Genomic DNA, 72,089 nt, shown 5'->3' with positions numbered 1-72,089 from the left:
ATTAAGCGAACCGATGTTTTGAAAGAAAACTTGGCTTCCTAAGTAACAACATTTTGTCAAGGTAATATTTTATCAGGGCTTTTCATTTAATTGTATCATTCAAATTAACAATAATTAATGTCTCTGTTACAGTAATCCTCACCACTGAACGGAAAGTTGTATAATATGTATTAAGACTTTGTTAAATGTATTAGAGAACAGGGTTCAAAAACATACAGTTTTTCCGTTGTACCGCAGTAAGCCTCCGACATAGTATTACAAGTGAAACAGTAGCTTACTCTATATATGCGTTACAAAAATATAGTTCAATTATTAACAAGGAGTTCCGTCATCTTTAATAAATCATAACAGTATGTATTCTTTAAAATAACTACGATGTATTCCTTCGTGAACTATTTTTGCCTTGGTGTAACTACACACACACACAATGCTTTTTATTCGTTTATTAATAATCCGAGAAAGTAACTTAATGTTGATATAGGGTTTAATGTAAACATTAAATAAAACAAATTCACAGTTTTGTTTGTTTTAAAAACATTGTTACTGTAACAATAAAATTCTCTCTCTATTTTCAATTTTTGTCTTTTTATTGTTTACAGACCTTGCTGGTCCCAAACATGTCAGACTTTCAGAATTGGAAAACAACACTTGTTTTAATTAGTTACCTATCTCCTGTTAAACCAACAAAAGGTAAAATTAATCTATATTATGGATACTTCATAAATTCTGGATTATTGTTATCCCAATTGAACAAAACTATGATTATCAACGAGATAGGATATTAGTTAATCTGTGTTGTTTGAATGCATATAAATACATGGACGTAGCGGATTATTAGTTACAGTGTTAGTTATTGTTGGATAGGTCTAAGCTTTTCAACACGTTCTACACAATCAATTATGGGCACGTTATGCAGTAGTAGTCAATCCAGTTTTACACGTCACAGGTTTGAAAAAAACTTTGTGGTGACGTTTGCTATAACGCATATACTTTTCGTCTGGTCAGTAGTTTAAAATTAAAATCAGTTATACCTTTCCGTTTCACCTTTGTGTACAACATGGTTCCATTAATATTGTAGTTTCTATTTCCTTATAAAAAAGGACTTTGTACTCTCAGAAAGTAAGTAAAATTTAATGAATAAAATTTGAAAGCAGTAATATTGTAATAAATATTTTTATTTACTATTTCACGTAAACCTACACAAATCTGTGCATGACCGTTCTTACATTTAATGAGATATTCTTAACAGAGTTCACTATCAATCATTTGGTAAGTCTTGTGTGACCAAATACTTGAATTTAATTGTCACATTTTGAGCACATCCAAGTCCCAAATATTCACTCTCTTGGTAAACTAACTTAGAGTGTTCCCGGCCCCTTATATAAGCTACACATTAATCTGTTAACTTATGTATAAAGCACAAACCAATAGGATGTCCAAATCTATTTTCACTTTCATCTGAAGTATTTGTTGCAATTTTTATTCACTGTGGTAATAATTGTTTTTATTGTGAAGTGTCGTGTGAAATCTGTGTGAATTTGAATAGAACCGAATACTTTGATTGACGTCATCTGCTCACCAGGGACATGTCTGCAGACTCACACCGCTAAAAACCGTGTTTCGATGCCCATCGTGGGTACAGCACAGATACCTCATTAATTTCAAACAAACAGCCATCCAAACTGATGTCACCAACAGTTACGTTTAGTAAATACTAGTTTTGATATAAGTTTATTTTATTACAAATTATAGCTGTTACACTTGTGTATAGTCACACCTGTTCTAAAAATATTCTTACCTACCATAAGAGATGTAACTTGTGATAAAATATTATCCGTAAATAATACTTTAAATATTTTACCTGTAAATATGTCTTTTTATTTTCAACTGATTTTTATTTTACAGTCCTGCAACTATAGAAACCAACATCAATTCAACTGTTGGATTAGACACGAAGGAAGTACGTGATATTACTATAATAGTAATAGAATTCAGTAGATTCATGTATTACTTTATTTTGTTAATTAAAATCAAATATATTGTTGGTTTCTCATGGCTGTTTGTATAATATAGACTTATAATTTAACTTTTTATTTACTAAATTTTGTTTATACTGTTTATTACAACCTGGATTCATTTACGTAGTAATGTTACAACATGAAGAGTTAATAATTAAACGTAAAACGGATGAATCATTTATTTCATATGCAAAATAACTATTGAAACCCAACATAAATTAGTGACATTCGTTACAATATAGTTTTATTTCAGTTTTCTTTTATTTGTGAGTCAAATGTTATCAGAGACCTTCTATCCAACAAAGTAATGGATCCCTTAATGAGTAATTTATATATAAAAATGGTTTTAAAGTAATGATGACCGTATAGATTTATGTATCGCTATGATAAACACGCTGTATAGAATACCTGACTAGTCTTCTGGTGGTGCAATGGTAGTTTATGGACTTATAACTCCAAAATGCGGCGTTCGATTCCCGAAATAACAAAACTAATCAATTAAGTCATTCTGGTCATGTGACACGCTGTTTTGCGTTGTATATACTTATATACAACTTGTAAATACGCTTATGAAGCCTTGTTCTAATATTCCTCTAAGGACAACTAGGTGTCGTTTTAAAATTAAAGTGATTCTAATAATAATGAAATTCACACGAAAGTTTTACATTTAATAACACATTTTAACGAATTCTTAAAACTTATAAAATCTTTTTAACATTTTCATATTATAAAACCATTAGAAAAATAATTTAAAGATAATTATTTCTAAAATTTACACCAAGTTAGTTAGTTAGTTTGTTTGTTTATTTTTTGAATTTCGCACAAAGCTATTCGAGGGCTATCTGTGCTAGCCCTCCCTAATTTTGCAGGGTAAGATTAGGCGCAAGGCAATTAGCCATCATCACCATCCACCGCCAACTCTTGGGATACTCTTTTACCAACGAATAGTGGGATTGACCGTCACATTATAACACCCCCACGGCTGAAAGGGCAAGCATGTTTGGCGCGACGGGGATGCGAACCCGCGACCCTCAGATTACGAGTCGCACGCCTTAACACGCTTTTACACCAAATACTTAATGTAATAGACGTACGTTAGAAAGCAAAAGAATGTGGTTCAACTTCGGACACCAGGACCATGTAGAAAGAGATCTGTAAAAGCTCTTGTATTAGATGTAGTATGTAAAACTAGTCCTCCAGTAATATGTGAAAATTCTCAAACACAGGTTAGTGACAAAGCCAGACCTTTCTCTGCTTCCATTTTATTATCAATGTTATAAATGTTTGTGTATGAATTAAAGATACTCACGTTATGTCTCTAAAAGGGTTTTGTAGACATACCGCTGTATTAGCGGGGGGCATGAAAATTAGTTACAAATATCTGATCCCATAAAAATACACCATCTTTCCGGTCACATACATCTACCATATTTAACAACCATTGACTGTGTAGAAGTGTTTGAAATATTTTAGTTAATTTTTGCAGGTTGATCTATCTAATGTACTGTTATTCTACATCTGGGAACAAATCACGTGATTAGCTAAAGCTAACTTTACTGGCAGACCAGAAAACTGTCATATTTAACCACATACTATGTAGAAGTATTGAACTTTTGTCAATTAATACTTGCGTGTCATTCTTTCAGATCAGAATCATGCCCGAGTTCACTTTAGGTGAAGATACATAATCTCCTAGTGGTGTAACTTACAAACTATCGACACTTGATTAGTTTACACTGGTGAAAAGAAATATTAATTTACAGAGTTAGGTGAAATAACACTATTGAACCCTTAATAATTAATATCAAAACAGTTAAATAATCAAAGGAAGTTCCCTGTTACGTAAAACGTAAAACTTATTTATTATAAAATACTAATGATATGATGTTATTAATTTTTCTGAAGTTTGTAAAGACATAAATAAAACTGATAAAAATACATTTCACTAATTTAACACCATTTGTTGTTATTAATAGAAAAATTCAGTGAACTGAACAAAGTTCATATTCCTCGTAAAAATATTATATTTATGTGAGAATATATAATTTGTTTATTGTGTTTTTGTCTCTCGCCATAGGCATTAGACTTGTGTTATTGTGTGAAGGTTATTTATATTTAACGCAATATAATTAAAGCTGTGTGGTGTTTTGTTGTTGTTTTGTTTTCTCAAACTAACATTTTTAAAACGGAGCCATACGTTGTTGGGGTTTGAGAATAAAACTATATGTTGCTGTTTGTTTCTAGATTGCTTGTATAAACATATAGGATGGCAACCTCTACATCTACAGATAAAAAACTTGACCAGAAGGTGGCGATAATCACAGGTATGTAAAATTATATAATAAAAACATGTTGTGTGTCCTCTTACCGTTACCATTCTAACTGTACATCTGATACCTATTTCTGTATCCATTATTAAACAGTCAATACTATTTTATAATAAACGTATTAAATATGTTCTATTTCACATTGTTGTATTTGTGAAATACTGTGAAAAAATATTTCCCTTCATGTATAACAAACAATCTCTAAACGTTACACATTTTGTACGCAAACGTTTGTAACTAGAAAATAATAAATTGAAATTGTCGTTATGATAAAATGGTAACTGGTATATACTTATGGTTTATGAAAAACGTTAGATTTGGACAGTTTTAGTTTTAATAAACGGGTTCCTGGTAAACGACCCGAGCATCTCTATACTGATGTGTTTTTACTATATTTAGTGTCTTATCAGTTTATTTTATAAATTTGTATTACATAAGAAACGAATGTTACCCTACATTTGAATGACTACAGATTAGCTTATGTTGAACCTGATTTTATCACTGGCTACTTTCCGATGTTTTTGAGTGAAACCTCGACCAACAGGTTCAGCAATAAAATCAACTTTTATCGTTTGTCATCTAACTTTTATAAAAGGCAGGGTGTGTGTAACGTTAGGACTTGCTTGTTATCTCGAAATACGAGGGGTCATAAAGCCCAAAAGCCTTTATTTAGATAAAATACTTCAATTATTTTATGATTTTAGTGACGGGGTGCTGGAGGTCTGAGTGATAGTGGCGCAACACCTTGTAACTAAAGTGAGTGTTGGTATAATATATCGAAAATAAAGACCTAGTGTAGGATCATCCTGACTAGAAGAAACTGCATAAAATTTATTATTAAAGTAAATATACCGATTTTGAAGTAAGTTATTTTCTGTTATATCAAGAAGCTTTTGGTAAAAAATAAACCTCTCTAATGAGCATTCTTAATTAAGAAATCAACAAGTATTTTTCCATTTCTGTTCTATATACATTTCATGTAGACGAGGTAATTCCCTCACGACATTCTAATTCTGCATATATTTCTTCTGTATGTGAATTAATTATATGATGCATTAGTAGGTGTATAGTTGATAACTTGTAACTAAATAGGCCCATAATTATATATTAGCTCAAACTTTCCAAAAAAAAAGCCAAATCTGCAAAGAAATTATCCGTGTTGTGTATATGTTAACGATAAATTCGGGTTGCAGACGATAGACGCGTATATCGACTTAAAATTGTCGTTTGCCCACCTTCACGTGTGAGAAATGTGACACGAACGTGAAAAAGCACAAAAACAATCAATCAAACAAACAAACACAGTGACTTTGAGTATTATATGTACATAATGAAAGAACTTTATACATATATATTATATGTAGAGATAAGGAAAATATTGTAAGGCGAACTTTTAAAAGTTTCATCCTCCAGTTTATTATGAACAAATTTCGTTACCTTTCATGTATTAGAATATTGTATTACATTATAATACCTTATAATGTGTACCTTACATTATAATTCGCAATTAAATCTTCCCAAAATAAACTCAATTGTGAACGTTTCAAGCGTTCTCAGCAAAATGGGAGTAAGTAGTCTAATATGGACGAGCCAAGTGAAAAATTATAGATTTTTGTTTTATTGAAACGTGGTATGGAGTGATATACATTTTCATTACTTTTCAGCGTGTAATTTATCTTGTTTCACTTCTTAATGCCATGTTAATGTATCCCATGATTTGTCACAGTCCTATTCATCGCGGTTTTTTAATCATAAACTATTTTGGAACTTTCACTGTTAACGACAAGTTGGGTCATAATCCTAAATAAACATGAAAATAGTTAAACTAACTTGAAAGCTCTTGTCAGATTTAGTTAACTCTGTTGAAGTTTCTAAAAGTTAAACATGGCAGATTGTTACTTTTCATATTATAACAGTAGTTACTTTGTTTTGTAACTAGTTACAGAGTTACAGAGCAAGTAGCACACATAATCACAAAGGCTTAGTTAAGTCTTTGATTTCTAAAACGGGATTGAGTGCAACAACGTCACGGGTCCTCAGCTGATGGTGCAGAACGTGTTAAGCAGCATCACATCTCGAACGTCAAATCTTTCTGACAGTAATTAACAGGGTAACTAATAATTCAAACAATACAGGTTAACTAATATCTTATCTTGTTTATAATTAATTGTACTTTTGTTCAGTTGGAATTAGAGTAGTCCAGAATTTGTGAAGCATTCATAAAATACGTTAATTTCATCTTTTATGAACTTATCAATAGATGGGTAACTCCTCAATATAATTGTATTGTTTTCAGATCTGGAAACAGCTCAAAATTCTTACTGATCAACTATTTTCAGATAATAAAACAAAAATCAAAACTGGATGACTATTTTTTACAAATTTAGCATCAAACTAAACTAAAAGCTCTACAAAACTTCATTAGCTATACATAATTTTGAACTCGTAGGCTAATCAACAACACCCACCGCCAACAGTTGGGTAATTATAGTAGGATTATCTATGGCTGCCAATCATAAACCCTGAGGTCAATAATGGCAAGTGTAAGAGACTTGAGAAGGCATAGATTCCCAAATAGGAGAAGAAAGATATCTTTTCCTGAATCTCCAAAGAGCACTTCCCCTCCTATTGTGTATAAACAAAGAGCTCTTCAAACGAAAACACTCCTGATGGAGCATAAGAACTAAAAGCTATTATACAGTAAAAACAAATGTACCCTTCCCCAGTGATGGGAATAGTTTAATTCAGTCTAACAATTTATATTATTTCACGAACTTTTGAAAAGTTAATTGTGTTACATTCTTGGTTTCACTCAGAGTCAAAGCTTTAAGCTATTTATACCATCCACCACAAAAAGTAATTCCTGAGTATTTCATTCATGTTAAGAGACATTCAAGAATAAAATACAATAAATCTACATTTATATTATTTAAGTAACGTAATGTTTTGAAATGTAAATGACAGTGTGATTAATTCCTGTTCTCCCATCATTACAAATGTTGAGGTTCGCTTACGTAAACAGCTTTTAAAACAGGATACGGACGATCGTTGTGATAAACACCATCGTTCGCAACATGTATATATGTGACAGAAGACGATACCAAAACAAAATATTCACCGCCTATACCACAGATTCACAGTGTGAATACGACAAACAATAAACTGAGCCCAGTTTTAAATAAATAGAAATAAAAATTTTGATATAAAAATAAAAATATAAAATTTCTGAATATAGGTTATGAACACATAAAAACACACTTACTTTACTGAGTTCACTCTGATTTGTTTGGGAGCAAGGTCTGGAAAAATAAGTAATTTCTAAAGGCAATCCAACGGTGATAAATATCTGTTTCTCTGGTTTACGCTACCATGCTTTTAATATAAACACTGCTACCAGCTTTTTAAATTTTTATATGAAACGAACATCGAGAAAAGGTTTCAAAGGGTGTAATTATATTTAGACCAAAAAATAGCTCAATAAGTAATAAATTATTGATATTATTTTAAGGAATATTCTTATTTTAGTAAATGACAAATAACCTAGATAACGTTTAGAGTGATTATACAGTGTATTGACAACACACAAGTAAATTCTATTTAGAATAATCTGTTACACCTTTAAATCAATGTAGTAATATTACACTTGTATATTAACGTTGGAGGACGGTTACTATTCCTCAAAGGGCAAAACAGAATTTTTACGAACTCTTTAAACTAATACTGAAAGAAAGCATTAGTTGACCTTGTTTCCTTACACTGACAAGAACCTCAAAGATTGAAGTTAGAATACACGTATTCTATAATAATATTGAATATAATGTACTAATAAAAATGATCGTTAGTAAATGGAGACTGAAATGTAAGTTATTCCACATAATCAATTCGTTTATTTTGAGCTTAAGATTTTAATTAATTAAATATGCTATACAAACAAACCTTTAAGCAATTGTATTTCATTAATCGAGAAATCACTTTGGGCTTAATTTCGGTAATGTTTTTTTTGAATTAAGCACAGAGCTACACAATGGGCTATCTGTGTTCTGCCCACCACGGGTATCGAAACCCGGTTTTTAGCGTTGTAAGTCCGCAGACAGACCGCTGAGCCACTGGAGGGCATTTTGGTAATGTTGTATCAATAATAATTTGCAGATGGAAATATTGTGGTCAAAATTGACGATGAAACATAACTTTATCACTCAGACGAAGAAATCTATAGTTATGTTATATTTTAAAATTTATGAACAGTCCCAGATGTTTTTATGTAAAGCTGTATTTGTTCCTCAATATTTCTGTATTTGTTAATAAGTTCACCTATTGCCACACTTTTGGTAAACTGATCTAAAGCGCCTTTCGACATGAAATTGGACAGGGTTCTTGCACATTAGAAAAAAAATAAAATTGTTTGATTAGAAACTAGATTTAGAAAACAAAGTGAATACCGTTACAATATGAAAACTAAGAATTTACCATCTTTAGCTTCTAGAAACTTCAACAGAGTTAACTAAATCTGACAAGAGCTTTCAATTAAGTTTAACTTTTTTCATGTTTATATCGGATTACGACAAAACTATTTTATTATTAAAACTTCGCCATAAAGAGGACTGTGATAAAAAATTATAGGATAAAATTAACATGACATTAAGAAGTAAAATAAGACAAACTACAAGCTGATAAGTATTTAAAAACAATATAATTCCGTGCCACATTTTAATAAAACCAAAATCTACAATTTTTCACTGGCTCTTCCATATCAGAATACTTACTCCCCTTTTTGCCGGCAACGCCTGAAACGTTGACAATTGAACCTTTACTTTCAATCAGGTGAGGAACCGCTAGCATCGTCAAATGGTACACAGAACTTGGAAGACATAGAAGAAAAATATTTAGAATGTTTTAAAACTAACCATTAAAGCAACAGATGACGTCACTATCAAAACCAATATGGCGTTCTGTCGCACATCTCTACAGAATATTTTTTATTACCGAACTATTTTACAACGATCCTAGAAAGTTTATAAGCATTTCTCCTTAACGAAAATTGTTTATAAATTACTAGTTCTAACCATATCTACTAATTCTACAGTTTATATTAGGTAGATTATAACATAAAGTACACATTGCTTTATTTTAATAGAGAAAACAATATTCTAATACATGAAAAGTAACGAAATTTGTTCATAAGAAACAGAGGTTGAATCCTTTAAAATTTAGTCTTACAATATTTTTCTTAACACTACATATAAAATAAGTATAAAGTTCATTCATTGTGTTCATATAATTCTCCAAGTCTCTGTATTTGTTTGTTTGATTGATTGTTTTTATGCTTTTTTCTGCCCATGTCACATTTCTCACAAGTGAAGGTGCGCAAACGACAATTTTAAGTTGAAATACGCGTCTATCGTCTGCTACCGGAAGCGGTATTTATCGTTAACATATACATATTTTTTCGTCTGGATGCTTCAATACCTGGAAGCGAATTTTTTCTTTGACACATTATAAAGTAATATATTATATTTTGTTTATAGCATGTTTCAAAATGTGAATACGGTATCGCATCCATAAAAATATATCAAATTAACATTAAAGCAAATTGAACTTAATATTAAATAAATATTTACGTTTGAAATTTTAATATTTCTGGAGGGATGAGGTAGGATGGAGGAATATAGCTAAGCTTATACTGTTCACTAAAACGGACACTCATACGTGTACAAGACAATCAAAATATTTTCCATTAGGGCCTCTTTATCATTACTAGTGAAGAAAAAATGAAAAACATCGTCTATGAGGGACCCATGGTTTAAAATAGGTTCGTAGTTTATTTTCAAAAATCAAATACTTCTTTATATAACTACTAGATATTAGCTTTCTTACCGAACGTTGGTTTTCCACACCAAATCTAGTGTCCCTAAAGAACCATCTTGAGCTGAGTCCAGTGCTACTGTTCCAGCATTATTAAACTAAAACAAAAACAACACATTTTAATGTTTCTTATTTCCTCTTACATTTCCATTATTTTGATTTTACGAATTAAAAATTAAAGACATGTAAAATGTTTAGTGTATCACAGAATTTTAGACATTTTAGTTACTAGTGCTTTGCCAGCTATTAGGGTTATAACTGAAACTTCTGAAGCTGATAGAGTTTGTTAGTAGGCAACACGCACTATGGTGATCTCTTCACATGAGATAATTTCTATTTTATCCCTACCTCTTACTTTTAGTGAGTACAGATCGTTATTATATATATCTTAGTAAAATTTCCATGATCTGCAATCACTCAGGCTGGAATCTCAGATCCTTCTGTGTCACTGCAATTAAAAGAAGTGATTTACAAGTACAGATGAATTTCAGGGAATATTACATTACAGAATGTGTCCTTATTCCTGTTTATTAAAGTATGAAAAGAATTTCATCTCTTCAAAGAACGGACTTTTTTAATATTTAACTGTATCGTTAAACAAGAGATGCTTTGAGTACAGTAGTAAAACACTGGCTATTCTAGAACGACTTGTACTTTGTGTAACAGAAGAAACCCAAGAACGTCTTGGTACTTTGTAGGTTAAGTAGGAACCCACCTTTAGACTTAGAAAAGTAACAGGAGCCACGTTCTGAAGATTCTACAAAACATAACAAAGGTGAAGGAAGGGCAGCTGGTATTGGGTCATAGAATTAGGTCGTCACATTGGACAATGTATGTGTTCAGTGAAGGAAGTCTAACAAAAGTCACGTGATTTTTATTTAGAAATAAAACTACCAACTTTACATAAAATACAAAAAGCTAAGATATAAAAGACCATTTGTTCTGCTTCGTATATATAATAACAAAAGTGGGACATTAACTCGAACGTAAATATAGTACATCAAAAAGAGTAATCAGAGGATAATCATAAATACTTTATCTAAACATTGCACTAGTTTACTTTTTCTTACTTGAAATGCTAAGCTTTTTATGTGTCTGTTAAAATTTTTACCAGTTTACTTTCTTTACTTGGAGTGATAAGCTTTTATATTCCTTTAGTTAATATAAACCAGACCTGCCAGGCTTAAAATTTGATTTGCAATAATAATGGAACACTAGCCTTTAAATGTTTATGAATTGGACGAAAAATGAAAGAAAAAATAATTATGGTATAAAAGTAATGTGTTAATCTTTATTTTCTGTAATAACTAAAATCACCAAAATATCCAGTCTTCATCAGGTATCAGTTGTTGACTTCATAATCCGTTCAGTATCTGATTGTATGGTTAAATCACCGACGTCACACAAAGGCTGAAATATTAACGAAAGTGAACATTTCAAGTTTGAAGACAAGAATAAATTACTAAGTTGTGTGTATCACAGTAAACTGTTGAATTAAACTATTATATGATATTTTGTGTTACTACCGCGTGTGTTGTATTAGAAATGTAGTAAGTTATAAAGAGAGAAAAAAAAGAAAAAATATTTCAAATATTTTTTGCTTTATATGTAAGCTTACCAACATCAACAGGTTTTACAAACTTTTTACATAAAACAAACATCCGATAAACTTTTAGGTAGAAGTATGTTACTTGGGTTATCAAGCTTAGTAGAATATATTTTTGTCAGTATAATTATGATTTTATTATAACATATCACATTCCAATTATATTTGCGTTCCAATTATAATTAATTGATTGAATTATAATATATCACGTTTAACATATAATTTATTACGTGTTAGTTATCACTATGAAGATTTAATTATAATCTGTTACATTCCAGTTATAATCGAGTATTTAATATAATGTAATGTATTATTCATTATTTATTACGCTTTAATTAGTATGAAATTAATTAGTTTCCGAATGAAATATACTCTTCAAAAAGAGAAACGCAAAAGGCAAAATTTGAGACATTTTGTTAACATGTTTATTCCGGGTAGTTCTGTATGACATGTGTGAAACTTTGCACATTCACTGCTGAATATCCAAAGTCTGCAAAGGCAAAGTCCACGCTCACTAGTTGAAGTTTAATGTCACTCAACGTCAATAACGAGTATGCCCCGTGAGCATCAATAACTGCTTGGCATCTCCTACCCATGGAAGCGATGAGATGACGAATCACATCCTGTGGAATGGCTGTCCACTCAGCCTGCAAAGCTGCTGCAAGCTGAGGTAGAGTCTGCGGTTGAGGTTGTCGCCATCGCAGACGTCGGTCCAACTCGTCCCAAAGATGTTCGATGGGGTTTACATCTGGTGATCTGGAGGGCCAGGGAGAAACGTTGATGTTGTGATGTCTCAAGAAGACAGTGGTGAGTCGGGCTGTGTGAGGACGGGCGTTGTCATGTTGAAAAACGTCGTTGACGTTCACCATGATGGGTTGCACATGGGGCCTAAGAATCTCGTCGACGGTTGCGTACGGTCTGATCGGAAATCCTACGCAGCCCTGGTATGGTTGAGGCAGTAGACGTCGAAGTGGTGGTCCTATCCCGAAGGTGACGTAACCGGATGTAGCGATCTTGTGCGGGCGTGGTCACACGAGGTCTGCCAGATCGTGGACGGTCACGAGTTGATCCATATTGTTGGTGACGATTCCATAGCCTTGTGATGGTGCTTGGGAGGACATTCACAGCTCTGGCAACATCTGATCGAGATTCGCCTGCTTCCATGTGACCAATGGCCTTGTTGCGTTGTGCTTCAGTCAGTCTTAGCGTAACTGTATTGCGTGTCGGTGGCTTAACACTGAGCTATGGAAACCGAGAACCCGTCACTTTATAGGATTTTGCACATGTTGAACTTGCAGAACGTGCAGATCTCTCAAACAAATTTATTGGACACGAATACGTTTTGGCGAAAAATCCTCCGTTTTCCTCCGTTTTCAAAGTGTACAACTTTTATTGTCATTTTGGTCTCACAATCAGTGTCTTAACACGTATAACATCACATACTCTGAGCTTGTAACGTTATTACATATATTTCTCTTTAAAATAACAAAAATATCCCTTTTGCGTTTCTCTTTTTGAAGAGTATACTTGGAACTTTTAGTTATTTGATTTTTCTGTTTACAAGTATTTGTTTGTGTGTTGGTGAACAAATATTCTCGGTTGAAATAAGTTAAGTATATTTGAAAGAATCCATTATAAAACCGTGATGTGAGGATACTTCCATGTGTTTTCTTCACAGACCCAGAACAATACCAGAGTTGTTACAACTGTCTATTTTTTATTTATTCATTTTGATTCTCAACTAAAGGTCAACCTAAGTCAGACTTTCTTATTAGTTTCTACATCCTTGAAACAACAGTTCCTATTTTAAGAACATATTTTAGTTCAATCAAAAATTAATATGGCGTCATTTATAAATTACTAAATGTACAATATTTGTCATGTAAACATTTCATGTAGCGCATGTAGTGCATGCTGAAGGGATTTACACATTTTGATAAAAAAGTTAAGAAAGAAAACGACCTTACACTGCAGATGTATATATGTATGTATGTATAGATGTATTAACAAATGTTTCGCTGTTGAGGCTTCAAGTTCAATGTGGAGAACTGTTTGAATATTAAACATTGGGTAAAATAAATAAATATATATATATATATATATGAAAATAAAGGTCGTTTTTTTCGGATTTTTTATCAAATATTTCTAATGTATAAAAACTTCTATGTTATATAACGTTCTGTCAAGATTATCACTCCCAGGCGTGAGAACAAGACGGCAGTGGCTCTACCTATCCCTGAACTAGAACCTAAATGTTTAGATATACACTAGAGTATCCTAATTTGTAGAATTTTATAGAATGGACACTTAGTTTATCAATATTAATCGGTTTGATGTTTATTCTAATTTATTTTATTAGACGTTTATTTTATTAACAGCGTACAGCCCGTCAGAAACAATAAAGTTCATTTTATTGCCAAACCTGCGACTAACGTTACCTGTTGGTCGAGGAGGTATCGCTCAAAAATATCGGAAAGTAGCCAGTGATAAAATCAGCTTCAACATAAGCTAATCTGTAGTCATTCAAATGTAGTGAAACATTCGTTTCTTATATAATACAAATTTATAAAATAAACTGATAAGACATTAAATATAGTAAAAACACATTAGCATAGAGATGCCCTGGTCGTTTACCGGGAACACGTATATTAAAATTAAAACTGTCCAAATGTAACGTTTTCATAAACCCTAAGCATATACCAGTTACCATTTTATCAGAACGACGTTTTAAATTTATTATTTCCAGTTAGAAACGTTTGTCTTCAAAATGTGTAACGTTAAGAGATTGTTTGTTATACACGAAGGAAAACATTTTTTCACAGTATTTCACCAATACAACAATGTGAAATAAAAGGTTTGTTTGTTTGTTTCTTTGAATTTCGCATAAAACTACTCGAGGGCTATCTGTGCAAGCCGTCCCTAAGTTAGCAGTGTAAGACTACAGGGAAGGCAGCTGGTCATCACCAACTACCGCCAACTCTTGGGCTACTCTTTTACCAACGAATAGTGGGATTGACCGTCACATTATAACGCCCCTACGGCTGGGAAAGCGAGCATGTTTGGCGCGACAGGGATGCGAACTCGCGAACCTCAGATTACGAGTCGCACGCCTTAACACGCTTGTATATCGGGCATATACATGAAGTGAAATATATTTTCACAGTATTTCACAAATATAGCAATGTTATATTTAATAGGTTTATTATAAAATACTGCTAATTGATTGGTAATGGATACAGAAATAGGTATCAGATTTATAGTTAGAATGGTAACGGTAAGAAGACATACAACATGTTTTTATTATATAATTTTACATACCTGTGATTATCGCCACCTTCTGGTCAAGTTTCTTATCTGTATATATAGAGGTTACCATCCTATATGTTTATACAAGTAATCTAGAAAGAAACAGCAACATACAATTTTATTCTCAGGCCACAACAACGTATGGCTCCGTTTTAAAAATGTTAGTTTGAGAAAACATAACAACAACAAAAAACCCCACACAGCTTTAATTATATTGCGTTAAATATAAATAACCTTCAAACAATAACACAAGTCTAATACCTATAGCAAGAGAGAAGAACACAATAAAGAAATTATATATTCTCACATAAATATAACATTTTTACAAGAAATATAATCTTTGTTCAGTTCACTGAATTTTTCTATTTATAACAACTGTTATGGTGTTAAATTAGTGAAGTGTATTTTTATCAGTTTTATTTATGTCTTTTACAAACTTTAGAAAGGATTACTAACATCATATCATTATTAACCACAATAATGATTCATAACGTGGATCGCATGGAACTGAAATAACCCTCATACTTTGAAACACATTTATACATCATATTACTCTATGCACAATAACAGACTTACCAAGAATTAGTAGACTTTCAAATGTTCGTAGATCACCTTCGCTTTACTGTCAGACAAACTGCTGGTTGTTGATTCGTTAATCAGGGAAGCTTCTAGTTACTGATTGGTTGGTTAGGTTCATCCTAGAATGTTAGTTTTTTCTTGTAACTTTCTGTTCTATCTACAACATTTACAAAGCACGTGACTGATAAAAGGTGACTTTAAACTTCTTTATTATAGAATATAAACTGCACAATAATTACAATTACAAGGTTTTTACCAGATTAACCTGGCACCCTGAGAAACTGTAGGTGGTTATCTGGTGATCGAAATAACACGAAAAACTGGCGGATAGATACATTAGTATTTGATAATAATATTTGTTTAAGTTTCACGTAACAGGGAACTTCCTTTAATTATTTAACTGTTTTGATATGTTATTATATGGTTTTGTGATTTCACCTAAATCTGTAAATTCATATTTCTTTTCACCAGTGTAAACTAATCAGGTGTCAATAGTTTGTAAGTTACACCACCAGGATATTATACATCTTCACGTAAAGTGAACATGGGTTTGATTCTGCTCTGAAAGATCGACACGCAAGAATTAATTGAGAAAAGTTCAATACTTCTACACAGTCTGTGGTTACATATGACAGTTTTCTGGTCTACCAGTAAAGGTAGCTTTCGTTAATCACGTGATTTGTTCCCAGATGTAGAATAACAGTATATTAGATAGATCAACCTGCAAATATTAACTACAACATTTCAAACACTTCTACACAGTCAATGGTTGTTATATATGGTAGATATATGTGACCGGAAAGCTGGTGTATTTTTATAGGATCACATATTTCATATCAATTTTGCCCCCCGCTAGTACAGCGGTATGCCTCCGGATTTACAACGCAAAAATCAGGGGTTCGATTCCCTCGGTGGGCTGAGCAGATAGCCCGATGTGGCTTTGCTATAAGAAAACACACACACACACTTCTTATCAATTTTATGCCCACGCTAGTACAGCGATATGTCTACGGATTTACAACGCTAAAATCAAGGGTTCGATTCCCCGCAGTGGGATCAGCAGATAGCCCGATGTGGCTTTGATGTAAGAAAACACACAAACACACACTAATTTTCATTATCAATCTTTACATATTATTACTTAAAAATAATAAATTATGTTCACAAATTAATATATTTATTGCAATAGTACTTCTTTAAATACGTGATTTCTAGAATAATACAAAATAATTCTAATCGCATACACCGAAATTTAAAAGTGAATTTGTTTTAAGCCTAACAATTTGTGTACGGTTGTTCAGTTAGTTTAATTAGGGCTAAACTTAATCGTATGTAATGATTCCAATAAATAAATTTCTGATGTTATTTTAAAACCGAAAGATAAACTTTTTAAAAAAACTTTGATAATCTTTTAACATGTTGTTCTGCAAAATGTGTATCACAAGAATATTTACTTCTACCTATTATGTACGCGCATGCGTATTTTCAATTCAGATAAAAACTGAGTATTATTACGATATATAATATAAATTAATTAAAAATACAGAATTACGTTAATATCCTTCAAAAATTATTATTAACGAACCTTTAAATAATTGTATTTAAAAATACACGTTCTTATGTAAAGATAAGTAATGTTCATGTAACTATTTAAAAAAAATGAAATGATATATTCTTTAATAACAATGCATCAGTGATAGATCTTGTGAACAAACCAACGGTTCCGTTATGGTGAGGTGATTAGGGCATTCGAGTCGTAAGAGGAGGATCACGGGTTCGAGTCCCTTTCATACTAAACATAATCGCCGTGTAGACGTTATGATGTGATGGTTAGTCACACTATGCGTTGTTGTAAAGAGTAGACCAGGTGTTGGCGGTTGTTGATGGTGATTAGCTGCTTTCCCTCTAGTTTTGCACTGTAAATTAGGGACAGCTAGCGCAGATGACCCTTTTATTGCATTGCATGGAATTCGAAATAACAGACGAATGAACATGCGATCCACGGGTCACTATTTGTATATAGATGCTGAAGATCTAACAAGATACGACAGTCAGGATGGGGTAATCTGCTACGATAATAACGGTGTGTTAGTGAATAACAGTAAGTATGATTTTGTAAAGTGATCACGTGATCGTTGTGTATCTAAATGTTTCAGATAAAGTTATGTGACTTTATAAGCAGGTAAGTTATATGGCAACAATAGTTCTCTGTCAGAGGAAAGGTCGATTTGTTATACGCCTTAAAATTTTAAGTACACGAACCAATAAATATCGATTAATAATAATTATTAATAGATATTTATTGGTTCGTGTACTCAAAATTAACTGTAATTTTTATTCCTTAATTTAGACTTAGTTTGTCCGTTATTCTTAAAAGTATCAACGGTAATTAAAAATCGTGGGGCTGGGAGGGTATCTAAACTTGTAATATAGAGGGTAAGAGTCACGATTAGGGTTACGTAACATAAATTACAACAAAATTATCAGAAGTCTACAGAAAATGAGGTATTAGAATTTAACTTACTAACATTGAATCGAAATCATTTTAATAACAAGAACATTTAGAAACATAATATACATGTGTTAAGCTTGCAAAATAACTTGTTAGTCAGATATTGCATATATATATTAATAGACTAGTAAAAATAAATAATGCGATTGTCTATCGGATGTACTTGACTTCCCAGAACTTTTAGGCTTTTGAGCTTCGTATGAACGTATCTTAATAATATGTACACGTATTGATTTACATTTTTACTCAGTGTCCAGAGTGTTGGCATTAGATAAGATTTGTTTTTAAAGTGTAAATACTATTTTAAAACCATAGATATGATAAATACAATTACAACCGAATAAACCAATTGTGGTAGGTCGTATGGTTAATTAATAATTTAAAAATTTATTTAGACTTTAAACATTAATTGGAAGTGTTAGTTTTGTCTTATGTTTATTAAAGATCACTGTATGATTTACCTGATTTATTAAAGAATCTATATAATGTTTATTGAAGCATTTTGCGGCTTTTCAAATGTTTCCAGTATTGAACAGTTATCAGTATTAAGGAATATTGTGATTTATATTCACAAAAAATTAATAAAATATTATATACTCTTCAAAAAAAAAAAAAAAGAAACGCAAAAGGCAAAATTTGAGACATTTTGTTAACAACTTTATTCCGGGTAGTTCTGTATGACATGTGTAAAACTTTGCACATTCACTGCTGAACATCCAAAGTCTGCAAAGGCGAAGTCCACGCTCACTAGTTGAAGTTTAACGTCACTAAACGTCAATAACGAGTATGCCCCCCGTGAGCATCAATAACTGCTTGGCATCTCCTGCCCATGAAAGCGATGAGATGACGAATCACATCCTGTGGAATGGCTATCCACTCAGCCTGCAAAGCTGCTGCAAGCTGAGGGAGAGTCTGAGGTTGAGGTTGTCGCCGTCGCAGACGTCGGTCCAACTCGTCCCAAAGATGTTCGATGGGGTTTACATCTGGTGATCTGGAGGGCCAGGGAAGAACGTTGATGTTGTGATGTCTCAAGAAGACAGTGGTGAGTCGGGCTGTGTGAGGACGGGCGTTGTCATGTTGGAAAACGTCGTTGACGTTCACTATGATGGGTTGCACATGGGGCCTAAGAATCTCGTCGACGGTTGCGTACGGTCTGATCGGAAATCCTACGCAGCCCTGGTATGTTTGAGGCAGTAGACGTCGCAGTGGTAGTCCTATCCCGAAGGTGACGTAACCGTATGTAGCGATCTTGTGCGTGCGTGAACACACGAGGTCTGCCAGATCGTGGACGGTCACAAGTTGATCCATGTTGTTGGTGACGATTCCATAGCCTTGTGATGGTGCTTGGGTGGACATTCACAGCTCTGGCAACATCTGATCGAGATTCGCCTGCTTCCAAACGACCAATAGTGTTGTTGCGTTGTGCTTTAGTCAGTCTTGGCGTAACTGTATTGCGTGTCGGTGGCTTAACACTGAGCTATGGAAACCGAGAACCCGTCACTTTTATAGGGATTTTGCACATGTTGCACTTGCAGAACATGCAGATCTCTCAAACAAATTTATTGGACACGAATGCGTTTTGGCGATAAATCCGATGTTTTCCTCCGTTTTCAAAGTGCACAACTTTTATTGTCATTTTGGTCTGACAATCAGTGCCTTAACACGTGTAACATCACATACTTTGAGCTTGTAGCGATATTACATATTTTTCTCTTTAAAATAACAAAAATATCCCTTTTGCGTTTCTTTTTTTGAAGAGTATTTAATGGAGATTTCCAAAGAAGAGAGACATGTTGAGAAACGTTCCTGTTTATACTAACCACAAGTAACACTCTCAAGGTCATAAAGAGTTACGAAAGCTTCGTTGGAGAGACCGATCGTTTGTTTCTTTTGGGATTTCGAGCAAAGCTATACGAGGGCTATCGGCGCTAGGCGTTCATAATTTAGCAGTATAAGACTAGAGGGACGGCAGCTAGTCATCACCATCTTCCGTCAACTCTTAAGCTACTCTTTTACCAACGAATAGTGGGATTGATGGTCACATTATAACGCCCCCACGGCTGAAAGGATGAGCATTTTTGGTGTGACAGAGATTCGAGCCCGCGACCCTCAAATTACGAGTCAACCTTAACCTTAACCCATATGATCATGCAGGACCTTTATGAAAGGAAACTTCGTTCATATATTTTTGAAACACTAAAATTACTTCGTATTCAACACTAAGACCTTTGACCTTCGCTGGCTGTATGTGATTCGAGAAGGCTACTACACTAATTCCGAAATTACAATATCTAGTGTCAACATATTTGTTATATTATTTGTAACAAATATTTACTTCCTAAAATATTTTAAAACAAATCACGATGTAAAATTATATTGTCCCATTTTTAGGTTTGTAAAATTTAAATATCTGTACATAAATATTTGACCCTGCTGGTACAGTGATAAAATAATGGGTTCGATAATAATCGTTGGAATTAGTCGATAGCCCGATGTGGCTTTGGTATAAGAAAACAAATACACACACAAATAGTTTTAAAGAACGTGATGGTCACACCCACAAACACGAAACGTTTACCACAATGAAACAAAAAGATGTATAAGCTGGATCACAATTTATTAGTGTTTCATCTTTTAATTATTAAATTACGTAATAGTTTGGTTTGGAAAACATTTAGTGACACCAGACGATCTCTGACATAATTAAACTGAAAATTTAGATTGGTTGAATTTGGAAGTGTAAGAATAGAGGAAAGGCAGCTATTCATCACCATCCACCGTCAACTCTTAAGCAACTTTTTTACCAACGGAGAGTGGTTTTGACTGTCACATAATAACGTCTTCATGACTGGAAGGGTGAGCATGTTTGGCGTAACTGAAATTCTCACCAGCGACCCTCTGATTACAAATCGAGTGCTTTAACCACCAGGCCATGCCACGCCTTCTTAAGTTTAAGTAAATTTGAAAAATTAATAATTAAAATTCCTGCCAATGTAAAATATGAAGAGTTTATAATTCAAATACAGGATCTCCGTGTTTCATCCTGTTTCCATATTTCTACAACCACAAAATGTCCAAATATCAGAAGGAATTTCAATATTTAAACCATAATTTATAATTAAAAACTCTCGGTTAATCCAGATTTTTTATAAGCAAATCCTAGTTAAAAACTTCTTGCCCATTAAAATATTGAACTTAAAAACCCACCTTATACACTAAAATATTAAACCCCAATTTGACAAGTGGAGCCAACAGTATTGATCGTTCCTGGTTATGCCTCAATACCCGAAAGACCTTTTAGATTTAAAAACCAAATTATCTGCCAAGTTATTTAAGTTAGTGTTGTCGGTTACACTCGAACAGCTGTGACCCAAAACTTCTTTCAAACCTAGAATAGAGTCGTTGGTTCAACGTATACAAATTACAAATACATTGGTTCAAGTTCTTATGTAAGCCATATGGGATATTAGTTCAACTTGGTATATAAACCACACCAGGCATTGAATCAACTTGGTGTATAAACCACACCATGCATTGGTTCAACATATTATACAAAGCACATCAAACATTGGTTCAACATATCATACAAATTACATTAGACTTTGGTTCAACTTGTCAAAAAACCACCCCAGGCATTGGTTCAACTTGTTACATAAACTTCATCAGACAGCCTTCTTAAGGTTAAGTAAATTTGAATAATTTAAAATGGGAAATTCCTACCATATTTCCATAAATAATGATTGTATAACGAAGATTTCCTAAGAAAAGAAACATGTTAAGAAACGTTCCTGTTTATACTAACAACAAGTAACGCTTACAAAGTCATAATAAGAGTCACTAAAACATCTTTAGAGAGACCTAACTGATATTGTTAACGACAGACTGACGTCATTACAGCATGAGAGAAGCTTCGGCGAATGTTTACATTATCATGTATAAAACTGCCAAGATAAAAAAGTCGGGACTTTGATGTAGTTTCTATTTCAAAAGTGTGAGTATGGATACAACTGAGAAGGCTGCCAATTTGCCGACTTTATCTGCAACCATAAAGAGCCAGCGGTTTTGTATTTTAATCTTTCAAAACAATCAAGAAAAAATGACCAATTAAGTATCAGAACTACTTACAGGTAAATGTGTTTACTATTTGGTACATCGTAAGAGTACCAGAAAAGTGTTTGTACAAAAATTCCTCTTTGAAGATCGAAATTCAGTTCTCGTGACTTTAAAGTTAGTTCTTTGTAGGTTTGAAGTGAGTCACAGCCATTATTAGACGAATCTGTGAAGAACAGTAATGACCACCCAGGTGATGAGTCTACCAAACGTGTCTCGCCTGATCTCTTTGTAAGTAACTTATTGTCGTTATCGCTAATATCGGATAACATAGTTGATAAATAGTTGAGTTATACAATGTAATGACAAAGTGATGTTATGGAAAGTATACTTAATGAAACAAAAGAAAACAATAGACAATGTTAACCTATAACCATTGCAGTTAAGTAGATGAAAGTGTTATTGTTATTCAGTTCCATGGGTAGAACAGACAACAATTAAGCTTGGATAAGTTGATTAAAACAGCAGTAAGTTTAACTGTAACTTACAGATTACGACAGTCAACCAGGAGCCTAAGATGAGTTAAAACACTACATTAACTACTATAAAATCGATTATTATAACAGACAATATGTAGGATGAAACAGGTTAAAACAACACAGGAAGTATAATTTGTAGTACTGGACTCTAGGTTTAAGTAACCACGTGAAGAATCATTTTAAGAACTTCTTTGACAGTTACTATTTGTAGCGATCTGAATGTAAATACTTTAAACGACAAATAACAACAGATTAAACAGAATAAATTATCAAGTAAGACTTTATTTCCTGGTAAACATTTATTACTGCAGAACAAATTAGCAAGAGGTGAGTCTATCGCCATCTATCACCAAGGTTTCTCCAGTAATGAAGGAAGCTTCACTTGAAGCGAGAAAAGCGATGGCAGTGGCGACCTCTTCTGGTTGTCACCACGCCCAAGTGGATAAATACGAGCTTCATCTTTCATTGTCTATAATATATACATTTGAAGAAGTCCAGTAACTGATGCTTTGAAAGTTAAAAATAAGGTTTGTATATAAATATTACATAAATATTTATATGATATCAATTATTGACATAGAGTGGTCACCTGTTTTAACCACTGACAATACTGTACAGTAGTGTATTGTCGTGACGTCAGTAAAATGTGCATATGCCATGAATCGCGAGAAGAATTATGCATTCTGTCGGAAATAGAACATTATCACATATGAACGTTTAAAGCAATAAATACAAATGGTTGTTACTCTTAAGTTGTGTGTGATTTACTCTTAAAACAGAACACTTTTAGGGACCTAACGTGAGTATCTTTAATTCATACACAAACATTTATAACCTTGTTAATAAAATGGAAGCAGAGAAAGGTGTGACATGGGATTACATATTTGTGTACATGGTGCATACAGATGACTCTTGTCACTAATCTGTGTTTGTGAATTTTGACATGTTACTAAAGGCCTCATTTTGCTTACTACAACTAGGCAAAAGTTGTTACAGATCTCTTTCTGCATGGTCCTGGTGTCCGAAGTTGAACCACATTCCTTTTTCTAACGTACATTTTTCTACGTTTTCTAACATACGTCTATTACACCTACTACATGGTGTAAATTTTAGAAATAATTATCTTTAAATTATTTTTCTAATTGGTTTATATTATGAAAATATTAAAAAGATTTTATGTTTTAAGAATTCGTTAAAACGTGTTATTAAATGTAAACTTTCGTATGAATTTCATTAATATTAGAATCATTTGAATTTTAAAGGACACCTAGTCGTCGTTAGAGGAATATTGGAACAAGGCATTATAAGCGTATTTACAAGCATGAACACAAAACAGTGTATCACCTGACCAAAATGACTTAATGGATCAGTTTTGTTATTTCGGGAATCGAACACCGCATAAACTACCATTATACCACCAGAAGACAGCTCAAAAATTCTATGCAGCGTGTTTATCATAACCATAGATAAATCTACACAACATTACTTTAAAACCATTTTTTATGTATAAATTACTCACTAAGGGATCCATTACTTTGTTGGATAGAAGGTCTCTGGTAACATTTGACTCACAAATAAAAGAAAACTGAAATAAAACTATATTGTAACGAATGTCACTAATTTATGTTGGGTTTCAATAGTTATTTTGCATATGAAATAAGTGATTCATCCGTTTTACGTTTAGTTATTAACTCTTCATGTTGTAACATTACTACGTAAATGAATCCAGGTTGTAATAAACAGTATAAGCGCAAGTTAGTAAATAAAAAGTTAAATTATAAGTCCATATCATATAAACAGCCATCAGAAACCAACAATATCTTTGATTTTAATTAACAACAATAACTAGTATTGTACATGAATCTACTGAATTTTTTCTAGTTTTAACTAATTAAATCATATTATAGTAATTTACCAACAAACTGATACACTTTTCACGTACTTCCTTCGTGACTAAACAAACAGTTGAATAGATGTTGGTTTCTATAGTTGCAGGACTGTAAAATAAAAATCAGTTGAAAATAAAAAGACATATCAACATGTAAAATATTTAAAGTATTATTTACGGATAATATTTTATCACAAGTTACATCTTTTACGGTAGGTAAGAATATTTTTATAGCAGGTGCAACTATACACAAGTGTAATAGCTGTAATTTTTAATAAAGCAAACTTATATCAAAACTAGTATTTACTAAACGTAACTGTTGGTGACATCAGTTTGGATGGCTGTTTGTTTGGAATTAATGAGCTATCTGTGCTCTATCCACCATGGGCATCGAAACCCGTATTGTAGCGGTGTGAGCCCCTAGAAACTTCATTGTGTCACTGGAAGGCAGATGACGTCAACCAAAGTATTCGATTCTATTCATATTCACACGACACTTGATATTAAAAACTAATATTACCACAGTGAATAAATATTGCAACAAATACTACAGACTAAAGTGAAAATAGATTTGGATATCCTATTGGTTTGTTTTTTTATAAATAAGTTAAGAGATTAATGTGTAGTTTATATATGGGGCCAGGAGCACTCTAAGTTAATTTGCCAAGAGAGTGAATATTTGGGGTCTTCGATGTGGTCTATGTGTGACAGTCAAATTGAAGTATTCGGTCACACAAAACTTATCAGATGATTGATAGTGAATTCTGTTAAGAATATCTCATTAAATGTATGAACGGTCATGCACAGATTTGTGTAGGTTTACGTGAATTAGTAAAAAAATTTTTATAATATTACTGCTTTGAACTTTTACTCGTTAAATTTTACTTATTTTATGAAGATACAAAGTCCATTTTTATAAGGAAATGGAAACTACAACGTGAATGGAACCATATTGTACAAAGAAGTTAAACGGCCAGGTATAACTGTTTTTAATTTTAAACTGCTGACAAGACGGAAGGTATATGCGTTATAGCAAAGGTCACCACAAAGGCTTTTTTCGAACTTATGACCTGTAAAACTGGATTGACTGCTACTGTATAACGTGCCCATAGTTGATAATGTAGAACGTGTTGAAAAGCACATTGTCTCGAATCTTAAACCTATCCAACAGTAACTAATACAGTAACCAATAATCCACTCACACCATGTATTCATATTCATTCAAATGAAAGAAATTAACCAATATCCTATCTTGTTGATAATCATAGTTTTGATAAATTAGGATAAAAATAATCCAAAATTTATGGAGTGTCCATAATATAGAATAATTTTACCTTTTGTTGGTTTAACAGGAGATAGGTAACTGACGAAAACAACTGTTCTTTTCCTGTTCTGAAAGACACTGGAAATAGCTTAAAATTCTTACTGATCAAATAATACACAATCACTAACTTTTCGGTGATCAAATTTTTACTGATCAACTGTCTTCAGACAAAAAAATCAAAACTTTGTTAATTTGTTTTACAATTTTAGCGGAAAACTACACAAGCACGAAATAGTAAACAGAAACCCCGCCTACTCTAGTGATTGTACTATGAACCCTCAGATTCACCAACAGAGTAGGCTAAACATTAGGCTACGGCCACCCCTAAATAAAAACATATCAAAATATCACATGTACCGAAAATGTTCATACAAATATCGATTATACAGAAGGAAAGAAAGAACAAACTTACTTTACTGAGTTTACTCTGACATGCTTGGAACTAAGGTCTGAAAACAATGAAAAGACCAAAACTGAAAATAAAGAGAGGATTTTATTGTTTCAGTAACAATGTTTTTGAAACTAACAAAACTGTTAATTTGTTTCATTTGATGTTTACATTAAGTCACTTTCTCGGATTATTAATAAATAAATAAATAACTCATTTTGTGTGTATAGTTACACCAAGACAAAAATAGGAATACACCTTAGTTATTTTAAAGAATACTTACTGTTATGATTTAGTAAAGATGACTGAACACCTTGTTAATAATAGAACTATATTTTTGTAGCGGAGATGTAGAGTAAGCTGCTGTTTCACTTGTAATACTATGTTGGAGGGTTACTATTATGCAACGGAAAAACTGTATGTTTTTGAACCTTGTTCACTAATACACTTAAGAAAGTCTCAATACATATTATACAACTTTCCGTTCAGTGGTGAGGATTACTGTAACAGAGACATTAATTATTGTTAATTTGAATGATACCATTAAATGAAAAGCCCTAATGAAATATTACATTGACAGAATGCTGTTACTGAGGTAGCCATGTTTTCTTTCAAAACATCGGTTCGCTTAATTGTAGATTTCAGTTTTAAATAAATAAAACAGAAACCAGTTTTGTGTTGTTAGCTTCTTCTCATGACTGTATAAGGAATTACATTTCATTAATTAGGGTCTCATTTCGGTATTGGTTTCATAAAGAAAAATAATTAGAACGTGCTAATGTACCTGAGCACGTGTGCCAAGTTTAGTCCCTCTGGCGTTTTAATGAGGTACGAACATGGCGTCCTCGGTTTCTGAAGGGTACAAGCAACATAAAATGTGATACCATATTCGAGCTCAACGACCGTTAAAACCCTGTCGTAGACCAAGATCATATCTGGTTGACTTCCTGGAATCGTCTTACTGCCCCATGACAATCCCCACATCGCATTGATAAGGACGCCACGTGCCAAAATTGTTAGTGCAGGTTCTATAGCTGTTACCCAGACAGAGGAAGCAATAAACTTTTAACTCACATTGTTAAAATGAAGGGTTTGATTTCATCTGTGGCCAAAAGACAAATAGTTCAATGTGTAGCTTTGTGATTAAAATGTTGTGTTATTGTTGTTGTTTTGAATTAATCACAAAGATACACAAGGGGCTATCTGTGCTATGCCCACTACGGGTATAAAAACCAGGATTTTAGCGTTGTAAGTCCGCAGACATACTGCTGTGTATAAAAGACTTTCAAAAAAGAAACAACAACAAGAAAAAACCTAACAATCAAGTTTGGAACTACGAGGGAAAAGTTAGTTCTAATGTCCAGCCATCTAGTGTCAGCCAAATAAAAGAGTTTGAGAAATATTTTAACAAAGACACGAAAAATATGTAATATTACTAAATTTTCTTACTTTAGTTCTGAATTGTTTTCAGACACCGGTTTAAATTTTATGATCTAGTTTTCTTGCAAAGGTGTTTTCTTACAAAGTACGAACTGAGAAATAAATTAACTGCTTACAGAAAAACCCATAAAAACACATCACGGGAAAATATTACAAAAAAACATAAGAGACAGAGACATAAATCTTCGTTTGGTTTTTATTTTTCTTGCTCTACAACAACAGAATGGTTGTATATTTTTAAGCGGGAATCTGCTGATGTGGCTATCTGCACTGTTTTCACCAGCGGAATCGAGTCCTGAATATCAGTATTATAACTTTTCAGGCTTATCGCTTAACAATCATTAACATGGTCATAAAAACTATTGAAATAAATATTTGTTAGAAATTAAAAAAAAGTCAAATGCCGCATATTCTAAATACAAGAACGATTGACTTTTAATATTTTAAATTTCTAAACGCAGAGGGCAGCACAGCATGAGCAGCACACTGTAATTAGTCTTATAATCATAGATTTAATTTGCAAAACCAAAGAAGGTATGTCTGGTTGTTAGTATCCAATCATAAATTGATGGTAAAAAGAGATAACTTTATGTATCGTAAGTCCTATCGATGATCACTTAAAGTAAGTTTGGTGTGTTTGTCATTAAACGTCAAGTTACACAATGGATTATCTACGCTAGGCTTATAGCGAGAATCGAACCTTGAATATAAGCGTTATCAAACTACAGATTTATTGATGAGTACTTTAGTAATTGGTCAAATATTAAAATAGGTCAAATGTCACATACACAAGTGGTCCAGAAATTTCACTGTAGCTTGTGTTTTGTATTACACCTGGCCACATTAGATGAACCATGGACAATACAGGTTAACAGGTTAGTTAGATAGAATTTAGTGTGGTTACTAGTAATAAATACTGTAAATACAATTGCATTATCTATATTACAGTGTTCTAATTACAATTGTAGTATCTGTACTATGGTGTTTACATACATTTGTAGTTTTTGTATTATATCATTGAGAGGCATCACTAAATATGTGAATGCCCCAGATTATTAATTGTAGCAATAAACAGAGAAAAATGCCATACAAATAAATATATTTTTCAAAGTAATGATGTTTAGAAAATTATATTTGAAAGAAACACATCGAGAAATGTGTTGCTTTTCGAATAATCTGAAACTGCAGTATAGGCGAATTTTTTTAAAAAACAACAATGTTTATTGACAGAACAACAATGTTTTAAGCAAACTACCAAAGGTCAAATAAATACAGAAGCATCAGTTACAACATTACTTCAGAAAAACACACCGGGGATTTCAGTTATGTGTTGAAGCTAAACAAATAGATGCTTTCGGAGTTACAGCAGGTTACCGAAGCTACAAACTAAAATCGAAGAAATGTCTTATGAATGTTGAACTAAATCAGCAGATGTCAGCGAACCTGTAAGTAAATATAGAAACTTACATGTTTAACCTGAAGATTTCGATTAATGAGACGACGCTATAATCGGACCATTGTTCTCGGCTGGTGCAGGATATACTTTACAAGTATAGTTTGTTTGTTTGGAAATTTCGCACAAAGCTACTCGAGGGCTATCTGTGCTAGCCGTCCCTAATTTAGCAGTGTAAGACTAGAGGGAAGGCAGCTAGTCATCACCACCCACCGCCAACTCTTGGGCTACTCTTTTACCAACGAATAGTGGGATTGACCGTTACATTATACACCCCCACGGCTGGGAGGGCGAGCATGTTTAGCGCGACGCGGGCGCGAACCCGCGACCCTCGGATTACGAGTCGCACGCCTTACGCGCTAGGCCATGCCGGGCCGACAAGTATAGAGAAGAGGTCATGTGGTCAGTTAAATCAACCATGTCCGTGTTAAAATCAGAATTAGTAATTAATTGGAGAATGTAGGAGTTCGTCAACAAAGTTTGACAGTTTAATGGTGTGTCTGTAAGAGTTTTTTCACGAAAGAAACTCATAGCAACAGTAAACAGGAAACAAGCTGTTTCTTTGAGTAAGCCAATAATCACCCTTTTACTAATATAAAAGGGCTGGTAAAATAAGACCAGTGAGATTGTTAGTTACTCATCTAAGTAATAACAACAGCTGAGTATCTCAGTCAGAATCTCAATGGAAGAAAAAGATGTCTTTATACCCAAGCTCTTGGTTAGTGTTATTAATGCCATTATTCTATAACACCAGTCACCATGGTAATAGAAATAACTGACGATCTATAATTAACCTTAGCATATTAGACTGTATATACGTGTGTTGTGTAAAATGTTTGAAAGTATATATAGTGTTTTTATTGAACATTTTGGGTTCGAGTCTCTTTTTTTTGTAAGTAAAGACTTGAGTTAGTGCGTATGAGTTCCATTCGTCACGACATCCTAAATTAAAAACAAATTTTGCACCCGACAGCGGGTAGTATTACTCGAAGCTCCAACGGCTAAACAGATTCAACCCACTCCTTTTGCCCGCAGGTCAGTCAACGACCCCATCATGTGACAATTCTAAATTTAATTGTATTGTCTCTAATATATAGTTATGAATACAATTTAAGTGTTTCTACTATACAACTATAAATACGATTGAAGTGTCTGTAATATAGAGTTGTTAATACAATTGTAGTGTCTGTTATTTAGAACTATAACTACGATTCAAGTGTCAGCAATACAGAGTTCCAAAAAAAGTGTAGTGTCTATTCTATAGATCCATAACTACGATTGAAGTCTGTAATATGAATTTGTAAATACGATTGTAGTGTTTGTACTATAGCGCTATAAATACGATTAAAGTGTATGTAGTATTGAGTTCCAAATACAATTACAGTACCGTTCTATAGAACTATAAATACGATTCACGTGTCTGTAATACAGAGCTGTAAATATAATTATAGTGTCTTTTCTCCAGAACTATAAATACGCTACAGTTGTATAGAAAGTTGTATATTCAGTTCTATATATTCTGAACGCAGTCAAATCACACAGTTGAACTAGATTATTATCCAGGAATACAGGCCAGCATTTGATTGTTCACTCGCGTGGAAATTGTTTAGAATATAACGGTTTCAAACACGTTCAAGTTTTTCAAATGATCTATAAAACTATTGACTTTCCATCAGACACGCTGCAATGAATGTAGTATTTCTATGTCAGAAGAAACTGTTTTTGTAAACGAGTATTTGTGACTGAAATTGATCTAGAATATAATACTTTGGTTGATGTCACCTAGGTGATGTACTATTTAATATAAAAATTCTATAAACAATATTATATTTGGTTTATTTTGTTCTTAATGATCACTTTATTCAAAATTAATAACTAGAGGCTGAACTGAATGAATTAGTAATGTTTTATTTAAAGCAAAAAATGTATTACATCAAAAAGAAAGATCAGAACAGTCAACCAATAGACTTAGATCAGTTAAATCACCACCTAAACTACCATCACACAAATAAAAAACATACGGAATAAATTAGCACATGTGTCAGCTTCCGGTCAGTTACCTCTTTCTTTGTGAACCTGACGATGACCGAAGAAGGTCGAAACGTTGTTCGATCTTCTATGTAAAATATTTTCTCAACCCAAACGAGCCGTTTATGCATATAAATTTCTCAACAAGTGGGTTTCTCGACATCACTGATTATCATCAGTTTTATTGTTGTAGAAGAAAAACAAAAAGCAAAGTTATGGGTAAATGACAGTTTTAGCGCCATCTATCACCAGAGTTTCTCCGGTTATATACGAAGCTTCGCTTGAAGCGAGAAAAGCGATTGCATTGGCGACCTCTTGCGGTTCTCCTATGCGACCAAGCGGATATGACTAGGCTGCTTTTTCCATTAACTGTAAAATATAGATTTAAAGATATTTAGCTGCATTTAACGTTAAATTTCAATGTTAAAAACTGAAAGATAAGTGTATATATAAATTGTTCTTACTTATTTATAACTTATTCAACTAAACCGAATAAATCAGAGAATCTTCTGGCATAGAGTTCAAAATTATCTTAAAAGAGTACTTGGTGTATGTGTCTAAAATAAATATCTCCCGTTAGTTATATTCAGTATTAAAATTTTAAATGATTATAAACCAGTATGATTTTTATCAGAATGGTAGAAACACACGCTATCTAACAGGGCTCTGAGATTAGATAAACAAACAAATAAACTTGAAACTGAACAATTAATTACTGTAAATAAATAAAAACAACATTACCAACACCTTATGATGACAATGGAGAAATAAATTAGACACAATCAACATCAAAAAGCTTATTCTGTACTGTTCATATAAAAAACAGTTCCACGGTGGGACAGTGGTAAGTATTCGCATTCAAAACCCAAAAATCATCACTTCGACTTCTCTTCACGAAGACTGAAGATAACCTATTGTGACACAGTCATGAACCAAATAGCTTACGGATCCATTACTTTGTTGGTTAGGAAGTTAATAGTAACATTTGGGTTACAAACAATAGCAAACAGAAATGACACCATATCTTTGTTAATTATGAGGTCCTTAGTAACATTTGGGTTTCAAACAACAGTAAACAGAAATAACACCATTACTTTGTTGGTTAGGAAGGTCGTAGTAATGTTTTGCTTACAAACAAGAGTAAACAGAAATAACATCATTACTTTGTTGGTTAGGAAGGTCGTAGTAATGTTTTGCTTACAAACAATAGTAAACAGAAATAACATCATTACTTTGTTGGTTAGGAAGGTCGTAGTAATATTTGTGTTACAAACAATAGTAAACACAAATAATGCTAATATTTTAACAAATACCAATAGTTTATGTTGGACATCACACAATGTCTTTCATTTTAATTAACATTCTTGTACAGTATTTTCTATGAATCTATTGACTGTTTCAAATCATTAAAAAAAATCGTATTATAGTTATATACCAACAAGCTGATACACTTTTTACATACCTATCAGTGATGTCGAGAAACCCACTTGTTGATAAATGTATATGCAAAAACGGCTCGTTTGGGTTGAGAAAATATTTTACATAGAAGAGCGAACAAGTTTCGACCTTCTTCGATCATCGTCAGGTTCACAAAGAAAGAGGTAACTTACCGGAAGCTGACCACATGTTGAAAGGGGTTGTGTAACTGTGTGTCGAAATGTAGAGGGCGGTATTAGATGTTTGAATATATAATTTTATTTATTTTATTATATTAATATAGGTATAAAGGCGTTCCTTTATATTGGTTTATTTTGGGTTTAAGTTGTTGTATAAGTAAGGCTTCTTTAATTTTGCGTTTGTTTATGTTTGTTTCTTTATTTAGTATTTGAGTGTTTTCTATGGTTATGTTGTGCTTATTTGACTTGCAGTGTTCGAAAACGTGTGAAGGTGACTTTTTATGTTCTTTGAATCTGGTTTCCATTTTTCTACTTGTTTCTCCAATATAGAAGCCGTGGCAGTTATCACATTGTATTTTATAAATAATGTTGGTGTGGTGTTTGTCAGTGTAGTTTTTACATAGTATAGACCTCAGTTTTGTGCCTGGTTTTTGAATAAATTTGGTATTAACTGGAATGTCATATTTTGTTACTAATTTTTGCCAAAAGTTGGTTATTTGTTTGCTGATGTCAGGAATATATGGTATACAGCAGTATATGGTTTTGTGGTTTTTTTATTCGTGAGCTGTATTTACTTTAGTTGGTTGATTTTGCTTTCTGTCTAGGTGTGTGCGTATAATGTTTTCTACGGTTGTTCCGTAGACATTTTTTGTTGTTTTAAGTTAAGCACAAAGCTGTACATTGAGCTACCTGCACTCTAACCGCCAGGGTATCGAAACCCTGTTCCTAGCATTGTAAATCCGTAGACATACCACGGTGCCAAGTTAAAGAAAATAACAAATAAATATAAAGTTTTATTGTAAAAAGTTTGAAGTGTATTTAGGAGGTTTTAGAGATTATGCATATGAAACTTGAGATTTTAGAGATGAAGAAAAGTTCTTTACATTTCAACATGAAAATTGGACTAGTAAAAACAAAAAAAGACTATCATATCACTATCATATTTATAGATACTGTCCCAGTATCAGACTTATTTATATACACAATAATTTCTTTTAAAAAGACATAATTTAATATTTAATTATTTATCTGAAACCTAAAGATAATAAAGTCAGAAATGAATTATGCTTTAGAGCCATGGAAGAGAGAGAGGACAAATAAAAATGCATTTGGTGGTTAAAGATTTGATCCGTAAGTATCAATACACACGTCTAGATATTAAGTTCTGCACGTTGTCTTGCATTAATGAGAAGTTTTTTCTGATTCGCCTTTTCAATACAAGTCATGAATTTCAGTATGTATTATTAATCCTTTTCCTCTGACAACGGATGGCCTATTGTTGTAAGTTCTCTAAATTGTTGGGATCTTATAATGTTTACTGTATTGTTGCTCATTTTTTCCAATTGTATAGTTGTTCGTGTATCTCTTAGACATGACATAATATATATACACACAAGTGACCTAGTAATGTAAGACATTGTGTTGTTGTTCGTGTTTCTCTTAGGTATGACATAATATATATACATATATATATATCACGGATGACCTAGTATTGTAAGACATTGTGTTGTTGTTCGTTCCTCTGGCGTTAGAGTGAGGTACGAAAATGGAGTCCTCGGATTCTGAAGTTTACAAGCAACATTAAACGAGATACCATATTCTAAGTCAATGACCTTTAAAACCTTCTCGTAGACATACATCATGTCTGGTTGACCTTTTGGGATCGTCTTGATGCCCCATGACACTCCTCCGCACATCGCATAGATAAGGACGCCATGTCACAAAATTGTTAGTGCAGGTTCTAGAGCTATTCCCAACACAGTGAAAGGTTCTACTTTCACATCGTAAAAATTAAAGGAATATCGGGGGAAGTTAGACTTAAACTCCTGAAATCTAGTGACAGCGAAATAAAACAGTTTGTAAAATATTTCAACAAAGACATGAAAAGTATGTTATATTGTTAAACTTTCTCACTTTGGTTCTGAATTGCTTTACGTTTCAAGACACTGCTTTATATTTTGTGATCTAGTTTCCTTGCAGGAAATTATTAATATGGGCATAAAACTATTGAACTGAATATTTGTTAGAAATTTAAAAAAAATTGTAATTCCTTATATTCTAAATATAAGAAGGATTCACTTTTAATATTTTAGCATTTGGAATAACGAAATTGCTGAACGTAGAGGGCAGCGCAGCATCAGTAGCACACTGTAATTAGTCTTGTGATCACAGATTTAATTAGTAAAACAAAAGAAGGTATGTGTGATTGTTAGTACCCAATCATAAATTAATGGTAAAAAGAGATGACTTTAGGTAACGTACGTCATATTTTTGATCACTTAAGGTAACACAGCATTAAATTCGCCACTATCCTGGTACAGATATGTGGAGGGATTCACATCTACAGAACACACACTTTATTTGTTCAATCACATTAACTCTATACATCCCTACATTAACTTTACATGTGAACAGGAAGAAAGCAATCAAATATCATTTCTTAACCTCAAAATTACAAGAACCGATATACAGTGTAAAAGAGCAATCCACCGAAAAATTACCCATAATGGGCTATACATTCCTTTGGACTCAGCACATGAAACAAAGCAAAAATTCAACATACTAAAAAACCAAATAAACATAGTCATAAAACTATGCTTACCAGATAAAATTAATGACGAATTAGACAAAATAAAACAACACTTCATCAACATCAATAAGTTTCCTCCACAAAGCGTATAAAACATTATACGCACACACCTAGACAGAAATCAACTAACAAAAGTAAATATAACCCATGATTTAAAAAAATCACGAAACCATATTCGGCTGCACACCATATATTCCTTACATCAGGAAAAAAATAACCAACATTTGGCAAAAACTAGCAACAAAATATGACATTCCAGTTAATATCAAATTTATTAAAAAACCAGGCACAAAACTAAGGTCTATACTATGTAAAAACTACATTGACAAACAAAACACCAACATTATTTATAAAATACAATGTGATAACTGACATGACTTTTATATCAGAGAAACAAGTAGAAAAATGGAAACCAGATTCAAAGAACACAAAAAGTCATTTTCACACGTTTCCTAACATTGCAAATCAAGTACCCACAGCATAACCATAAAAAACACCCAAACACTCAATAAAGAAACAAACATAAACAAACGCAAAATTAAAGAAGCTTCACTTATACAACAACTCAAGCTCAAAATAAACCAATACAAAGGAACTCCTTCATTGTTACATGATAGGAAACAGTTGTCTAAACATTTGGACATTTAGAGTTCTATAGAGAAAACATTTGTGAGACGGTCAATTAGCTTTTACTAATCACGTGATTTGTTCCCAGGTGTAGAATAACAATGTTTATGTAGATTCACGTATAAAATGAAATAATTTCGATCCCTCTATATACTCAGCAACATATGGAAACTTTCTGATTATGTAGAAGTCATATGTTTGGAAAAGGCCTAGTGATAAAAACAAACTACATGTTTAGCGTCTCTGTCTGATTCATATTTTTAAAGGCTTCTCTCCTCACTTTTTAAAGATATTTCCCCTTTTTTGAATTGTCGTTTTTTTTAATCTTACAAAGACACACAGAATATAACTGTTTCAAACACGTTCATGTTTCTCCAATATAGAAGTCGTGGCAGTTATCACATTGTATTTTATATAGAATATTGGTGTGGTGTTTTTCAATGGCTAGAACTGGCGATATTTGTTTCAAACACGTTCATGTTTTTCATATGATTTATAAAAACGTCGACCCCCATTGGACACGATACAACAAAAGTAACATTTCTGTGTTAGAATTGTTTTGATAAGCGAACATTTGTGTAATTGTATAAACAAAGCTTCGTTAGAAGCGAGCAAAGCAATTGCATTTGCGACCTCTTGCGGTTGTCCCCCACAACCAAGAGGATATGAATGGGCTGCTTCTTTCATTACTTGTAACATACAGATTTAAAGATATTTAGTTGCATGTAACGTTAAGTTTCAATGTTAAAAAGTGAAAAGTAGGTGTATATATAAATTGTACTTATATGTATATCTATAACTTATTCAACTAAACCGAATGGATCAGAAAAACTTCTGGCATGCAGTTGAAAAGTATTGTAAGAGGTTATTTGATGTTAGGTTTAAAATAAATATCGCCGGTTAGTTTTTATTCTGGTTTTATTTTTGGAACTTCAATGACTGTTGTATGTTTTACGAATTCATTAAAATTTCTTACTCAAACAGATGTATTTTTGCCATGTTATATTCAGTATTACATTTTTAAATAAATTGTAAACCAGTATGATTGTTATCAGTATGGTAGAAACACACACGCTATCAAACAGGGCTCTGGGATAAGATAAAGAAACAAATAAACTTGAAACTGAACAATTAATTACTGTAAATAAATAAAAACAACATTTCCAACACCTTATGATAACAATGGAGAAATAATTTAGTTTTATAAAATGTGTTGTATTTATCATAACCCCACATATTCCGACACGATCAACATAGCCAGATGTGACATAATTGTCATAAAACACACACATGAACCGAATAGCTTACGGATCCAGTACTTTGTTGGTTAGGAGGTTCCTTGTAACATTTGGGTTATAAACGATAGTAAACAGAATAACACCAATATTCTAACAAATACAAATAGTTTAAGTTGGATGTCACACTAAATCTTTGATTTTAATTAACAATAGTGTACAGTATTTTCTGTGAATCTACCGACTTTTTCTTACTTTAAATAAATCGTATTATAGTTATATACCAACAAAGTGATACACGTTTCACGTAATTCCTTTGTGTCTAATCCAATAGTTGGGAACATATTTGTTTCAATAACTCCAGGACTGCAGAATAAAAATAAGTAGAGAGCATTAGTAAGTAAAATATTTAAAACATTACTTACAAACTTTAACAACTGGGTGACCCCAACCAAAGAGTTCTATGCTTTATAAATTCTCACATATATCAAACATTATACGTTATTAATTCTAATAACAGAAATTAAACTGAATATAAACTATAGATATTCTATTAAATAATCATTTATAAATAGAGTAAGAAATACATGTATAGTCTTAAGTGTGACACCGGGAATAGCCTGTGTTAAACAAGAATTACCAGAGGATTGACAGAGGGCGCTGTTAATGTGTAGCCGAGCTGTTTGTTCTCTTTCAACTCCAGTCTGAAACAACAAATATAGAGACGGTCATGCTCAGAAAACCTGTTGTTTGTCCTTACGTTAAATTCCTAAGAAATTTCTCTATCGCTTGAAAATTTTTATTCTGCGAACTTCCTATATTTCTCTAATTTCAAGACCGTTTCCAAAAATATAAAGTGTATTTTTTATAAAGAAGTGGAATTCACAATTTGAATAGAATCTTGTGCATGAGATCAACCTAAATGATAAAGCGTTTGTAGTGTTGAACTACTGGCTAAGAGATAGTTACAAAGCAAGTAGCACACATAATCACAAAGGCTTAATTGAATCTTTGATTTCTAAAAGGATTGAGTGCTACTATGTCACGGGTCCATAGCTGATAGTGCAAAACGTGTTAAGCAGCATCACATCTCGAACGTCAGATCTTTCCGACAGTAATTAATAGGGTAACTAATAATTCAAATAATACTGATTAAATAATATCTTATCTTGTTTATAATTAATCGTAGTTTTGTTCAGTTGGGATTACGGTACTCCAGAATTTGCGAAACATTCATAAAATACGTTAATTTCAACTTTTGCTATTTTATCAGGAGATGGGTAACTCCTCAAAATTATTGTATCGTTTTCGGATCTGGAAACAGATCAAAATTCTCACTGATCAACTGTCTTCAGATAATAAAAACACAGATCAAAACTGGATGACTATATATTTTTAGCATCAAAATAAACTAACAGCTTTACAAACCTTCATTAGCTGTACATAATTTTGAACTCGTAAACTAATCAACAACACCCACCGCCAACACTTGGGTAACTATAGTAGGATAATCTATGGCTGCCAATCATAAACCCTGAGGTCAGAGATGGCAAGTGTAAGAGACTTGAGAAGTCATAGATTCCCCAAATAGGAGAAGAAAGATATCTTTTTCCTGAATGTCCAAAGAACACTTTCCTCTTCTTATTGTGTATAAATAAACAGCTTTTTAAACGGAAATACTCCTTATGGAACATAATTTTCAATAACTCAAAAATATTATACAGTAAAAACAAATGTACCCTTCCCAAGTGATGGGAATAGTTCAATTCAGTCTAACAATTTAAATTATTTCACGAACTTTAGAAAAGTTAATTGTGTTACATTCTTGGTTACACTCAGAGTCAAATCAGCAAATCTTGAATGTCGATGTTGAAAGTTTTCAACAATAAATATTGGTTTTGCTGCATCTTTTGGGTGTTATATAACACACCTGTTTATATTGTAGTTTACTAACTTTAGAAAAAAAAGAGAACCATTAAATATAGCTTCTTGATGTAGATAATTTTATCAATGGCTACTTTACGACATCAAGAGAAAAACTGGACTAGAAGATGGCGTTAATCACAGGAGGGTGAAATGTAATTAGTTTTGATTATTTGTTTGAACAATATAAAACACTGATATGATAAAGTTAAAATAAAATAAACAACATCTTATTTATATTTCTCCATTTATTATAACTGCGAAATAATTTTTTCTTCTATAAATTTACATACATTAATGGATATCTAATCATTTAAGTTCACGTTTAGGAATTGGTATTGCCACTGCCGTGGTGTTATCACGCCTGGGAGCGAGGCTAGCTTTGACTGGAATGTGCTTAAGAATGTGAAGCAGTTTCACCTTATATTGTAAAGGTTTGACGAAACATTATATTGCATAGAAGCATTTAAAACATAATCTAAAGGTTTTACCAAACATTATAAAACATAAAAATATCTAACACATAAATGTTTAAATGATAGTTGCTGATAATGTACCAATATATAAATTATGCCATATTGGTTTTTTAACTGAAGGAAAATATGTTCATGTAAATTGTAACTGTTGTAACCAGGATGGAGATATTATTGAGAAGGGCACTTGTGGGTGTGTCCTAGTTTGACTTTTAATTAACATTGTGAGAGAGAATAAATAGGCAGATACTTAGTTCTGTTTCCAAGATTTGTCCATTGTTTGATATATACGTAACTGGTTTCAACTTGAAAAATATGTTTAATAAACAAAAAGCAAATAGTTGTACACAGAGAAATAAAAAATAGAAACAAGTGTTTGTAACAGTTTCAAAGTTTTGTTCGAAAACATTAAAACTGAGTGGACACATGGTTAAAGATCAAATATTTTTATAGTCTTAACTAATACACCTATTATACATCATGAAAATGTTTATTTTTATTTAATACTTAATAAAAAACACAAATATTTTACACTAAATTTTCATTTCTGTAAATTCACGTCATATAACATAAAATAATTCATCTCTTCTAACGACCCACGCTAGTACAGTGGTATGTCTCCGGATTTACAACGCTAAAATCAGGGGTTTAATTCCCCTTGGTGGGCTCAGCTGATAGCCCGATGTGGCTTTGCTATAAGAAAACACACACAAACACGTGCTCTTTTTATGAAAATATTATACTTACCCTGCATCTTTCTGTATGGATATAACTTTATTAAATATATTATAGATTGATTTCGAAATTGTTATAATGAATTATGCGTTTAAATTTTTATATTCCTATTTAAATATGAACATTTTTGTTTTAGATTACACTTAGTTAAAAACATAGACTTGCTTCGAAATGTAAACCACGACTTTAATTTCTCAAACAGGAATGTCACTACTGCCATGTTATGATATCAAAACTATGTGTTTGTGTTTGGGAGTATAAAACTAATCTTTTATCGTATGTTAACACCGTTTAGTGACAAAACAACTTAATAATGCTAATATATTTGAACACATTTGTTATCTCGAAATATATTAATTAAAAACTAATAAAAATATAAACATAATTATTTTTACATTTTTTTCTAATGTCTTTTATCGCTTTACATCCCAGGAAGATGAGGATGAAAATATCAACAACGGACATTTCATATCATGTAATGGTAAATACTTCTGATGTTGAATAGATAATTTTTTTATCTTTAGGTAAGATAATTCAAAGTATAGTCTAGAGGGAGGTTTTGGCATAATGTCGTGATGACATGTGACGCCTATAGAAACGAATTTTGTTTAAAAAAGAGTTAGAGAGATAGTTAGTTAGTTAATGAGTAATTGATGTATTAGTGAACACAGTTCAAAAACATAGAATTTTTGTTATGTACTATAATAATTCTCCGCCCACAATAAACATTCTTGTGTAATTTCACTACATTATATTGCAAGTGAAGCTACAGCTTACTCTTTTCCTCCACGACAAAATATAGTTTTATTATTAACAAGGTGTTCCGTCAACTTTACTAAATCATAACAGTAAGCATTCTTTGAAATAACTAAGATGTATTCCTTCTTGAACTATTTTTGTCTTGGTGTAACTACGCACGCACACATAATGCTTTTTATTTATTTATTTATTAATAATCCGAAAAAGTAACTTAATGTTGATAGAGGGTTTAATGTAAACATTAAATAAAACAAATTCACAGTTTTGTTTGTTGGTTGTATTATGTATTCTCTGAAAGATACTTTTTTCAACTGAGAATAATTGTTCATGAATGCACAAGAAATACGTGCAAACAGAAAAATCAAATAACTAAAAGTTCCAAATACTTTATTCACAAACGTCTAACTGTAGAGAAACGTGGTTAGTAAACAAGTTTCATAGTAAATGAAACCAAATAAATTTTAATTAATAAGTGATACATTATAATTAAAGTACTCAATTATAACTAAAATGTAACAGATTACAATTAAAAGTTGATAAATGATAAGTAATACATAATAATTCATATGTTAATCGTGATACATTAAAATTAAATCAATTAATTATAAATAGAACGTAATTCCTGTTTTTTATTTCTGTTTTCTAACTTAAAACGTTCACTTTATTTTGTATTTCAGTCTTTATGTATCGTCGGTGATTTAACCGTAGAATCAGATATTGAACAGATTATGAAGTCAACAACTGATACTTACGGAAACCTGGATATTTTAGTGAGTTTAGTTATTACAAAATATACAGAGTAACACATTACGTCTATACCATAATTAATTTTTCTTTTATTTTTAGTCCAATTCTTAAACATTTGAAGGCTAGTGTTCCATTATTATTTCTGGTCAAAGTTTAAACCTGGCAGACCCATCGTTTAACAGGAACATAAAAGGCTTAGCACTCCTAGTAAAGAAAGTAAACTGATAAAATTTTAACCAAACTATTTTACTTAGCCTATGATTACATTATTTTCTTTATTATATTTACGTCCGAGTAAATTACATATCACGAACAATAGCCAGTGTTTACAATTGTTTTCAAGCCTTCTTCAGCTTTAACTATCAAGTTAAATACTGTAAAAAAAAATCGTTCTCTGGAAAGATAAAACGCTTTTTGTAGTTTAATCATCTGGGACACATTTTGTAATGTAGTTTTTCTTAAAATTAATCTATACTTGTAAATAACTGCCCTTTAACAGAAGTGACACAGAACAATCAGATATTCCAACCTGAATGTGGTTACAGATCACGATATATAATCATAATCTGTACTCACTAAAAGTAAGAGGTATAAAGAAAAGAGAAATTACTTCAAATAAATAGATCATCACAGCGTGTGTTGTCTAATAACAAACTCAATCAGCATCAGTAGTTTCGGTCCTAACCCTAACAGCTGGCAAAGCACTAGAAATCAAAATGTCTAAAATTCGTGATACATTTGACATTTTACACGCCTTTTATTTTTGAATCGAAATGATTCAGATTAATATGAATATAAGAGGAAAGTAGGAACATTAAAAATGTTTTGTTCTTCGTCAGGTTAACAATGCCGGAATAGCAGCATTGGACTCAGCTAAAGATGGTTCTTTGACTCCACTAGATTTGATGTGGAAAATCAATATCCGGTAACGAAGCTAACATCTAGTAGTTAGAGAAGTAATTAAAAATTACAAACACACACACATATGTACCTAGACAAACAAGGAAAGGACTGTGTGTATATACAATTTGTAATCAATACTGCACACACACAGTAGTATTTGTTTCTAATTTATTACAAAAGGCTATCTGTTTTCTGGCCATCACGGGTATCGAAACCCGGTTTCTAAGGCTGTAAGTCCGTAGAAATACCGCTATGTCACCGGAAGGTATATAGCAGTTATATAGGAAGAATAAGGAAAATAATTTACACACATAATAAATTTATACAAAAACTAGCTGTGTTACTTGGTGTTACCCAGCTTTTTGAGAAAAATCAACAACATTTGCTCTCTGTTTCCCCGTTCCATATTTCGAAAAATATTTTGTGAACTAATGAAAACAAAATTTTAGGTTTCATTTTTGAACATAAACAACGAACCTGTTTGAAATCAGGGCTTTCTTATGAACAATGTTTTTTTGTTTTTTTAGCTGGCTAGAATAAATAGGCCCTTATGGGAAATCTTTAGATTATGTTGCACGCATGTGAGTACCCGTTCCGAAGAACAGGATAAGCCTACATCTGTTTCTCCTATTCTCCGTCATCCTTCCACGAATACTAAAATTTTACACGTATATATTTATTTAACAGTATGTTCAATTTGCTTTAATGTAAATTTAATATGTTTATATGAATGTATTACCGTACTCACTTTATGATATTCATGTATGAAACACACAACAAACAAAGTGTAATATTTTACTTTATAATATATCATAAGAAAAATCAACTTTCAGTATCTAACCATCCAGAGGAAAAAAATTAGAAAAAATACATTGGTTCACTTGATTTTAATCTCAATTTACATAATAAGTATGATAATGTAAACCTTTTTATTTTTACATAATGTATTTTATGGTAGACACCGCTATTTTATTTTATACATTAGGCGTATTGTTTTCTTTTTTCCTCACGACATTCTAATTCTGCATATATTTCTTCTCCGTATGAGTTGAATGTATATAAAATCATTTGAAAATAAATAGGTCTGTAATTAAAAAACTTACAAAAAGTGACAACTCTGCATAGATGTTATTCATGCTTTATACATGTTAATGGTAAAAAATTTACTTTTACGGGTAGCAGACGATAGACGTGCACATCAACTTGAAATTGTGTTTTTGCGCACTTTCGCCTGTGAGAATTGTGACTTGCGTATAGAACACAGCGGAGAAACAAAAAGCAAGCAACAAAGAAACGCAAATTTTTTGAGTTTCAAATGTGCACAATAAATGAACTTTATACATATACTAAATATAGATATAAAGAAAATGTTGTAATACTAGCATCTGGAAGTTTGAAGCTCTGGTTTATTGTTATTTAATTTGAAATGTTGTTTTTGATATGAAAATAAAGAAATGTTTACGTTACGTTATAAATTGCTTTTAAATCTTTTTAATGTAAAATGTAGAATTAGTGGATATGAAATATCGAGTAGTTTTGAAGTAATTCAAAAATAAAACGCATTTGAAAATAAAATTATATTCGCTTGTAATTTGCATACATCTAGAGACTATTTTCGTCGATGGGAAGCGCTGGAAAACTCTACAGGATCGTTGTGAAATAGTTCGGAAATAAATTAAAATATAAATATATATTCTCTTGAGATGTGCAACCGAAACAACTTTAGTTTTGATAGTCTCTCCATCTATTTCTGTAATCGTCAGCTTAAAAACATGAAAAGTGACACTTTTGAATCCTAGATTAATCAAATGCAATTCCTTAAACGATCGTCAGACGGAGTTAACAACACCACTAGTTTCTATTCCATAACCTGAAGCCTAAAAGTACATTAACTAATTTTATACAATGAGACACACTTTAGTCTGCATTATCTGAAAATGATTTTTATTAGTACTTTGTATTCAATTTTATTACATAATACGTGAATTCTATCTTCACTCTTTAAGATTCTTGTTAGTGTTAGCTTGATAACTGACTGAAAAATGTCAAATTCAACTGATGCTTTCTTTCAGTACTAGTTTAAACAGTTCGTAAAAAATCTGTTTTCCCCATTGAGCGACAGTAACCGTCCACCAACGTTAATATACAAGTGTAATATTAGTACATCGATTTAAGTGTAACAGATTATTCTAAATGTAATTTTTTAGTGTATTGTCAATACACTGTATAATCACTGTAAACGTTATCTAATTTATTTATGATCTTGATTATTTATTACTTTTTACCTAATTTTTGTCTTAATATAATTATACACCGTCAGAAAAAGTTTTATGATGATCGTTTCATATAAAAAATGAATAAGCTGAAAACAATGTTTATATTAAAATAAAGTAACGTAAACCAGAGAAATAGATATTTATCACCGGTTGGATTGTCTTTAAAAAAATTCTTATTTTTCCAGATCTTTCTTCTCCTCACTGGGGACAGGTTTGGTTTGGTTTGATTTTTGAATTTCACGCAAAAATACACTAGAGCTATCTGCGTTAATCGTTTCGAATTTAGCAAAGACTAGGGGTAAAGCAGTAAATTGGCAGACTTCTCACTTGTATCCATACTCACACTTTTGAAATAGACTCTACATCAAAGATCCGACTTACTTTCTTTCTTGACAGTTTTGTACATGATTATGTAAACATTGGTCAACTAGTGTCACCACCAACCGCAAACTCCTGGACTACTCTTTATACCAACGAATAGTGAGATTGACCATCACATCATACGTAAACGCGGCGGTCATGTTTAGTGTGGCGAAGGCTTGAGCCCGCGACACTCCGCTTACGATTCGAAAGCCCTAACCACTTGGCCATGCTTGAATCGTTGGTTCGCTCTCAAGATCTGACACTGATGCGTTGTTATCAAACAGAACATAATTTCATTTTTTAAAAAAGTTAGATGAACATCACTTATGCATACATAAAACGTGTATTTTTAAATAGAATTATTCAAAGGTTCGTTATCAATAATTTTAAAGGATATTTAACATAATTCAGTATTTTTAATTAAATTATATAATCTATTATAATAATACTCAGTTTTTATCTGAACTGAAAATATAATGTAAATTTACTTTTCATAGACATTTGGTAGAACAACATGTTAAAAGTTTATTAATTTTTAGAAAGAATGTCTTACGGCGTTAAAATAACATAAAAAAATATTTATTGGAAGTATTACGTACGATAAAGTTTAGCCCGAGTTAAACTAGCGCAAAAATGTACATAGATTGACAAAGGCTAAATTGATGTGAGTCCTAAAACAAAATGACCTGTAAATTTCGGTGTATGCGATAAGAATTCTTTTGTATTATTCTAGAAATCCCGTATTTATAGAAGTACTATTGCAATAAATATATTATTTTGAGAACATAATGTAGTATTTTTATGTAATAATATATAATATTGATTATTAAAAGTAATAAGTATCTGATGTATTTTTATAGAATCATAGCCAGCTTCCTGTACAAGTTGTTTATTTATTAAACTAAAGTTACGTATTATTATCATAACCTAGCTTTGCTGTTAGATGTATTTAACAAGAAAGCCTATTATATACAACAACCATTGACTGTGTAGAAGTGTTTGAAAATCTTTTAGTTAATTTTTGCAGGTTGATCTCTCTATGTACTGTTATTTTTTGTTCTACACCTGGAAACAAATCACGTGATTACGTAAGGCTAACTTTATTGGTTGATCAGAAAACTGTCATATGTTACCACAGACTGTGTAGAAGTATTGAACGTTTTTCAATTAATTCTTGCGTGTCTAGCTCTCAGATCAGAATCATGCCCGAGTTCACTTTAGGTGAAGATGCATAATATCCTGGTGGTGTAACTTACAAACTATCGACACCTGATTAGTTTACACTGCTGAAAAGAAATATTAATTTACAGAGTTAACTGAATCACATTATTGAACCATTAATAATTAATATCAAAACAGTTATATAATTAAAGGAAGTACCCTGTTACGTAAAACTTAAAAATTATTTATTATTACATACGAATGTATCCTATGTTTTTCGTGTTATCTTGATTACCACCTAACTACATATATCTTAGGGTGCCTGCTTAACTTGGTTAAAACACTGCAATTGTAACTATTATACACTTTATATTCCATAATAAAATAGTGTAATGTCATCGTTTATTAGTCACGTGGTTTGTGAATGTTGTAGGGAGAAAGGAAAGTTACAAAAAAAGACTAACATTGTAGGATGAACCTAACCAACCAATCAGAAACCAGAAGCTTTCCTGATTAACGAATCAGCAACCAGCTGTTTGTCTTACTGCAGCGCGAAGGTGATCTACAAACAGTTGGGAGTCCACTAATTCCTGGTAAGTCAACTATTCTGCATGACGTAATGTGATATATAAATGTATTTGAAAGAAAACTTAGGTGAAATGAACAAAGTTTAAATTTCTCATAAAAATATTATATTTATGTAAGAATATATAATTTGTTTATTGTGTTTCTCTCTCTTGCTATAGGCATTAAACTTGTGTTATTGTTTGATGGTTATTTATATTTAACGCAATATAATTAAAGCTGTGTGGTGTTTTTGCTGTTGTTTTGTTTTATCAAACTAACATTTTCAAACCGGAGCCATACATTGTTGGGACCTGAGAATAAAATTGTATGTTGCTGTTTGTTTCTAGATTACTTGTATAAACATATAGGATGGCAACCTCTATATCTACAGATAAGAAACTTGACCAGAAGGTGGCGATACTCACAGGTATGTAAAATTATATAATAAAAACATGTTGTATGTCTTCTTACCGTTTCAATTCTAACTGTACCTCTGATGCCTATTTCTGTAATGTTGATAAACTAAGCGTTCAATGTTTACCTGTTTGTTTAAAAGCGATGTATTTTTTCTTCTACTAGAAATTAAGATACTTAAGTGGATATCTAAATATTTAGGCGCTAGTTCAGGGATAGGTAGAGCCACTGCCGTACTGTTCTCACGCCTAGGAGCGAAGCTAGCGTTGACTGGAAGGAACCAAGAAAATTTCGCAAAATCTGCTGTAGAATGTGAAACAGTTTCACCTTATAATCTAATTGTTTGACCAAACCTGACATAACATAAAAGTATTTAATACATAATCTAATGGTTTGATTAAACATTATATAACATAGAAGTATTTAATGCATAATATAAATGTTTGATCAAACACAAGATACCATAGAAGTATTTAACACATAATCTAATGGTTTGAGTAAACATCATATAACATAGAAGTTTTCAGTAAATTAGAAATGTTTTCATAAAAAACCGGAAAAAAACGATAACACAATAATATAATAACACAAGCGGTAAATTTGTATAGCTATTATATAGCTGTGTTATATATTATTTAAGTACGAAATAATGTTCTTGAATTTTCTCTGTTACACAAATTACATCATACAGTAATTTAAGGTAAAAATTTAGTCTGATACACATAGCTCAGTATTATTATTAATTTTTTCTAACTTAAATGTTCACCTTCTTTTGTATTTCAGCCTTTGTGTATCGTCGGTGATTTAACTATAGAATCAGATATTGAACAGATTATGAAGTCAACAATTGATACCTATGGAAGACTGGATATTTGGTAAGTTTAGTTATTAGAAAAAAATATAGATTAACACATTACGTCTATAACGTTTTTCCGTTATTTTTTACGTGATAGTATGTGTTATTTCTTAATTACTTGTGTTGTGAAAGTACAGAAAATGGCCATTATTCCCTTCAAACTTTGCTTTTGTGACCTGAATAATGAAATTTAGAAATTAACCTATTTTATATGTAAAACAACATGTGAATCAAGATTTACATGTATTTATACTAAAGTTATATAAAATGAACAAAAGTGTTTAGAAGTCAGTAGTTTTATCGAGATTTGCGACTGTAATGTAAATCACTTTTACGTATCAGCCCCAAATATAGTATTCAATCATGTTTTCGTTATACGCTATTTGGTCACAAAAGTAAAGTTTGAAGAGAAAAATAGGTTTTTCCATCTACTTTAAGCATAAATAATTGGAAAATAACACTTTCTGCCCAGAAACAAAAAAGAAAAAAAATTTGTGACATGGTGTTACTATTACAAGTCAAAGTTTAAGCCTGGCGGACCCATTATTTAACAGGACTCCAAGTATAGAAAATAAACTAGTCCAGTTTTCAGATAAAGTATTTAAGCTTAGTATCTGTTTACCAATTTTTTATGTGTTATATTTACTTACGAGTTAATGTCCTACTTTTCTAATTATATATTGCATTATATGTAAAGTTGGTAGTTTTATTTATAAATAATAACCATCACGTGAGTTTTGTTAGAGTTCCTTCACTGAAAATATACATTGTCCAATGTGACGACCTAATTCTATGACCCAATACCAACTGCTCTTCCTTCACTTTGGTTATGTTTTGTAGAACCTTCCTGTTACTTTTCTGAGTCTAAATGTGGGTTCCTACTTAACCTACAAAGTATCAAGACGTTCTTGGGTTTCCTCTGTCACACAAACTACATATCGTTCTAGAATAGCCAGTGTTTTACTACTGTACTCAAAGCATTTCTTGTTTAACAATACAGTTAAATATTAAAAAAGTCCGTTCGTTGAGATGAAAGAGATGAAAATCTTTTCATACTTTAATAAACAGGAATAAGGACACATTCTGTAATGTAATATTCCCTGAAATTCATCTGTACTTGTAAATCACTTCTTTTTAATTGAAGTGACACAGTAGGATTCCAACCTTGGTGATTAGAAATCATGGAAATTCTTACTTAGATATAGATATATAATAACGATCTGTACTCACTAAAAGTAAGAGGTATGGAGAAAACAGAAATTATCCCATGCGAAGAGATCATCATAGCGCGTGTTGCCTAGTAACAAACTCAATCAGCTTCAGAAGTTTCAGTTATAACCCTAATAGCTACCAAAGCACCAGAAACCAAAATGTGTAAAATTCTGTGACACAGTTAACATTTTACATGTCTTTAATTTTTAATTCGTAAAGATAAAAAAAAATGGGAATGTAATGTTGGAACAGTAAAATGTGTTATTTTTGTTTTAGGTTAATAATGCTGGAATAGTAGCACTGGACTCAGCTAAAGATGGTTCTTTAGGGACACTAGATTTGGTGTGAAAAACCAATGTTCTGTGAGGGAGCTAGCATGTAGTAATTATATTCAGAAATAAGGAATATATACACATAACACACACACACACACACATATATTTCGGCAGACAAGGAGAGGACTGTGTGTATTTACTATTTGTATTCAATACTGTATGCACATAGTAGAATTTGTTTGTAGTTAAGCACAAAAACGATATGTCCTCTAATCATTCCAGGTTTCAAACCCCAGTTTCTAGTGTTTGAATTCTGTAGGCATACTTCTATGCCACTAGACGGTATATTGTACTTGTATAAAAAAAATGAAACATTGTACATTAAATAAAAACTAGCTGTGTTACTCAGTGTTGCAGAGTTTTCGAAAACAAAAAAACACCTTACTGTCTCTGTTTCCCGTTCCATATTTCGATAGGTAGCAAAATACTTTGTTTATTTATGAAAAAAAACATAGCGTTGATTTTGAAAATAAACCACGAACCTGTTTTAAATCAGAGCTTTCTCATAGACGATGATTTTCATTTTTTCTTCACTAGTAAGGATAAATAGGCCCTTATGGATAATATTTTGATTATCTTGTGCACGTATGAGTGTCCGTTTTAGTGAACAGGATAAGCTTAGTTTTATTTCCCCATCCCTCCTCATCCCTCCAGGATTATTAAAATTTCAAACTTAAATATTTATTTAATATTAAGCTCAATTTGCTTTAATGTTAATTTAATATATGTTTATGAATGCGATCCCACATTCACATTTTGAAATTAATGAATGAAACATGCTTTTAACAAAATACAATATATTACTTTATAATGTATCAAAGACAAAATCCACTTCCAGGTATTGAAGCATCCGGAAGAAAAAGTATAGAATAATATATATAAGTTGACTTGATTTTAATCTCATTTTACATAATAATTATTGTAATGTAAACTTTTCTCTTTTACATAGTATGTTTTATGGTAGACATTTTATATTTCATAAGTTAGCTTTACTGTTTCTTTTCCCAAACATACTAATTCTGTATATATCTCGTCTGTATGTGAATTAATTTTATGTTGCATTAGTAGCTGTATAGTTATTAGATTTAACTAAATTGGCCTGTAATTAAATATTAACTCAAACTTACCAAAAAATGCCAAGTCAGCAAAGAATTTATTCGTGATATTTATATATGTTAACGATAAAATTACTGCTTCGGGTAGCAGACGATAGATGCGTATATCAATATAAAATTGTTGTTTGCGCACCATCACATGTGAGAAATGTGACGTGCTCAGAGAATACATGAAAAGAACAATGAATCAAACAAGTAAACACATAGACTTGGAATATTATATGTACATAATGAAAGAACTTTATACGTATATTATATGTAGATAAGAAAAATATTGTGAGGCTAAATTTTAAAAGATTCAACCTCTAGTTTCTCATGAACTAATTTCGTTTTAGAATATTGTTTTTTCTATTAAAATAAAGCAATGTGTACCTTACGTCATAATTCGATATTAAATCTGCCTGAAATAAACTGTAGAATTAGTGGATATGGATAGTAAATAGTAATTTATAAACAATTTTCGTTAAGGAAAAACTCTCCAGGATCGTTGTAAAATAGTTCGGTCATAAAAAATATTTTGCAGACATATGCGACCGAACACCATATTGGTTTTGATAGTGACGTCATCTGTTGTTTTAATGGTTAATTTTAAAAACATTCTAAGTATTTTTCTTCTATGTCTTCCAAGTTCTGTGTACCACTTGACGATGCTAGCGTTTCCTCACCTGATTGAAAGTAAAGGTTCAATTGTCAACGTTTCAAGCGTTCTCAGCAAAAGGGGAGTAAGTAGTCTAATATGTAAGAGCTTGTTTGTTTGTTTGTTTTTGAATTTCGCACAAAGTTACTCGAGGGCTATCTGTGCTAGCCGTTCCTAATTTAGCAGTGTAAGACTAGAGGGAAGACGGCTAGTCATCACCACCCAACGCCAACTCTTGGGATAATCTTTTACCAACGAATAGTGGGATTGACCGTAACATTATAACGCCCCTACAGCTGAAAGGGCTAGCATGTTTAGCGCGACGGGGATGCAAACCCGCGAGCGCACGCCTTAACATGCTTGGCCATGCTGGACCAATATGTAAGAGCCAGTGAAAAATTACAGATTGTGGTTTGATTGAAACGTGGTACAGAATGATATATTTTTTTTCATTAATTTTCAAGGTGTAATTTGTTTTGTTTCACTTCTTAATGTCATGTTAATTTATCCCATAATTTTTATCACAGTCCTTTTTATGGCGAGTTTTTAACCATAAAATATTTTGGAAATTTCAATGTTAGCGACAAGTTTGGTCGTAATCCTATATAAACATGAAATACGTTAAACTTAATTGAAATTGCTTGACAGATTTAGTTAACTCTATTGTAGTTTCTAAAGCAAAACATGGCATATTTGTAGTTTTCATATTATAACAATTTTATCAATTTTTGTAGTGTGCAAGAACCCTGTCCAATTCCATGTCAAAAGGCGCTTTAGATCAGTTTACCAGAAGTGTGGCATTAGGTGAGTTTGTTAAGAAATACATAAATATTGAGAAACGAACATAGTTTTATATAAAAACATCTGGGACTGTTCATAAATTTTAAGTTTTATATCTTAAAGTAAGGTTTTGTTTATTTGTTCATTTACATCGTAAGATATAGATTTCTTCGTCTGAGTGATTAACTTATATTTCATCGTGAATATTGATCATTATATTTCCACGTACAAACAAATTATTATTTATACAAGTTTACCGAAATTAACCCTAAGTAACAGTTTTGAATCCTCGATTAATGAAGTATAATCCGTTAAACGTTCGTTAAAATGAGTTAACAATACCACTAGTTTGAATAGCACATTCAATTAATTAAAATCTTAAGTGTAAAATAAACGAATTGATTATATGGAATAACACACATTTCAGTCTGCATTTTCTGAAGATAATTTTTATTGGAACTTTATTTTCAATTTTATTACAGAATACGTGAATTCTATCTTAAGTCTTTAAGATTGTTGTTAGTGTAAGCCTGACGACTGACTGAAGAAATGTCAAATTCAACGTATGCTTACTTTCAGTATTAGTTTAAAGAGTTCGTAAAAATTCTGTTTTGCCCATTGTGTGAGAGTAATTGTCCTGCAACGTGAAAAAAAAGTGTAATATTACTACATCCATTTCAAAGTGCAACAGATTATTCTAAATAGAATTTACTTCTGTATTGTCGATACACTGTGTAATCACTATAAACGTTATCTTCGTTATTTATTATTTGCTAAAATAAGAGTAAGTATTCCTTAAAATAATCTCGATTATTTATTACTTTTTGAGCTATTTTTTGGTCTAAATATAATTACACCCTTTGAAACCTTTTCTCGATGTTCTTTTCATATAAAAATTGAAAGAGCTGGTACCAGTGTTCATATTAATAGCAGGGTAACGTAAACCATAGAAACAGATATTTATCACCGGTTGGATTGTCTTTAGAAATTTCTTATTTTTCCAGATCTTGCTCCAAAACAAATCAGAGTGAACTCAGTAAAGTAAGTATATTTTTATGTGTTCGTAACCTTTATTCAGAAAATTGTTTTAGGTATATATCAATTTTTATTTTGATTTATTTAAAACTGAGCTCAGTTTATTGTTTAACGTATTCGCATTGTGAATCTGATGTATTGGTGGAGAGTATTTTGTTTTGATATCATATTATGTCAGATATCATATACATGTTGCGAACGATGGTGTTTATCACAACGATCTTCTGTGTTCTATTTGAATAGCTGAGCACGCAAGACAACCTCAACATTCACTTTTATAATAACTGGAGAACAGGAACTAATCACACTGTCATTTACATTTCAAAACTTTACGTTACTTAAATAATATAAATGTAGATTTAGTGTATGTTATTGTTGAGTGACTCTTAACATGAATGAAATACTCAGGAATTACTTTTTGTGGTGGATGGTATAAGTAACTTAGAACTTTGACTCTGAGTGTTACCAGAGAATACATTTTTTTTTACTGTATAATATTTTTGAGTTGTTTAAAATTATGCTCCATAAAGAATGTTTGCGTTTTAAGAGCTCTTTGTTTATACACAATAGGAAGGGGAAGTGCTCTTTAGGCATTCAGGAAAAGAGATATCTTTCTTCTCCTATTTGGGGAATCTATGCCTTCTCAAGTCTCTTGCACTTGCCATCACTGACCTCAGGGTTTATGATTGGCAACCATAGATGATTCTACTATAGTTACCCAAGTGTTGGCGGTGGGCGTTGTTGATCAGTTTACGAGTTCAAAATTATGTACAGCTAATGAAGTTTTGTAGAGCTGTAAGTTTAGTTTGATGCTAAATTTGTAAAAAAATAGTCATCCAGTTTTGATCTATGTTTTTATTATCTGAAGACAGTTGATCAGTGAGAATTTTGATCTGTTTCCAGATCCGAAAGCAATACAATTATTTTTGAGGAGATACCCATGACCTGATAAATTAACAAAAAATGAAATTAACGTATTGTATGAATGCTTCACAAATTCTGGAGTACTGTAATCGCAACTGAACAAAAGTACGATTCATTATAAACAAGTTAAGATATTAGCTAAATATATATGCAAAAACGGCTCGTTTGGGTTGAGAAAATATTTTACAAAGAAGATCGATGACCGAAGAAGGTCGAAACGTTGTTCGCTCTTCTATGTAAACTATTTTCTCAACCCAAACGAGCCGTTTTGCATATATATTTCTACAGGTGGGTTTTCTCGACATCACTGAAGATATTAGTTATTCTCTATTGTTTGAATTATTAGTTACCCTGTTAATTTCTGTCGGAAAGATCTAACGTGTGAGATGTGATGCTGCTGAACACGTTCTGCACTATCAGCTATGGACTCGTGACGTGGTAGCACTCAATCCCGTTTCACAAATCAAAGATTCTATTAAATCCTTGTGTTGATGTGTACTACTTGCTATGTGACTTTCTATTAGCCAGTAGGTCAACACTACAAGCGTTTTGTCTGGTCAGTTAGGCTGATCTGATGCATAAGATACCATTCAGGTTGTGAGTAGCACTTCTTTATAAAAAATACACTTTGTATTTTTAGAAACGGTCTTCAAATTAGAGAAATATAGGAAGTTCGAAGAATGAAATTTTTAATTGATATACAGATTTCTTAGGACTTTCACATAAACACAAATAAAAGGTTTTCTGTGCATGATCATCAATATATTTGTAGTTTTCGACTGGACTTGAAGGAGGACAGCTGGGTAACACGTTAACAGCGCCCTCTATCAATCCTCTGGTAATTCACATGTGACATAGGCGATTCCCGGTGTCACACTCAAGACTATACATGTATTTCTTACTCAATTTATAAATGATAATTTAATATTTATATTTTTATTCAGTTTAGTTTTTCTTGTTAGTTTTATTTTTATTCTTCGTATTTCTAACAATTTGAACGTAAAATGGTCTTAATCTGTGAGACTTTATAAAGAATAGAATACTTTGGTTTTTTTTTTGCTCAATTAAATTTTGCAAGTAATGTTTCAAATATTTTACATGCTAATGTTCTCTACTTATTTTATTTTGCAGTCCTGGATTTATTGAAACAAATATATTGTCAACTATTGGATTAGACGCAAAGGAAGTATGTGAAAAGTGTATCAGTTTGTTGATATATAACTATAATACGATTTATTTAAAGTTAGAAAAAGTCACTAGATTCATAAAAAATACTGGTCACTCTTGTTAATTGAAATCAAAGATATAGTGTGAAGTCCAACATAAACTATTGGCATTTGTTAGAATATTGATGTTATTCTGTTTACCACTCTTTGGAACCCAAATGTTTTTAAGAATCTCCTAACCAACAAAGTAATGGATCCGTCAGCTATTCGGTTCATGAGTGCGTTTTCTTACAATTATGGCACATCTGTGCTATCTTCAGTCTTTATGAAGAGGAATCGAGCCGATGGTTTTTGGGCTGTAAATCCGAAGACTTACCACTGTCCTACCGTGGGACTGTTTCATCCATAAACAGTGTACAAAAATGCACATTTTTACTATTAATCGAGACCGTATATGTGGGGTTACGATAAACACAATACATTTCATAAACCTAAATTATTTCAGCATGGTTATCTAAAGGTATTAGAAATGTTTTTGTTTATTTACAAGAATTAATTGTTCAGTTTCAAGTTTTTCCTGATCTCAGAGCCCTGTTAGATAGCAGGCGGGTTTCTACCATACTGATAACAATCATACTGGTTTCTAATTCATTTAACATTTTAATACAGAATATAACGTGGCATAAATACATTTGTTTGAGAAACAAATTTTAATGAATTCGTATTTATTTGCATGTAATGTTAAGTTTCAATGTTATCAAGTGAAAAATAAGTGTATATATAAATTGTATTTTCATTTATATTAATAACTTATTCAACTAAACCGAAGGCATCAGAGAATCTTCTGGCAAAGAGCTGAAAATTATGTTAAGAGGGTATTTGGTGTATATGTCTAAAATAAATATCTTTAAATCTGTATATTACAGATAATGGAAAAAGCAGCCCAGTCATTTCCGCTTGGTCGTATAGGACAACCACAAGAGGTCGACAATGCAATCGCTTTTCTTACTTCAAACGAAGCTTCGTTTATAACAGTAGAAACCCTTGTGATAGATGGCGCTAAAACTGTCTCTTACTAATAAGTTTGCTTTTTGTTTTTCTTCTACAACAATAAAACCTAAGTTACTAATTTATTCCGTATGTTCTTTATTTGTGTGATGGTAGTTAAGGTGGTGATTTAACTGATCTAAGTCTATTGGTTGACTGTTCTGATCTTTCTAACATTTGTTTTTATTTTTGGTGTAAAACACATTTTTTGTCTTTAAATAAAACATTACTAATTCATTCCGTTCAGCCTCTAGTTATTAATTTTGAATAAAATGGTCATTAAGAACAAAATAAACCAAATATAATATTGCTTACATAAATTTTATATTAAATGGTACATCAGTTGGATGACATCAACCAAAGTATTCTATTCTAGATTAATTTCAGTCACAAATACTCGCTTACGTAAACAGTTTTTTCTGACATCGAAATAATGTTGGTGTTGTGTTTGTCAGTGTAGTTTTTACATAGTATAGACCTTAGTTTTGTACCTGGTTTTTGAATAAATTTAGTATTAACTGGAATGTCATATTTTGTTGCCAGTTTTTGCCAAATGTTGGTTATTTGTCTGCTTATGTCGGGAATATGTGATATGCAGCAGTAAATGGTTTCGTGATTTTTTAATTCCTGAGATATAATTCCTTTTGTTAGTTGCTTTTGTCTAGGTGTGTGCGTATAGTGTTTTCTACGGTTTGTGGAAGAAACTTATTGATGTTGATGAAGTATTGTTTTATTTTGTGTAAATCGTCGTTAATTTTATCTGGTGAGCATAGTTTTATGGATGTGTTTATTTGATTTCTTTGTATATTGAGTTTTTGTTTTGTTTCATGTGCTGAGTCCTAAGGAATGTATAGTCCAGTATGAGAGATTTTTCAGTAGATTTATTTTAAATTGTGCATCAGTTCTTGTAATTTTGAGGTTAAGAAATGATATTTAATTGCTTTCTTCATCTTTGCATGTGTAGTTAATGTTGGGATGTATAGAGTTAATGTGATTGAAAGAATTAAGTGTCTGTTCTGTAGATGTGAATCCCACAATCGTTTCGTCTACATATCTGTACTTGTATAGTGGTGGATGTAATGTTGTGTTAGTTGTATTTCAACTTGTGTTAAAACAAATATCGCCAGTTCTAGCCATTGAAAAACACCACACCAACATTCCATATAAAATACAATGTGATAACTGCCACGACTTCTATTGGAGAAACATGAACGTGTTTGAAACAGTTATATTCTGTGTGTCTTTGTAAGATTAAAAAAACGACAATTCAAAAAAGGGGAAATATCTTAAAAAAGTGAGGAGAGAAGCCTTTAAAAATATGAATCAGACAGAGACGCTAAACATGTAATTTGTTTTTATCACTAGGCCTATTCCAAACATATTTCTTCTACATTATCAGAGAGTTGCTATATGTTGCTGAATATATAGAGGGATCAAAATTGTTTCATTTTATATGTGAATCTACATAAACATTGTTATTATACACCTGTGAACAAACCACGTGATTAGTGAAAGCAAACTTTCCTGGTAGATGTAACAGATCAGAAAACTGTCATATGTAACAACAAACTGTGTAAAAGTATTGAGCTTTTCTCAGTTAATTCTTGGATGTCGATCTGCCAGATCAGAATCAAGTCCATGTTCACGTTAGGTAAATATACATAATATCCTGGTGGTGTAACTTACAAACTCTTGACACTCGGTCAGTTTACATTGGCGAAAAACAAATGTTTATTTTCAGAGATGGCTGAAATCACAATATTGAACCTTTAGTATTAATCTATTAGCCACTACCCATAATTCAATCATTCAGGGTCTTAAATCATATTTATAGATCTATAGTACAAACACAACACTTGTATTTACAACTCTAAATTACAGACACTACAATTATATTTGGAACTCTGTATCACAGACATTTCAATCGTATTCATAGTTCTATAGAAGAGACACTACAGTTGTACTTGGAACTCCACATTACAGACACTTCAATCGTATTTATAGTTCTTAATTACGGACACTAGAATTGTCCGTAATTCTAAAAGTGCAGATAGAAACATCAGCAGATTTCCGCGAGAAAATAAATAAGCATTCTGTTGTTGTAGAGCAAAAAAAATAAACTAAACGAAGTTTTATCTCTCTGTCTGTAACTTCTTTGTTTTAAATATTTTCCCGTTATGTGTTTTTATGTGTTTTTTTCTGTGAACAGTTAATTTATTTCTCCTTTCGTACTTTGTAAATAAACACCCCTGCAGGGAAACTAGATCACAAAATATAAAGCAGTGTCTTGAAACGTAAAGCAATTCAGAACCAAAGTGAGAAAGTTTAACAATATAACATACTTTTCATGTCTTTGTTGAAATATTTTACAAACTGTTTTATTTCGCTGTCACTAGATTTCAGGAGTTTAAGTCTAACTTCCCCCGATATTCCTTTAATTTTTACGATGTGAAAGTAGAACCTTTCACTGTGTTGGGAATAGCTCTAGAACCTGCACTAACAATTTTGTGACATGGCGTCCTTATCTATGCGATGTGCGGAGGAGTGTCATGGGGCATTAAGACGATCCTAAAAGGTCAACCAGACATGATGTATGTCTACGAGAAGGTTTTAAAGGTCATTGACTTAGAATATGGTATCTCGTTTAATGTTGCTTGTTAACTTGAGAATCCGAGGACTCCATTTTCGTACCTCACTCAAACGCCAGAGGTACTAAATTTGGCGCACGTGCTCCGTTACCTCATTAGGTGTCCTAATTATTTTTATTTATGAAAAAAAACACCACTTCTTCAGAGGTTATCTATAGGAGTGATTGAAGGATACAAATAATAACGGTGTGTTTGCTTTGAGTCGTAATGCGAATTTAATGACATCCTTACGTGAAACTTTCTCTTACCCTTCGTAGCTTAGAAATTTAAACTTTACTTTGTCAGGTAAAATGCTCTCGTGAAGCTTTTCAGAAATACTTCAGTTACAAATAGAATGATTTTTAACATAAAATTTATTCACTCCTAAAACAATCAAAATTCTGAAACAGTTCAAGGTTTGTTGAGAGCTTCAACACTATCGGTAATTATCGACGGTTTGAAATTGACAGAACGAATTATTACTGACGGTTTGAATTAAATTGTGTGAATTTTTATTGTTTAAAATTAGGATTACATAATTGACACTCCCGATGGCTCAGCTTTAAATGTGATGGATTATAACACTAAAACTAGGTTTTCAATACCCTTGGTGGACAGAGCACAGTTAGCTCATTGTGTAACTTTTTACTTAATAACGAAGTCTGTGATTGTTTACATCATATTCAATTTTATTAATAATTTCTGTAGATTTATCTTGCAATAAATTTCTACATGAGTAACCAGGCATGTAAAGCTGGTGGGAACACTTAAAGCTTATTTTTGAAAATTTTGCCCTCCCGTGCTTCCATTCACTACCATTTTGCCCAAACTGTTTGCGAACTTTCACGTTTCCCACCACTACCACCTGAGATTACATCTACGTAATCCCATCGCTTGACCTAAAAAAAAGACACAGATGAAAACTGCATTTATTAAATACTGTGCGAATTCCATCAATTGTCTGAGGCACTTGTTTAAAAAATAAAAATGCTATGTTATTATTCATATTAGTATTATTAAACGGCTAATTTTTAGCATGTTAATATATATTTGGCTTTTCCGCTCAGAAAACAATTTTGTAGAATAAGCAAAAATTTAACATTTACTACTACCCGGACTTTTATTTAACTGCAACATTAAAAATAAATACACGACTCTAGGTCGAAAAATTAAACACTGGCATAGTTACTGTTTGTTAGGCTCGGCATGGCCAGGTGGATTAAGGTGCTCGAATCGTAATCTAAGATTCGCGGGTTGTAATCCCAAACGCACCGAACATGCTCGCCCTTTCAGACATGGGGGCGTTATAATGTGTGGTCAATCCCATTATTCGTCAGTAAAATAGTATTCCAAAAGTTGGCGGTGGGTGGTTATGACAAGTTGCCTTCCCTTTAATCTTACACTGTTAAATTAGGAACGGCTAGTGCATATAGGTCTCGTGTATTTTTGCGCGAATTTCAAAGAAATTGTCTGTTAACAAAATTATTTTGTATCATTTGTTTGTTTTAAAACACTCAGGTAACAACATGATGAAGAAAAGTAGAGTATTGTTGTTTTTGTTTTTCTACTTCCGAAACAAATACATTTTCTTTTCTATGTTTTATACTAATAAATAAATAAATGGCTAATAAAATATTATTCATGCACTATTAAAATATGATTTTAGCTTTTGCTTCAAATAGAAAAATGATAACATATATTTTATCATTTTTAAAGTTACACAAGTCCAAAGTTATGAAAGTAAACAAAGAAATGTTTTGATTCACCCAGCTTGTACTGAAAACAAATAATAACCCGATAATATATTTAAAAAAAATCATTAGATACGTTTCATCAATTTTCTATTAATAAAATTTATGTAACTCTACTTAAAAATAAAATATTACTTTAGATGAGCATTTATATAACTCAAATACAAAAAGCGAAATTACGTTAGATATTCGTTTTTAATTATCAAAATAAACATTAAGGTATTCCTTTTTACAAATATTGAATTAAATTCGATGTCCATTGATAATTATTAAAGTTTAACGTTTACATAACTCTATTTCAATATACAAATTAAGTAATATACTGGTTAATAACTATTATTAATCAATGTTTATTGGCTTATTCGTTATGTGTTTATAATATTTATCTTAATTTTGGGTTAGTGAGAAGTGTCGTAACGTGTCAGTGTCGTCTTTTTTACCTGTGAAAAATGCTAAATTAAGTAACCCTGAAGTCAGTAGACGAAGTTCAGGTAGCCCATTGTGTAGTTTTACACTGAAAAAATAACAAGAAGCTAAAGCCGAAATTGAAGCTTTGATTGTCTGGTAAGTGACACTAAAATCCCATCCATTTTGTGGTTCGTTCAGAATATAATTATTTCTAAACTAGTGATTTAATTTTAAAATGGTGGCAAATTACTAAATTGTTGTACAGTTCAACCTCCTGTATCCTGCTTTAGGCCTTATTTACATACTTGTGCAGTCAGTTTTATTTTAATATTGTGTTGTCGTTTTTAACCTTATCAACTAAATAACTAAGTTATTTGCTTTATTATATCACTAGTTCTTATTTCTATTATCACACAAATCTATAGTTAGTTTAATGAACAATATTATTATTAGGCTTAGTCTTAACACATTTGATGTATAGGCGTCCTAAAGTATCTACAACAGGCAGTTGAAATCTATTCAGTTAAATACTCTGCCTAAAAAATCTATCAGATAAGTAACATAATTATTTATAGCCTCATATATCTAATAGTAATGAAAAAATCTCTTGTAAGTTCTTATAACATAACATGAAGTAAATTATTAAGATACTATTGTGAACGTTTGCATAATTTTTAAATAAAGGTAGTTAAAAAGTGGGATATGTTTCCATGACGTCGCATGGTATGGAATAACATAAGTTACAGAATTAGTACAAAAACGATCTGAGTTAAAAGAAACAAACAGAACAACTTGTAGTGAATATCAAAAGAAGGAATTTCACTGATATGATATTCTATTTCATGTAGGTGGACTGGGTGACAGCCAGTAAACGTACTCTAATGGTGTCGAGCATTTAAATAGCCGTACGTTATTTTTCAGTTCCTGATAAGTATAATATATTTCTCTAACGCTCTGAGAGCTTGTCCTTACAAGTTTGGTGCAATGGTTTTTTGTGGTGATCTAATTGCGTAAAGCTGTTCTGAACACGATACTTGCCGTTCTGAGGACCCAGGAACCGAAGATATAAGGCGCTAAGTTATAAACTGTATTAATTTAATCATACCTGGATGATGGGAATGACCCCGCCCCTTTTGTTTTGCACCAGCTGTATTTCTTGAACACTTACAAAAAGCAGGGTCACTATCACCCGTCTCCACTGAGAGTCTTGAGACATAGTTATTACTGTACTCTGTGGTCTGTACTAAGAAACAGTTAAATTACTCCGTGACGTTTTTCATTAGTTACTTACAGTAAGTATTAACTAAGTATTCTTATCTTATAATTCTATTCCACTAATTTATTACATTATGTTCCACTGCATATAAAGCAACAATCGGTTAAAGTTTGTATATACAATATAAACAACACTTTATTGCTTTACGTTTTATTTTATAATTTTTAAGAACATTTTAATTATTTCTAATTTCCTTATTGTTTTCTCAATTGTATTATCATATCTCACTACCAGACGTGGACAATTAATTAAATACATAACAAGAGTGAAATGCTGACAATTGTTAAATGATGGGATGAAAACACAGTCTCTTAATTCTGTTCCAAAAATACTTCAGTTCATCACGTGAAAATGTTCCCACTTCTCGAAAACAGTTTTAAGCCTACTTTTTTGGGTGGATGGGGGGAGTACTAGCTCTCACTTTATTAATGTAATTTAATTAATAACTTATTTAAATTTTCACAATGCAACTATTGAAGCATTTGATACCAAACAAATAATCTGAAATTGTCTTTTAAGCTGTATTAACTTTAAATACATTATTTTGTTAACCTGGATTCGAACCCGGCACTTTTCTACAACCGAACGTTTGTTAGTAAATCACTTTGCTACGATAATATGAATTCTTCACTAAAATTAAGAGTAATTAGATAAGACATGTATAAACCAACCTTATCTCTCTCTTGCTATAAACAATGTGATTTGGTTGTTACTTCTGTAAAGTTTCAGTATTTAACAGAAATGGTGAATAGGTGGACGTGATAGAATTTCGCGCAAAGTTACACGACGGACACATGCGTTAGCCATCCTCAAAGTAGCAGTCTATGGCTAGAGGGAAGGCAACTTTTGAGCTGCTCTTTTTCCCAACAAATAGTTGTATTGACTGGCATATAATAATTCTCCCACGGCTGCAAGGGCGAACAGATTTAGTGAGCTGCGGGGATTCGAACCCGCAACACTCCGATTGTGAGTCAAGTACATAAACCACCTGGCATTGCCGGGTTTTCAAAACATGAGAGTTAGCAGAGTGCATGTTGTTTATTTAGTTTCGCTCAGTTTACAGTTAGTTAAGATCTGCTAGTAAGATCCTTTGTGATAACCCAAAGTACCATATAATTCCTCTTTTTAGACACGAGGGCGACCCTCATGCGTTATCTTAAGAGTTGAGAATGAATATCAGTTTGATTCCAGTTTCTCTTTTGGTAATTTCATTTTTTTGTTATTATTATTTCTTCAGCTCGGATTCGCTGTCGTTAGGCGAGTAGTCCACTGTCTGAGATACAGGGTTGAACTATTAGCACTGTTTCGTGTAGTACACTTCAAACTAACAACAGTATCTCGTTAGTTACCATTGTCTCTCATCTCTTCTTGCTTCCATGACTTAATACATGTTGTTGAGGCAGAGGAATATATTTGAAAATGTAGGATGTAGGGTTGTCTAAAAGACTGATATATTTTTTTTGTAATTACCTTTATTTGGTTAGTTAAAAAAAATTAAAACAGCAAATTGTAAGGAACAATTTTTAATGTTTTACAGATTTGTTTAATAGTCATTACTGAAACACTGTATTAATTAAACATAATTTATCATAATTTAATACGATCTCACTTTCGACTTGGAACACGCGGTGTGATTCTGTTTTTACGTCTCGAAAATGTTGAGGTGCCATTTTGAGAAAACGTTTTAAATATAATACCTAACACAAAGAGAGGATATAAGAAGTAAGGGCGAACCCGGTGGTTTCTGGGGAAAATACTTTTAATATCACAAAACCCCTAACTTTACCAAAGTTGGAGATTAATAGTATAGTAACCTGTTTTACTCTCCCTCTTGTTGTAACTGACCATGGTTAAGGTTTCGTTTTACACAACAATGTTAAAAATGTGTAGTTTTATCGTTTCCTGTAAACCCCACAAAGGCAGGCGGTGGTTTTGAGAGAGTTGGTAAATAAGTCATAAATACGTGTCATAACAACCACAGTATAAGACGAGAAAAACGAGGTAAGGAAAAACACAAGAATGATGAATCAGCATTGTTTTCTTTGGTGTATTTATTCACCGTGAAAATAGAAGAAAAACTATTAATAACTATTTCTGAAATACAACACACCAGTTGCAGCAAAAGGTTATTACGACAGGTCACATAATAACTTAAGTCACAAGAGTTTGATACAATCCTGTTCAACTTGTATTTCTTGTTACACGCGATAAAACAACCAGATGGTTAAGGTTAGAAAATTTACACAATTGTTTCGGACGTTACACTTTTCAGTTCGTCAGTTACAGATAATATGAAATCGTCTCATTGTGCATTAAAACACAAACTGACCAACAGGATGACTCAGGAAAGATTTAATTTTCTTAAAAAATCCGATTAGTTAAAGTATGTTTATGGTATTTATATTTATTTGTATTACTATACGGTAAAAGTATTGTTTGAATAGAATAATAGTTTTTCTTGAGCAATAAATACTTTGATTCATTAAAATTAAATACTTAGAGTCTGTATTGGCTAACCGTAGTTCTTAGAGTTAAAAAGTTGACTTATTTGGCTTTTTAAAAGTGTGATTTTGCGCATTCTTTTTATGAAACGGAAAATTAAAAGTTTATCACTAGTTGGTCATGCGTCGTTCACGATGCGAGACATTAACATCTGAGCTTTTTCACATTAGTAGGCTGTTATGTCATGAATAATACGATAACACACGGATATATCCTAATTAAATAGTAATCAGTGAAGCTGAATATTAAACATTTTTGTTTCCTACAAGAGAAGTTAATTAAAATTAAATGTACACAAAAAAACACAAGGGATTTAGGCTAAGGACTTAAAATGAGTTTTCTTTAAACACTGGTTACAATTCGGAATGACGAGAAATCCACTTGAAGTGAAAAATTATCTTAGGACGGCTGGTATGTCTCTTAAAACTTACAAATAAATCGGAGAACAACGTTTTGACATTCGTAGGTCATCTTCACGTTGTTACACGTACCAGCACACCTAACATTCTGGATACAACTCGCAACTACTTCGTTCTTGTTGTTGGATGAATATTTACAATTTTATAAGTTATTAAGTGAAAACATAATTTCATAGTTGATCACATTCAAGTAATTTCACTGATACCGAGAAAATAATGTTTGTTTGTTTATAATTATTAATTTAAAGTATAACATACTAAAAGTGTGACGGTTACAGTTAAATAATTTAATTTGTTTTGGTTTTTGTACTAGATCACAAGCTTAGACGTTGAAGTGTTTTTCAATAATAGATTGAACCAGTGTCTTATATCGGTTGTATAATAGGTTGAACCAATACCTCATGTGGTTTGTATATTATGTTGAACCAATGTCAGATATGGTATATATAACAAGTTGAACCAACGCCTGGATTATTGATTGATAATAAGTCATTATTATACGTAAATACTGAAAGTTTTGCGGGTTTTGGCTTTAGAAAGACAAATGTATCCTGAGTTTCAAGCGTCATTCTACTTTAAAGATGTTCTCCACTGTGATTGTAAAACTTTGAACACCAATATTTTGCTACTGTTCGACTCTTTTTCTTTGTATTTGGAAAGTATTTATGTTAATTAAACAATTTTTTATCACTATCCTTTGTACCAGCCACAAAAGATATTTCTTCTGGTCTTTCATCTTTATACTTTTGAAGATAGGCCTAACACCTTTTGTTGTTAGAAATTCTTATTAATTTACCCTTAATGTCATTAGTTATCCAAACATTCTATATCCCTGTCCACTTTATAGTTAAGTAATCTTTGTTTACTTTTTTACTTCAACTCTTTTACGTTTTTCTTTTAGAGCAGGTTAAAGATAAATTGTCTTCTGTTTACCCCTGGCTCTTTGTGTTATCACCACCATTTAGTATCTTCTCCTTGGTGTTATACTGATTGACTGCCATGCAGACAACAGTCCTTTATACATTTTAGTTGAAGTATTTTAACAGATTAAAAGTAAATATGTGTCCTCTTTGTGTGTGAATTCATATAATGGAGATCATACTGATATTATGTTTGTTTAGGAAATCTAGTTCAAGGTGAGAAGGTTACATGTTACAGTATGTGTTTTTCACAATTTTCTGTCTTAACGTAATTAGCCCTGATGCCTTATATATATATGAAATATTTTTAGTATACTGTTCATGTTGTATAAATATCTTGGTTCACTTGCAGGTGTCTGTTGTATGCAAAGGTTAAACTTTTATAGATCTTTATTTTACATTTCTTTTTATTAACTTTTTTCTTGAACAAAATACACCTGTGTATTTCATTTAACTGTAGCAACACAATGTGGGTTGTATTTGTATAAATGGGGTGTTTTTTAACGAGGACAGAAACACGACCTTTCCAAACAGAGATGTAATTATAGTCAAGTTATACTATTAAACTATTTGTGCTTCGAACACAAAATGTGAAAGTCACTTCAGCGTTCATTACTACAAGAAAGATTCTTGCTAATTTCTACAAAACTATGACTTATTTATTATCAGCGGAAACAGTAATGCGTTACGTTAGTAAAGAGAAGGTATTTGTGTGTTTTCTTATAGCAAAGCCACATCGGGCTGTCTGCTGAGTGTACCGAGGGGAATCGAACCTGTAATTTTAGCGTTATAAATCTTTAAACTTAACGCTGTGCCAGCGGGGGACTAATCACAAGATAGAAATATATTTTTAATAAGATGATGTAGATGAAAGATAGTATTCTACTCTTTACACTGAATATTAAGAATGTTGTTTTATCTTGATTTACAACTGTAAAAATAGTTCTAACCAGACGAATATCGAAGATTGTGCATTTCGATAAACGCGTAATACAAACTTTATCAACACTTTATTTTTATATTTTATTAAACACTAATCTGTAACTACAAAATACTCTGAACCAATAATGATACTTTTCCAAACATATGACAATTTAATAATTATTTAACAATTTTACTCCATATCTTAACAATACAACGTTTTGAAATTGTTAGACAACCAGTAAGTGACACAATGCCTTTATTCTAGGTTTAAAAGAAGTTTTGGGTCACAGCTATTTGAATATAACCGACTCGACTAACAAAAATAACTTGGCAGATCATTAGGTTTTTAAATTTAAACGGTCTTTCGGCGTAACCAGGAACTATCAATTCTATTGTTCCTGCTTGTCAAATTTAGGTTTAACATTTTAGTGACAAGGTTGTGTTTTTTAGATTTAATTTTTCAGTGTATAAGGTGGGTTTTTAACTTCAACATTTTAATGGGCAAGAAGTTTTTAATTAGGAATTGATTATAAAGGATCTGAAGTAACACAGTGTTTTGTCGACTATGGTGTATGAGTTTTATTTATAATAAAGTCACATTGAGTTATCTGCGGAGTCCAGCGACGAGAATCGAACTCATGATTTTAGGGTTGTAAACTCGTTGACTTATCGCTGTACTGGCGGTGGACGTTTACAACTTGGATTTTATTATAAAGAATCTGGATTAACAGGTAGTTTTTAATTATAAATTATGGTTTAAATATTGAAATTACTTCTGATATTCGGACATTTTGTGATTGTGGAAATATGGAAACAGGATGAAAGACGGAGATCCTGTCTTTGAATTATAATCTTTTACATTTGCAGGAATTTCAATTTAAAGTTATTCAAACTTACTTAAACTGTAGAAGGCGTGGCATGGCCTGGTGGTTAAGGGTCGTGTGTTCGAATCTCTGTCACACCAAACATACTCATCCTTTCAGCCGTGGGGGCGTTATAATGTGACCATCAATCTCACTATTCGTTGGTTAAAGAGTAGCTTAAGAGTTAACGGAAGGTGGTGATGACTAGCTGCCTTCTCTCAAGTCTTATACTGCTAAATTATGGAGGGCTAGCGCCGATAGCCTTCGTATAGCTTTGCGCGAAATCCCAAAAGAAACAAACGATCGGTCTCTCTAACAAAGCTTTCGTAACTCTCTTGTTAACACCTTGAGAGTGTTACTTGTGGTTAGTATAAACAGGAACGTTTCTCAACATCTCTCTCTTCTCAGAGAATCGTCGTTATATTATCATTTTTTAATATTTTTTGTGAATGTAAGTCACATTTCTCCTTAATACTAATAATTGAGCAATACTTGATACATTTGAATTGTCGCAAAATGCTTCAATAAACATTATATAGATTCTTTAATAAATCAGGTAAATCATACAGTGATCTTTAATAAACACAAGACATAACTAACACTTCCAATTAATGTTTAAAGTCTAAATAAAGATTTAAATTATTAATTAACCATATGACCTACCACTATTGGTTTATTTGGTCGTAATTATATTTATTATCATATCTATGGTGTCAAAGTGTATTTCCACTTGAAAAACAAATATTATCTAATGCCAACACTATAGATACTGAGTAAAAATGTAAATCAATACATGTACATATTATTAAGATACGTTCATACGAAACTCAAAGGCCTTAAATTTCTGGGAAGTAAAGTACATCTGATAGACAATAGTATTATTTATTTTTATTGGTCTATTAATATATATTTGCAATATCTGACTAACAAGTTATTTTGCAAGCTTAATGCATGTATATTATGTTTCTAAATGTTCTTGTTATTAAAATCATTTTGATTCAATCTTAGTATGTTAAATTTTAATTCCTCATTTTCTGTGGACTTCTGATAATTTTGTTGTATTATATGTTACGTAATCCTAATCGTGACCCTTACCCTCTATATTACAGGTTTAGATACCCTCCAACTGTGTTACATCTGACTATCTTCAGTCTTCGTGAAGAGGAATCGAACTGATGGTTATTGGGTTTTGAATGCGAAGTCTTACCATTGCCTTACCATGGGACAGTTTTTTATATGAACAGTTTAGAAGAATGTGCTTTTAATGTTGATCATGTCGGTATATGTGGTGTTATGATAAACACAATACATTTTATAAAACTAAAATATTTCTCCATGATCATCAAAAGGTGTTGGAAATGTTGTTTTTAGTTATTTACAGGAATTAATTGTTCAGTTACAAATTTGTTTGTTTATCTAATCTCAAGGTTCTGTTAGATAGTGTGTGTGTTTGTACCCTACTGATAACAATCATACTGGTTTATAATTCATTTGAAATTTTAATACTGAATATAACATGGCATAAATACATTTGTTTGAGTAATAAATTTTAATGAATTCGTAAAACCTACAACAGTCATTGAAGTTTCGAAAATCAAACCAGAATAAAAACTAACCGGGGATATTTATTTTAAACCTTACACCAGATACACACTTACCATAATTTTCAACTGCATTACAGAAGTTTCTCTGATCTGTTCGAGTTAGTTGAATAAGTTATAAATATATATGTAAGTACAATTTATATATACACTTAACTTTCAATTTTTAACTGAAATTTAACTTTAGATGCAACTAAATATCTTTAAATCTGTATGTTACAGGTTATGAAAGAAGCAGCCAAGCTATATCCGCTCGGTTGCACAACACAACCGCAAGAGGTCGCCAATGCAATCGCTTTTATCGCTTCTGACGAAGCTACGTTTATAACCGGAGAAACCCTGGTGATAGATGGCGCTAAAACTGTCTCTTACAAATAAGTTTGTTTTTTTGTTTTTCTTCTGCAACAGTAAAACCAAAGTTACTAATTTATTCCGTATGTTCTTTATTTGTGTGATGGTAGTTAAGGTGGTGATTTAACTGATCTAAGTCTATTGGTTGACTGTTCTGATCTTTCTAACATTTGTTTTTATTTTTGGTGTAAAACACATTATTGCTTTAAATAAAACATTACTAATTCATTCAGTTCAGCCTCTAGTCATTTATTTTGAATAAAATGGTCGTTAAGAACAAGAGAAACCAAATGTAATATGTTTTATAGAATTTTTATATTAAATGGTACATCAGCTAGGTGACATCAACCAAAGTATTCTATTCTAGATCAATTTCGGTCACAAATACTCGCTCACTGGAACAGTTCTAACATAGAAATACTACTTTTGTTGCAGCGTGTCTAATGGGGAGTCAGTAGTTTTATAGATCAGTTGAAAAACTTGAACGTGTTTGAAACGGTTATATTCTGAACAATCAAACGCTGGCCTGTATTGCTGGATAAAAATGTAGTACAACAGAGTGATTTGACTGCGTTCAAAATATTTAGAATGTTACATTTCTATACAATTTTCGAGTATTTATAGTTCTTCAGAAAGAAACTGCAGTTGTATATACAACTCTGTGTAATAGAAACTTCAATAGTGTTTATACTTGTATCGAATAGATGCTACAATTGTATTTACAAATAATATGTTACCTTAGTTTGTAAAATATTATTCTTCGCCTGGGAACAAACCACGTGGTTAATAAAAGCTTTTTCTGCTGGTAGATCAACATAACCAGAAAGTTTCCATATGTTGCTGACTGTATAGAGGGATCGAAATTGTTTGATTTTATACGTCAATCTACACAAACATTGTTATTCTACACCTGGGAACAAACCACGTGATTAGTGATAGCTAACTTTGCTGGTAGATGTACCAGACCAGAAAACTGTCATATGTAACAACAAACTGTGTAGAAGTGTTGAAATTTTCTATGTTAATAGTTGCAAGTCGATGTCCTGGAGTAGAATCAAGCCAGTGTTCACTTTAGGTGAAGATACATAATATCCTGGTGGCGTAATATACAAACTATTGACATTCTGTCAGTTTACATTGTCGAAGAAAATATATTAATTTACAGAGATGGCTGAAGTCACAATATTGAACCTTTAATATTCAATCGTTAATATTCAAACTTTAGTATTAATCTATCACCCACCACCTGCAATTCAATCAATCTGGTACTTCACTCGTTTTCATAGCTCTATAGTTCAAAAACTACAATTGTATTTACAACTTTATATTACAGACACTTCTATCGTATTCATAGTTCTATAGTATAAACACTACAATAATATTTACAACGCTATATCACAGACCCTGCAAGTGAATTTACAAGTATCACATGACGGGGTCGTCGACTGACATTCAGGCAGACCAAGTGGGTTGAATCTGTTTAGCCGTTGGAGCTTCAACTACAGGGTGGCCCGTAAGTCCCTACCCATCCATATATCTTATGTATCCAGCGTATCTGTGTGCTGTTCCTCATTCTCGCTGCATAATATTACGGGTTCGCGCCAAACATGCTCGCCCTCCCAGCCGTGAGG

General features: G+C 32.0%; 1 protein-coding gene and 2 long non-coding RNA genes across 6 annotated transcripts; 2 read left to right on the top strand and 1 right to left on the bottom strand.

Annotated features, from left to right (window-relative positions):
* Nucleotides 1-23,063: 23,063 nt before the first annotated feature.
* LOC143257283 (uncharacterized) lies at nt 23,064-32,901 on the bottom strand. Of its 2 annotated transcripts, XR_013031762.1 has the most exons (5): nt 32,783-32,901; nt 26,424-26,484; nt 26,022-26,079; nt 24,715-24,796; nt 23,064-23,268 (listed from the first exon to the last, which is right to left on the bottom strand). It is a non-coding gene; the product is annotated as an uncharacterized LOC143257283 (long non-coding RNA). The 2 variants fall into 2 exon arrangements; XR_013031763.1 differs by lacking the exons at nt 24,715-24,796; nt 26,424-26,484; nt 32,783-32,901 and having other exon boundaries at nt 26,022-26,374.
* Nucleotides 23,190-57,010, top strand: LOC143257282 (uncharacterized). Its single transcript, XM_076515723.1, has 9 exons — nt 23,190-23,326; nt 47,162-47,321; nt 47,643-47,722; nt 48,493-48,584; nt 51,856-51,949; nt 52,599-52,668; nt 53,649-53,685; nt 55,735-55,789; nt 56,696-57,010. The coding sequence occupies exons 4-9, from the start codon at nt 48,544-48,546 to the stop codon at nt 56,846-56,848; spliced, it is 450 nt and encodes a 149-aa protein (XP_076371838.1). The 5' UTR covers nt 23,190-23,326; nt 47,162-47,321; nt 47,643-47,722; nt 48,493-48,543; the 3' UTR covers nt 56,849-57,010.
* A 4,586-nt stretch (nt 57,011-61,596) lies between these two features.
* LOC143258244 (uncharacterized) lies at nt 61,597-70,690 on the top strand. 3 transcript variants are annotated; one of them, XR_013032222.1, is made up of 4 exons: nt 61,597-61,758; nt 62,451-62,894; nt 69,616-69,781; nt 70,330-70,690. It is a non-coding gene; the product is annotated as an uncharacterized LOC143258244 (long non-coding RNA). The 3 variants fall into 3 exon arrangements; XR_013032223.1 differs by having other exon boundaries at nt 69,616-69,785; XR_013032224.1 differs by lacking the exon at nt 62,451-62,894.
* Nucleotides 70,691-72,089: the final 1,399 nt, after the last annotated feature.

The sequence above is a fragment of the Tachypleus tridentatus genome, chromosome 7, assembly GCF_004210375.1.
Source record: "Tachypleus tridentatus isolate NWPU-2018 chromosome 7, ASM421037v1, whole genome shotgun sequence".
Classification (NCBI taxonomy): Eukaryota; Metazoa; Arthropoda; class Merostomata; order Xiphosura; family Limulidae; genus Tachypleus; species Tachypleus tridentatus.
The sequence above is the reverse complement of the archived record's forward strand: the minus strand, read 5'-3'. Positions and strand labels throughout refer to the sequence as shown.

What these genes read in the sequence shown, in the direction of transcription:
- LOC143257282 (XM_076515723.1), top strand. Translation starts at nt 48,544, where the DNA reads ATGAAGTCAACAATTGATACCTATGGAAGACTGGATATTTG. An exon ending in GCGTTCTCAGCAAAAGGGGA is followed by an intron (nt 51,950 to 52,598) that starts GTAAGTAGTCTA and finishes CAATTTTTGTAG; the next exon opens with TGTGCAAGAACCCTGTCCAA. An exon ending in ATCAGAGTGAACTCAGTAAA is followed by an intron (nt 53,686 to 55,734) that starts GTAAGTATATTT and finishes TTTATTTTGCAG; the next exon opens with TCCTGGATTTATTGAAACAA.